General features: G+C 36.3%; 1 protein-coding gene across 1 annotated transcript; it reads right to left on the bottom strand.

The window, feature by feature from the left end:
• Nucleotides 1-59,721: 59,721 nt before the first annotated feature.
• Nucleotides 59,722-62,209, bottom strand: LOC128919915 (uncharacterized). Its single transcript, XM_054225570.1, has 2 exons — nt 60,199-62,209; nt 59,722-60,110 (listed from the first exon to the last, which is right to left on the bottom strand). Exons 1-2 carry the CDS (start codon nt 60,875-60,877, stop codon nt 59,785-59,787), a joined length of 1,005 nt encoding a protein of 334 aa, XP_054081545.1. The 5' UTR covers nt 60,878-62,209; the 3' UTR covers nt 59,722-59,784.
• Between the last annotated feature and the right edge of the window lie 9,880 nt (nt 62,210-72,089).

Here is a 72,089-nt window from a genome sequence, read left to right as displayed (position 1 = left end):
AAACGCTGGCGCTACGTGATTTTGTTGTCGCTTTTCGTTGTTTTGGTGCTGTGACATTTCTTTACATATACAAAAAAATACGTTTTGGCAGTTGAAGTACAATCTACATATGTAAGTATGAATGTATGTACATATATCGCTTAGAAAACTGTGGCATGAGCGGCATGAGCAGCTTGAACGTACAAAAATGTAACCAGGAAATAAAATTGGACATTATCCTTCAGTTGTTGTTCATTTTGACGTACTGGGTATTACGCCGGCATACCTGAAAACCGGTTGATAATTTCATCAAGTTTCAAACTTGCGGACCCCTTTACTGAATATGGTCATGATCGGATTAGTTTGCCGGCTGGATAAAATCTATTAAAACTATATCTGAGGTATACTCCTCAAGACTTATCTCCAGTCACCAACCAAGATTATAGATCCAAAAAAAGGTGTACACTGACAGATCGCTCCGACAATTTTAATCAAAACCCAAAGAAGACAATTCCTCTTAGTAATATTTAAAAGGGAGAAATGTCATAAAGTCAACTAATAAAGTACAACTCCCTTCCTAATACAAAAGTCTAATAATAGTAAATCAGCGAATGCTGTCAATAGGTCTACAAAACAATTGAAATGAACAGTTAGCAGCTGTTAAATAAAAGCATAGTAAATCAGCACAGACGATAAAAAAGAAACGTAAAAATCGTTACCAAAAGAAAATAGAATATGGAAAGCAAAAAAGAAGAAGAAAACAGAAGGAATACCTAATATCCATTTAATATTAACATTGAAGCAATAGAAGTCAGGGTTTTTGTTTTTATTGGCTTGCCGAACGCAGCTGGCAACAGCCGACTGAAGTGTTCGCTACCACATAAATCCGCTGAGTAGTAAATATAGTTACCTCCGGCATGACTGCCACCTCCACTTCCGTTAGGACAATCAGATTAACTAATAAAGACGGTGGAAATCAACGAAGAGACAGAAAGCAACCTGTTAAAAGTCATCAACAACAATTGCAACAAATAAACAAACCAAATGCTTCAAGCCAAACAGCACTCAATGCGGAAGTGACACGACACTGATTTGGAATCACAGAATGTAAAGTAAAAACTCACGAACAGACGAAGTGATGGAATAAAATGTGGAAAAATGAGTGTAAGCAGTTAAGGACATAATTTGAGTAACGAACTATATAAATTGTCTCATGAATCTAAGCTTGAAGCTATTTGTTGGGACCAAAGCGCAATAGACACATGTTAAGTGAAAACGAATTTTTCCAGGCACAAATCATTTAAAAACACTAGTATTTTGCTTCCCAGTTATAACTAAATATAAAATCTAGCTTATGTAGATATATATATACATATTTTATTCCACTCTTATTCAAGTACTTATCTTGGTATTAAACATTATAAGACAAGTTACTCTAGGGACCAAATATTCCGGAATACCACGAACCGAATGCCATGGGACTAGCTTATGTATGTTCTGAACTGATCTACTAACCGTCCCTCTTCGATTTTATAAATCGTGGTCCTAAACGGTAGTTGAGCTCTTAACATTTTGTTCTACTAATTTAGATTTCGCCGTAGCACAGTCTTCACACTCTCATGAACTACATTTCCATCCTGCCAAAGATTAGAAACTCCAGTAGCTTATAATTCAGCGGCATACAATGAACCATGTTTTTATGACTTAATAGCTTTACCCCACGAAACGTGCTTAGTCGAATCGCATAATCTCAACATGAAAACATGAAAATTTTACGTCTTGCACGTACATCGTTATCTTCAAGGGTCTTCCAACAGTCGTTTTAAGGATGTACGACCCAGACCTCTCGATTTTTGAGAATGTGCTCTCAACTACCGGAGTGTAGTGATTATGAATTAATGGAACACCTGGTCTTTGTCATTACTAAAATTTCATACAAAAAAGGCAACTCGTCATTAAACTGTATCTTCACTGTTCGTCTTGTCCACTCTGTTGGGTCGACAGTGTCGTATGTTTGAAAACAGTATTCACCTCTTATAAAAGCCGCTAATTTTCACATAATAACATATGATGTATCTCTATCTGTCCAAAGAAGTACAATTTATTAGAAAAATTCAAAAATTTTACTGCTGCATTAAATCAATAAACAAAAGGTTAATAAGCATAAGATAATTTCGGTGGATGGAAAATCAAAGTAAACTTGAATAAAGTGTAAAGCATACGCCAGATAAATCGAAATCAAAACTTATAAAATTTATTAATTTTTTACACTTTGTATTCGCAGTTGAATTAGCAGAGCGCGTTCCGGCACAGCTGTGTAATTGTAAACATTGCTTCAGTTATACTCTCACATCCTGCTCAAGTATAGGCACTTATCATCTGCCTTATTTACCAACCCCCGCGCATATACAACGGCTCCGCCACCGCCATTCGAACATTTGACTTGGGCCACCTTGGTTTTTACGAGTATTTTATCCGCTGTCAAGGACCCTCGTCAACAGTTTGATAACCGTCGCTGGTTGCTTCTTCCGATTTCCGCTTATTCTGCTTTCCGTTATTTTAACGCGTTGGTGCATAAATAAAATTGAATTCACATCGATTGCAATCGATGATTGTGCTCAGTGAAATACTCCAATATTTTATTTTCTTCCTGCATTTTTGATTATCTCTTGCTTTGTATACTTTGCGTTGGCTTTCCGTTACGTTTTTTTTACTTTTATTGAGTAGCTAAAATAATTCTCTGGGTTTTTTTATTGCGAAATAATAAACTCGTTGCAAACTTTAAACATTAAATTTCTATGAGAGAGCGTTATACGAGTACTTAGTGGATGGCCGGTAAATTGACAACAAAGCGAGGGATATCATTTGGGATACAAAGATAAGCGTGTGATGTAGGAGAATGAAGAATTTACAAAAAATAATCAGTTTATTCAACCTTCACTACCTTTCAATAAGGTAGAGCATAATATGTTTTAAAACAAATCATAGTCGCACGTCTTGTATGGTTTGGTCTCCACAAGTATCTTATTCTTCATTCATAAGCGGTACTTTGGTTTAACTCAAAAACATACATTTTGAGGATGGAATATATTCTTCTCAGACACATTAAGTGCAGTTTCTTTAATAGTTATACTTCGTTTGTCAGGGGTATAATTTCGACAAACTTATTTCCTACTATCAAAGAAAACTTTCCAAATGACATATAGATGACTACTTCAACAGTCATAGAGCTCTGTAAACCCGTCCAAGCAATTTAGATTTTTTTATACTCCCACAACATGATGCACAGAGTATAATAGTTAGTTAGATATAAGGTTATATTAGATTAGTATAAAGCGCTATAGAGCTCTCATCTGGCAATACTATACATCTTTGAAAGGTCTGGACATAACCTACAAAAGGACGCTATACATGATTAGTTTGGATTATATGTGTAAACATGGAGTTCACTAACGTCGAAATTCGCGCTGTTTTAAAGTTTTCCTTCGTTAATGGCAAATCCGCTACAGAAACGTTCCGTAAGATTAATGGTGTTTGGGGGATGGTATTATATCACTTCGAAATGCGGAGAAATGGTTTCGACGATTCAGAGTGGGTGAAAACGACACCATGAATAAGCCAGCCGAATAAGAGAAGGCAGTTAGTCACCAAATCATTTTAAACCATCTGCAGAAGACTGGATACATAAAAAACCTTGATGTTTGGGTGTCGCATAATTTGACGCAAAAAACCTTCTTGACCGTATCAGCGCATGCGATATTCTGCTGAAACGGAACGAACTCGACACATTTTTGAAACGGATGGTGACTGGCGACGAAAAATGGAACACGTGCGACAATATAAAGCGGAAACGGTCGGGGTCGAAGGCCGGTGAATCATCCCAAACAGGGAAGGTTGAGCTGTGTGTTTGGTGGAATTGAAAGGGAATCATCCACTATGAGCTGCTCCCATATGGCCAGACGCTTAATTCTACCATCTATTTCGAACTACTGGACCGCTTGAAGCAGGCGCTCGACCAGAAGCGTCCAGAAGGTTGAAGTGTTCCACCAGGACAACACCAGACCACACAATTCGTTGATGACTCGTCAGAAGCTACGGGAGCTCGGATGGGAGGTTTTATCGCATCCACCATATAGCCGGACATAGAGCTTAGTGATTACCACCTGTTCCTGTTAATGGTGAACGTCTTTCGCAAATAAGGAGGAGGCTACGAGGGGGTATTATGAAGTTGCCGTCTAGATGGAAACAGATTATCAAACGAAAGAGCGCTATTTGAACTAAATCCAATCACTGTAACACTTTTTATAAGGCATTGAATAAAGACCTAATATTTATGATGATGTTCCTTATTCTATTGGGCTTTGTGCCGAATATAGGGCTCAAATTATCTGTTATCTTAATAAAATAAGTTAGAACAAGTAAGGAAGGGCTAAGTTCGGGTGTAACCGAACATTTTATACTCTCGCAATTTATTTATTTAACTTTATTTATATTATACTAGCAGACCCTGCCACACGTTTTTGTGGCTAAGGTATACATTAAATTAGTAAATCTTGCAATGCAGAGAAAAAATTCTTACGCATAAAAACGAAAACGTTATAGCCGATAAATTTTAAAATGATTGAAAGATATTATTGTAGATCTGTGTTAAGCGTAAATCATCATAATTTGTAAAACTTTGATTTTTTAATCGTTTATTGGAGAAAGTAACAAATTTCATAGTTGGCTTTATCTTGGCTTTGGTGACGATATTGATTACCTTCTTCACAGCCAGTCTTGTTCTTTTGCAGAAACCCGTTAAAAATTGTATTAATCCATATCGAGGTGTGAACTGCGTCGCTCCCATTTTCAAGTATTTCTACAATCGCAGTATGATATTGTTGAAAAAACACTCGTATGTTATTTGTTAATTGGCGATTCTTTATGTGTCGCCACAAATGAGATGATTTTAGGAATGTGATTAGTTCGTCAGCAACAGTTGATCCAGGAATAGTCTGGTGAAAATCACCTGCCAACAGAATCATGGCTTCACCAAAAAAATTTTCGTAGTCGCGTAAATCTTTTAAAGTCCTGTGCAGTACCTCCAGCGACTTGAACATCTGGAAAATCTTCGTTATAGCGCTATTTTTGGCGATTTTTCCAACTGCTGTTTCGTTCATTTGCAATTTCGGAGTAATTTCAAGGCCGAATTGCCGTTTGTCTGCCTACTAACAGATGCCAAGTTGCCCCTACTCCCATTATAACTGGGCGTTGAAAATGAGTGAAATCGGTTCAAGAATTACCTCAACCCTCATGTACTATATATGCTGATTTTCGTTACTCTATTGGACTTTGTTTCAAATTGTGTGTTAGAAAATTACATCAATAAATTGCGAGAGTATAAAATGTTCGGTTACCTTTCCCTACTTGTTACAAATTGTTTTGGGCTATCACAGCCCAATACAATTGAACAATGATAAAAATATTTTAACAAAGCAACAATGACAACTTTCAAAATATTATTATTTTTATACCCTCGCAACAAAAGTTGCTAAAGAGAGTATTATAGTTTTATTCACATAACGGTTGTTTGTAACACCTAAAACTAAAAGAGTTAGATATAGAGTCATATATACCAAAGTGATCAGGGTGACGAGTAGATTTGAAATCCGGATGTCTGTCCATCCGTCCGTCTGTCCGTCTGTCCGTCTGTGCAAGCTGTAACTTGAGTAAAAATTAAGACGTCTTGACGAAACTTGGCACAAATATTCCTTGGCACCATAAGAAGATCAAGTTCGAAAATGGGCAGAATCGGACCATTGACACGCCCACAAAATGGCGAAAACCAAAAGCACATAAAGTGTCATAACTAAGCCATAAATGAAGATATAAAAGTAAAATTTAGAATAAAGGATAGCACTAGGAGGGGGCATATTTGGACGTAATTTTTTTGGGTAAGTGGACGTGGCCCCACCCCTAAATCGGTTATTTGTATTTAACTCGAAAACTAATAAAGCTATATAAACCAAACTTTCTGCAGTCGGTTCTCATACATACCCCACCACACACCATAAAAATAGTTGAAATCGGATAATAACCACGCCCACCTCCCATACAAAGGTTAGGTTGAAAATTACTAAAAGTGGGTTAACTCACTAACGAAAAACGTCGGAAACACTAAATTTCACATAAGAAATGGCAGATGAAAGCTACACTCAGATTTTTTTACAAAATGGAAAATGGGCGTGGCATCGCCCACTTATGGGTCAAAAACCATATCTCAGGAACTACTCAACCGATTTCAATGAAACTTGGTTTGTAGTAGTTTCCTTATCTTCACTAGTCCCAAGGAACGTGTATTCCAAGTTTCATCAAGATATCTCAATATTTACTCAAGTTATCCGTTGCACGGGCGGACGGACGGACGGACAGACAGACATTCGGATTATGACTCGTCTCGTCACCCTGATCATTTTGATATATATAACTCTCTATCTAACTCGTTTAGTTTTATGACTTACAAACAACCGTTATGTGAACAAAACTATAATACTCTCTTAGCAACTTTTGTTGCGAGAGTATAAAAATGTTGTTATAATAGATCACTCTGAAGAAATATTTTGAAAAAGAATATTTAATTTTTCTCCCATTTACTTCAGAAAAATATAAAATTTAAAATATCAGAGTATATCTGCGAGTTGAAAGAGTACTGCAAACTCCCACAAACTTCCATTGCAAATACATTTTAAATATTCAGCTTTGCATTCTGCTTATGTATATGTATGTTTGTATGTAAGTCTATATCTTCGCTCGTCAATTAACAATCAACGATTCGAACGCTGGTGATCTTTGCGCCCGTTTATTTTATTTTATGACGCACATTTGCAACTCTAAACTTTGGATTTTTATTAACTTGAACATTGCATTTGGTATAAATTAAGGCAAACTTGCACGCTTTACGAAAATCTTTTATTGAACTTTCGCTGCGTCCCTTGCCACATATACATAAGCACTGCGAGTATTCGAGCCAAAGCGAAAAGTTCACGTAAAATTTAATGCATTTTAATTTGGCTTCGATTTCCGAAAAGTCATCGCCGATAACAGAGCCAAGCAGAAAGCAAAATGACACCAATAATATGCTGACGTCAGCAATTACAGTGGTGTGCACGCGGGCGAGCGACCGAGCGGGTGTGTGAAGCTTACATGAAATGACGCTTTGCCAAAATAAAATGAGCCAAGAAAAATGTAATGTAATGTAACTTCCTTCAGCAAACTGTGTGTGAGAAAAAAGTGTGCGTTCAAGCAACTACTACAACAGCAACAACAATATGTTGTAGATAGACCGTGGTGTGTGTGTGTGGGTGTGCGAGAAATATGAAAGTGAACATGTCGTCTTTGTGTCAATTTATGCAAAAGAAAAGCGAATCGACTTAGCATGCATTTTTCGGTTTGGTCCTTTTTCTTTGTAATTTCCACAAAATCATGGCATTTCGAATGGGTAAAAGAAAACACACAATCGAAGTGAAGGAATGCAACGGCATTGCTTGTGTTTGTCTGCGTGTGTGTGCCAGCTTGTGGCAGGCAAACAAGCGAAAGCAGCTGCTGCCGGTGCAGCTGTGCCAACTGCAGAGATTTGCAATTTGCCGTCACTCAGCACTTTCCGATTACCCACCACACATCCCCGCCATTTGTCGTTGGCATTTTCACGCGCTCGCACGCTCTCTGCAACACCCTCTCTTTTCCGTCCACACACTCTCCACCACATTAATAACCTTCGTTTGAAGGAATCGGCATGGCTACCCGCTGTTGCGCCTTCATACCTTCTGGCTAATGCTTTGAGGCAACTTAAGATGCTGACATTACTGCTGCTGCTCCTGCTGCTACTGTTGTTATTGTTGTTGCTGCTGCCACCGTCAAAGTCAACGCTAACACTATTGTTGCTGCCAATGCAGCTTTTATGATTATGTAATAGTGCAAAATTGCCAAATCACGTAAACATTACAAAGACGCACACACACACACACATATCCATTTACACTTTCATATATATACATAGCCATTATACATATATATTACATACATAGGTCCTGAATTGGCTCGTAGCAGGCGTCGTGTGCCACATCAAGGCAACTACTTGAGTGCAACGCCGCTGCATTGGTGCAAGCGGTTGACTGCTTTGGCTGCGTCTTGCATGTGTTTGCACCGGATGAACTTGTGCAAGAAGGAAATTACTTTATGCTTACAATGTCATCGATGCCATTCAAAGGAATAAAAGCTTTTGCAAATGGAATGAATGAGAAAAAAGCGAACGAACGAACACATTGAAATAAAAAGTTTGAAGGTAGCACTCATGCTAAGAGCAGATAAAAAAAGTAATGACAAAGTGATGGGTTCACAGTTGCTGTAGCGCAGTGGTATGACACTAGATTGCACAGTGGGTCAAAAGTAATACCATCGGTGTAAATTCGATAACAATTGAATGTGCTGAATTTTGTGATACTTCTTTGAAATTCACAGAATTCAACTGTGAATAATTCAACAACCTCAGTAATGGAGTGGAAAGAAATATTTTTAAACGCAACTCCAAAAAACAAAAATTTGTAGTTTGTAGTTTCCTGCCGTCAATCGAGACCAACCATTAATAATATTTTTTTTCTCTCGAAAATCTGCTGGTACAACCGCTTCCACTCACACTCAAATTAAATCCGGCTAAGAGTAGACGTTTATGCTTTCTCTTGCTATAGTAACCGCTTCTTATGGTGAGGCTAAATATTAATCGGACCGCACTCGCATTTATAAAGGGTTTTTCAATAAGAGCACTAAATTCCATTTCATTATGTATGAAACTCGATTTCTTTTGCATGGCCACCACAGTCACGTTTGCTGAAGTCCAGACGCTGAACCCAATTTTCGGCGGTTTTCAAGCATATCGATCGATAATGCTTCATTTTCACGTTCGATATTCGTACGAAGTTCATCAATCGTCGCTGGCTTGCTGTCATAGTCCATAGACTTGTCGTAGCCCCACAGGAAATAGTCTAACGGCAATCACACGACCGAGGCGTCCATAACTGTGGCTGTGTGGCTTGTGGCGCCGTCCTGTTGAAACCACATATTATCCAAGTCCATATCATCCAATTCCAATTCGGGCCAAAAATATTCGGTTTTCATTGAGCGGTAGCGATTTCCATAGACAGTTGATCATCACGGAAGAAGTACGGCCCAATGGCATCTCTGACCCATAGACCGCACCAAACCGTAATATTTTCGGGATTCAATGGTAACTCATGGAGTACGTGTGGATTTCTGTCTGTCCAATAACGCATATTTTGCTTATTGACGAAGCCATTCAGCCAGAAATAAGCCTCAACGCTATGTAGGACGTAGTACGTGGCGCTCTTAAAGTTGAGACTGACTCCGAATTTCGGTAGTAAAGTTTTATAATTTCAACTCGTTGTTGGATCGTTATCTTTCCATGATGAAATGGAAGAGAGAAATACTGAAGAAAATGTGAAAAGAGTGGGAAAAACAATGCGCTGTTTGCTGTCCCTATTGGTCCACTTTTGTTGCGTCCCTTTTGAAAAACCTTTTGGTCGAGAATATACTAAATTGTAGATTATACTGAATTTACAATAGAATCGAAGTCGGCGATCTTCGAGACCCATTTTAATTTATACCAAACTCAAAAAGTCTTTATATTCTCCGACTAAGTCTTTACCAGCTTGTGGAATCCACACGACAAGTTCACTGTTCTCCAGTATCTGAAAATTGCTTAAAAGTATGTGCGAAATATTGACAGCCTCAATATTTTGCGCTTGCACCGGTCGCACTTCATGCCCACCAAGGCGCATCAGCACTACAAAAGCGAAAGCAGCTGACAACGTATGGCAACAACAACAACAACAACAGTGGCAACAGTAATACCAAAAGTCACAATAAATAAACAACAAAAACAACAGCAGCAACTACCATAGAGAATGACAACTAAAAAATGCAAATGTAAGTCAAACGGGATGGAAAGAAAAGCGTATTCAGTCGGCCCCATATTATTTTATTTTCTTTTTAAGGTACACAGATGTATTCGCGCATGTGTGTGAGTGCGTGTTGTAAGTGCATGAAGTCAGTGCACACAAAGCAAATGCAATTTCCTGTCAAATAATATGCACCTACACGACACAAACCAGTGCGGTATATGCATCAAATGCACCAATACCCAAGGAAGTGTGCATAAAAGTAAATTCTGTTAGAGAGAAAAAATTTTTGAAATGCATTGACAAGTGCAAGTTTTGAGACAATTTACACACACGCATGCACACATACTCGCAATTGGTATATGAGTGCAATATAAGGGCATTCATAGATATCATGCTATTAGTTTATACGTACAAACTTACATATGTATGTGTGTCATGAGAAGAGCAACACTTTGTATGGATATTAATGTACATAGGTATTGTTGACAAATCATTTTGTACCAAATAGTTAGTTAACTTGCCTAAAGGCGCACTTTAACACTACACTTTTGTATTCAATAGCTAGACAGTTTCAACAATTTAGTTAATTAAAAATATAAAAAATCAAGAAAACCACGTGAGAGATAAAAATGTGAAACTTCAGGTGCGCTATAGAAAACCTAAAAAATAAAAGTGCGAAAACTGACAGCTTCTGTGGAAGAAGATGCTTGCTAAGCGACGTCCATCTCAAACAAACAAGTAGCTTATTTGAAATAAGACAACACGAATGCGACAATTTTAAGACCGAGAAGCTATGTCAATCCTTAAAAAAACGGGGACGAGTTTATAACATCTTAAGGTTAAGAATCTATTGCTCTATCCGCGTAATGGTTAGATAAAATATTTGGTCGCCCGTCTCATATTTTATCAGTAGCCGAGTTAGTAGTAGAAAAATATTATGCGATCTTATTGATTCTAATCTCAGTTCTATTACAGAATCACCTACAGGCTTGATAGGCGCACAATATTTGAGCTATGCACTTGAATTGAACAATACCAGAGATTATGTACTTTAAACTGTTTTAACCACTAACAATTGCGACAATAATTAATTATACCAGTTGGTTGGTTTTATACCAGTTGTCTGATCGATTCGTTTCTCCCCATTCACTCTATCTCGGATACTCAATCGACGACGATGGTGCAGATGTTCCATTGCCCGACCGTGAAGAAATTAGAATAGCAATTACTCGCTTGAAGAACAACAAGGTGGCGGGGGCCGATGGATTACCGGCCGAGCTATTCAAATACGGCGGCGAAGAGCTGATAAGGTGCATGCATTAGCTTCTTTGCGGAATATGGTCGGAAGAAAGCATGCCCGACGATTGGAATCTCAATGTACTCTGCCCAATCCACAAAAAGGGAGACCCCACAATCTGCGCCAACTACCGTGGGATAAGCCTCCTTAACATCGCTTATAAGGTTCTATCGAGCGTACTGTGTGAAAGACTAAAGCCCACCGTGAACAAACTGATTGGACCTTATCATTGTGGCTTTAGACCTTGAAAATCAACAGCTGACCAGATATTCACCATGCGCCTGACGTTGTTCAACACCAAAAGCTCCGTCAGGATCGGGAAGATCCCTTTCGAGCCATTCGATACCAAACGAGGCTTTAGACAGGGTGACATATCTATCTATTACTGGAAGAAATAATACGAACCGCAGAGCTAACAGTCAGCGCACTCACATCTTGGCTCCCTCGTCATTTCGTTTAATTGGGAACCAGCATTAACTACACCAACAATGACAGCCTCGAAATCCAACGCAGAATCACTCTTGTCAACAGGTGCTACTTTGGACTGAGTAGACAATTGAAAGGTAAAGTCGTTATTCTTCCCGTCCTGATGTGTGCAGAAGCGTGGACGTTGACAACATCCGATGATACGACTCTAGGAGTTTTCGAGAGAAAGGTTTTGTGAAAGATTTAATGATCCTATGCACATTGGCAACGGTGAATACCGCTGTAGGTGTTATAACACGACGGCAGCTAAGCTGGCTAGGTCATGTTTTTCGAATGAATGAAAACTCCCCTCTTTTCGTTTACTTAACTTATTCCTTTTTTTCCAAACAGAAAATTAAGAAAAAGTACATACTTTCTCTTAGAATCCAATACTTGTCTGCTATATATCGATGTATTCGGAAGATATGATCCATACTTACTGGGTTTAAAGTCATCGTTAATAGTAGATATGGCATTTAGACTCTAACTTTATTTCCTAGCATTGGTTGATATATATCGTAAATTTTCTTATGAACATCGCAAAACTAAATGATTCATAGAAATTTGTTCCTCATAAAGGGTTCCGGGTACCATTTAAAGTGGTAATTCTTGAAACTAAGATACTCGTATACAATTGAGTTACAAATATAATGCCGAATAAATTTTCCATTTTTTTCCATAAACAGTGAAGTAGTAGCCCAACTCTTTTGGGAAACCGTTAAAAGTTGAATGGAGCAAATTTATTCTGATGCTTCTTAAAACGAATGCAAATAGCCAGATTGCTACGGCATATGAACATAACCACCACATATGCAGCGACGTAAATATAGTATTGTATGCATCGTTACACTTTCTACGCTGACTTCTTCTCAGTACTGTTTTCTCATTGTCTTATTTGTTATTTTTATTGTTATTGCAATGAAATGAAATGAAAGTGTTGTTTGTTAGTGATTATGTCACGGCAGCTTTGTATTATTGTTATTGTTTTTGCATCTAATGCAGGTCTTATAGTTTTTATTTGTTGTTGTTTTTTATTACCATTGGCACATAACATGCGAGATCTTATGACTTTCCAAGAATGGCGCGCATTTCTACAAATGTCACCTTAGAAATGCACCGCCCGCTGCAACCGCATATGCAAGGTGACAATTACGCTGTGAAGCCTTCAGCACACACACACACACACACACACACATTTGCATGGAAGTATGCAAGAATGTGTATTTTGTTTAAGCTTTGCATTAGTGTGGGTGTGCGTGTATCCCTGTATGTTTGAATGTAGAAGCCACATTTCCTGTGAGTCTAAGTTTTTGTTTCAGCTGATTGCTTATTTGCACAGTTTGCCACACGTTGTTGTTATGGTTTTTCTTGCTACATTTGTTGTTGTTGTTTCTGCATGAATAGAGCGCACAGCAGTTACCGTCTCGCAGTGAATACAGCAGCTGCAAACGTCAAAATGCCGTAAAATGTCAGCTTTCACATTAAATGTGCAAAAATAAATGCATAGTTTTAGGCGCATAAACACACATTGTCGGTTGGTGGCTTGCCTATACGGAATAGTATTCTAAGAATTGTGAAAGTGCCAAGTGTCTTAAGGACTTCTGCGGTTAAACCAGCTGCTTGTGGGTGTGTGAGTTGCTTTTGCAGCTATTTGTGCGTTCGCTGCCAAAACATATGTCGAATATTTATCTGCTATAAATTGAATACTTAAAGTTTTGGTAATTTCAGTTTGGTTTGGCTGTGTATTTTATAATATTTAAATTTATTAAAAAATGCATTGCATACTTTTCCTGCTAAGTTCCGGTATGCCGCAAATAAAAGTAAATTCTCTGGATTATTAAGGCCTATTTCTTATTTTATCCTGGCCTAAATGCATAAATATTGTTATTTAATATAGTTTGACTCAATCTCATTTTGTGAATTATAGTGTGTGCCTTTGATAAAACTTTTTGTAGTTTTTTTTTCGAACAAGTTGCTTAGTCGAAAATAAAATCTGGTATATTGATTTATTGTAAGGTACGGAATGTGGAACGGGAATTATGCCAGCGCTTTTTCCAATCGTCGAAAAACTTCTCAAATCGAACGATCTTTAAGGTTCTCCTTATTCGAAATTGGAAAAGTCAAACGGAGCCATCTCTGTCAAATATAGGGGATGGAGCATCGTTACAGTAATATTTTTAGCCAAGAATCAAGCAACGAAATGTAAGCTTTTTATAAATAAAAATCGCCAAGCTCATAAAAACAGCTTATAGCGGCAGGTACAAAGTAAGCAATGAATACAGCTGGAAATTTTATGATACTTCATATCAATATGACAAAGAATAAAAATAATTTTGTCAATTGAGACATTTCAAAAATTTCCGTTATTTTCTTAACATTAGTATATTGGTCAAATAATCGCAGCCTGATACTAAGAGGCTCACGATCTATGATTCATATTATTAACCCTATGCTTAGGAAGCATGTCCATGACAAAATGTTGCCAAATATGCCGTCGATGTACGAAAATTTCTTATTGTCGAATTTTCTTCTAGCAAGTAATTTATACTAAAACAGTCCATCTACTAAATTGTACGCATAAAACGTCCGAATTTTATAATTCGAGCTCTTTCAAAATTAAGGATAAAATGCAATAAATTTAACTAAAGCGGTATTAAGTTCCATGGAAGAACTTTCATTTTCTTAAACTTTAAAGGTGTATCTCAACCAAACCTAACCTAACTTACTTGTTATATTCAATTCCTCGCTTCATTAAAAAAGTACATATAATTTCAATATTTAAAATGTATACTTGAACTACTAGATGGCGCTACTGATTGCTGTGAAGTTTCAACCTACGGTATTACGCCACCTAAAACACCGGAAGCGTTACATAACACCAAAACCCACATAGACAAAGGATACTGAAGCCAATGCTTGCTGCAAAGCTTAAGTGCTGCATTTTTGTGCATTTAACTCCACACTTTAAAATACGGGCACAACAACTAAGTGCAGGCATTATTAACACACTTTTGTGAACACCAAAAAAAGAAAAACAAAAAGAAAACTAACTTTTGTCACACCACTAACCTCATTAAAACTTCATTTTGCAATATAGTATGTAGAGGCATATATATGTATATACCCACTAGCATATGCGATTTCTCCTTATCCGTCTTAATGCATTTATACGAGTATAGTATGGTATGGCTTTTATTTTACCAATTTCATACAGTAGTTGCGAATAGTAAAGCGCACTTACTTCCACTTATTACACCGCAAGCATATGTGGCTTCATACAGATATATATATATATTGTATATATATATAGTATAATGTATGAATATAGTATAATCCATATGTGTGTGAAATCCCCGCAAGCAGCTTTTTTCGACTGTGGCCAACGACCATAATTTGCGCTTTCTAGCCATTGAAGTTGCCGGCATGGATGCATTAAAAGACAAGCCCCAGCACAGCGTCAGCGGTGCATACAAATGCGATGCCAAAGTCTTAGCGAGAAACCAAAGGAAAATAGTATAATGTCGCTAAAAGTTTTTACAGTTCCGCTAAAAACTTTCTGCTGCCATATTTCTCAGCACTTACGAATCGCTATCTCGCTTTGGGTCTTTGTTTTCGGCTTGGTGAGTCGGTTTTTTTATTTTTTCAATGCTCCGACATGGTTATTTGCTTCACGTTTTTTCTTAATACATTTATTTTGTTACATATTCACAGTGTTTTGGTTCTTTAGACTCTTACTGACTTTATTTGCTGTTTTTGTTGTATTTATTACTTGTTGACTTCTTCGCTTTTTTGTACGAGAACTCTTCTACGTTCAAATATTTCTTTTTTACCCTCTCGCTATCTATCTATTCGTTTACATTTCGTTCTTTCCGTTTTATATCGAATACGCACACTATATAACTAACGGGAAATCCGTTAACAATAAAGCAAACTTTATGCGCTTTCAATGCGACCAACTTGTTCGCACAGATTAAACCACTCAGCATATTGTTCGTGTTGTTGCTACAGTTGGCAAATACCAGATCACATAAGTGCATTGGAACGACAAGTATACATTTAGGGGCTTTATTGAAGTTTTGTAACGATACAGCAGAGACTCTTCGAATTTGTGAGCCGAAAAATATTTACTACATGCAACTAATGTTTGTATTTTTATAAAATTACTATAATACACTTGAATAGTAATCATTCAATAGTCGTAAAGTAGCGAATACAATGCAGCCTAAAGTTATGCTATCATCAATACAGTTAAGTTCTCACTAGCTACGCCTACTATACGTATTTACTTAAATTGAATTGAATACTATTGTACTACTACAGCCTTGTAGACCTTGTTTAACAAATATGGAACAGTAATTTATCTAAAATGCACTCAAACGGAAAGCTCGAGTTTTCAAAACCGCTTTTGTTATACCTCGCTAACATATTCCGTTTATTTTACTTCCACACAAACTAATAACGCGTCAACCAGTGCTCGATGAAAATTAATTTTACTTCTCTTCAATAATGCTGCGAATTCATTATTTTATGAGTAAAAGTTGAAACCAAAAGTGAGAAAAAGTATAAAGCAAATTAAAATCTTAGAACGAATAGGTAGCTGCCTGACACGCGCCACGGTATAGAGCGTAGCCCCGCGCTCGCCACTGCAAGGCTATGCATTTTTGTGAGTGCCACCAGCTTCAGTGCAAGGTTTTATATATTTTTTGACGTGGCTGTAGCTTGCGCCAACAACAACAACTGTGCGCTTATCTAACTTCGCCACCACAGCGACGACTGGCAGGGCGGCCAGTGCAAAACATGCCACAGTTCATTTCATTCCTTTCACGCAAATTCATGGTATCAAGTGAATTTAATTAGAGAAATTCCTCATCAAGCAAAAAGTTGCAGACTCGTTGGAAAAATTCCACGAGAACGAAAACCAGATGAGTAAAATTTAAGCAGAATAGTTGCAGCTGCGTAAACTTCGGTGTTTTTGTTGTTCGACCGCAATTTTTTCGTTTCACACATCTCTGAGCTTATCAAAACTAAAACTTTTTCGAAAGCAAACCAAAAAAACAAAAGAAAACAAAACTAAACCAACGTGCCAAATAAAAATCATGCGAAAATGCATATTCTTAGCGATTGGCTAACGGTACATACATTATATGTGCATTTGTATCGTTGCACAAAATATTTGGACTCCCAACTTCTCCGCCTACAATCCAACCGTCCATGTGTCTTCCTCATTGTGCTCCCTTGGGTAAGACACGCACAGCCGAAAAGTTAAATCTAACTAAGATTGCAACGGAACTTGCCGAATGTATAGCGGTACGTGGGCGCTTGAAATTAAGACGACAGCCGAGACCGCAGCGCGTGCGCATAGTCGCATTGGGAAACAGAAGATGCCAATCAGGTGCAGCTGTACTCCGAAACTTCCTTCGGTATTGCGAGTAATAAGATTTTTATACTCTCGCAAAAAAAGTTGCTAAGAGAGTATTATAGTTTTGTTCACATAACGGTTGTTTGTAACACCTAAAACTAAAAGAGTTAGATATAGAGTCATATATACCAAAGTGATCAGGGTGTCGAGTAGATTTGAAATCCGGATGTCTATCCTTCCGTCCGTCTGTCCGTCTGTGCAAGCTGTAACTTGAGTAAAAATTAAGACATCTTGACGAAACTTGGCACAAATATTCCTTGGCACCATAAAAAGATCAAGTTCGAAAATGGGCAGAATCGGACCATTGCCACGCCCACAAAATGGCGAAAACCAAAAACCCATAAAGTGTCATAACTAAGCCATAAATGAAGATATAAAAGCAAAATTTGGAATAAAGGATCGCACTAGGAGGGGACATATTTGGATGTAATATTTTTTGGGAAGTGGGCGATGCCCCGCCCACAAATCGGTTATTTATATATAACTCGCAAACCAATAAAGCTATATAAACCAAACTTTCTGCAGTCGGTTCTCCTACGTACTCCACCACACACCATGAAAATAGTTAAAATCGGATAATAACCACGCCCACCTCCCATAGAAAGGTGAGGTAAAAATTACTAAAAGTGGGTTAACTAACTAACGAAAAACGTGAGAAACACGAAATTTTGCAAAAGAAATAGCAGAAGGGAGCTGTACTCAGATTTTTTTACAAAATGGAAAATGGGCGTGGCATCGCCCACTTTTGGGTCAAAAACCATATCTCAGGAACTACTCGACCGATTCGAATGAAATTCGGTACATAATATTTTCTTGATACCCTGATAACACGGACAAAAAATCGAAATCGGTTCACAACCACTACTATTTTCCTTATAACTCAATTTTGAAATCCATCTTATTCCTTCACTTTATAGAGTATACTCTCGAAAAGTAAATCGATTGGTATTTTTCAAATAAATACAAAAATTATCTGTTTTTATAATATTAAATGCATTTTTAAACTTAAAAAAATCATTCATTTATTTGCTTCAATAAAACATATGGATTTACATGAAAAACATATTTACATTTACATACATACATATGTATTTACTATGAAGAGAAAAAATCTTGAATATTCTTTTGTTTTTTTTCTTTTGCAATATATTTTCTGACCATTTTTGTACGACAATTCAAAAAGTCTGACACCTGATTTACAAAGACGCTATAAACAAGAGAGTAAGTGTTTTTGCAACATCGTAAAAAACGCTGCTTGCTTCGTTTCGAATTTTTTATCACACTCTCTGAAAAGTAAATTAAAAAATTTACTTTTTCGAGGTGCATGTGTAATCTTAAAGGTGATTAACTTTTCCGCGATTATTTACTTTCTGAGAATTTACTTTTCGAGAGTATACTGTAATGTAAACATAAGGAACCAATGAAGATAACGGAACAAAACTTTACACAATTAGTGCATATCATCTCTGGCTTCACTTGTGAAAAAATTGTCGAAAACGGAAATTAACTTTTCAAGGCCCCAGATATCGAACATGTTAAACTCAGCGCCTAAGGATAAATTTCTGACCGAAAATATGGGTAAATCTCTCAGATATCTCAATTTAACTCAGAGGAAATTGTTTTCTTCTAATAGTGTGTCTCTGTTCCAAAAATTATTAAAATCGGGTCATAACATTTCCATATACCTCATTGTAGGTTTTTCAAAAATACGGTGAGCTTTATTCCGCATATATGTATTGGTTAAATTTCTTCAATAAATTGCGAGAGTATAAAATGTTCGGTTGCACCCGAACTTAGCCTTTCCTTACTTGTTTGTATATGTAATACATTAAAGATATCTGCTTGCATATAAAAGACTAACTGACTGAGGTTAGAATCATTTAAAAACATACTACAAATACGGAGTGGTATGAAAGAGATATTAAACCACTGCTTTAAAGTTCATTGCTCCATTGAGAGTAGTCGATCCATATTACGATCACTTTATGGATTTGGTTTTGGATAGCATAATATTTGTGGAACATTGAATTTTCTTTCATAGACAAATCTAAAGCGGTGGTATTATAAGGATCCAAGTTCAAACCAAAAGTAAAAATTGTTGACTCTTGAAATTCTCAACTGAGCTGATACGCTCCGACATTTTGGAACTTCTATGGAGGGTGACGATTTTGGTCATACCGAATAGTACCTATAGAAGCTCACTTTCTGATATCTAAAAATTTAAAGATAATACATTCTACCAAATAAAGATAATATTATCTCTTTTCTTCAAAAAAGAGCACCTTTCTCAAAAGAGATTTGTCTCTTCAAAAAGAACAGAACTTTTGCGGGAATCTTAACTGATTTCTTCTGCTGATTTGAACTTAATGTCATTCCGCAAAATAGAAAGAGACACTTGTCGTGCCACTCGGAATGTTATACATCAAATACAGGACCCAACTATGTTTAAGCCTCTAATCAGGTAATTTTAATTCTGGTTTTCACATAAGCCTCGAATCAAACACGCTACCCTCAGGATAGTTGTCTGGTACTCATCTCTGACGACACGGGCTGGAATAAACCGCTATTCAACTTCGTTATAAGGCAGTTCTCATACTTTTAAAACACTCAGACACTCACAGCTATCAACTGTGCTTACATGTATATTGTATTATGAATACTATAGGAACAGTTATTTATGTTAATATGTGTATATATGTATGTGCCCGTATATAGATGGCTGGCTTCCCCTTTCGCACGTACAGCAAAAAAAAAGAAAGCATTAGCCTTTATTTGTATAAAGCTGTAGCAAAGTTTTATTTGTATTTCACTGCATTGTTTTTGTTATTGTTGCATGCGTGTAATTTGCATTTTAAATGACAAAGTTTTCCAACCGAAAATTACCAAATAAATCTGTGAAAAAGGACAACAACAACAAATAAAAACAACGGCACATACCAAAACTTTCAATGTCAGTTTTGCGCTTCCAGAGAGACATAACAAAATAAGAACAACAAAAAACAAAGAATTTATAAAAAAAAGTAAAATGTACATATGTGAGCGTACTCATGCTCATTTCGGCATTTTGTGGCGTTAGGACGATAAGACAAAAACTTGTGCATTAAAGAAGCATTTACTGGCATATATTTACAATATATTGCGACATTAGAAGAATGAGTTAATCATATGGTCAAAAAGCTCAGAGCAGGCACGAACCAAAGCTCATTCAGAAACAATATACTTCCACCGCAATTCAAAAGTAAAACTGGCATTCGGGAAGCGTAAAATTCGGGATTTGAAATCACCATGTATCTTGTCGAAATATCTTCCTTCCGACTTTTTGCCTTTTGAATTTCGCGACTATGTATAAAGCGCTACAGAGCTCGCATCTGGCAATACTATACATCTTTGATAGGTATTGACATAACCTACAAAACGACGCTATGCATGATTAAATTGGATTTTGCGTTCAACAGTTACAGACGTGTAAACATGGAGTTCACTAACGCTAAAATTTTCGATATTTTAAAGTTCTCCTTCGTTAAAGGCAAATCCGCTAGAGAAACGTTCCGTTGGATTAATGGAATGGTACTCTATCACTTCGAACTGCGGAGGAATTGTTTCGACGATTCAGAGCGGATGAACACGACACCATGTAGTTATAAGCCAGCCGGCGGAAGACCTATGACCGATCCGATCAAATCATGGAAACCATCAAGTTAGTCCGGAATGTGGCATCTCGTGACATCGCCAAGCGATGGTGAGTGGCGACGAAAAATGGATCACATACGACAATATCAAGCGAAAACGGTCGTGGTCGAAAGCCGGTGAATCGTCCCAAACAGTGGCCAAGCCGGTATTGACGGCCCGGAAGGATTTGCTGTGTGTTTGGTGGGGTTGGAAGGGAGTCATCCACTATGAGCTGCTTCCATATGGCCAGACGCTTAATACTACCATCTACTGGGAACAACGGGTCCGCTTGAAGCGGGCGACCGACCAGAAGCATCCAGAATTGGCTAACAGGAAGGGTGTAGCGTTCCACCAGGACAGCGCCAGACCACACACTTCGTTGATGACTCGTCAGAAGCTACGATAGCTCGGATGGGAGGTTTTATCTCATTGCCTACAACCCGGACATAGCGCCAAGTGATTACCACCTGCTCCTGTCTATGGCGAACGCCCTTGGTGGTGTAATGTTGAACTCAAAAGCGGCTTGTGAAAAGAGGCTGACCGAGTTCTTCGCAAATAATATATAATATTATATGTAAAGCAAGAGTTTCTTGAGTTATGATACGAACTTAAAGTCACGTTAGATTGGGTTCGTTTTTCTTTTGTACGCTTATGGAGGTCAGGAGAATTTTATCAGTCCATTGTTATTCCAAGAACTCCTTAAAATAGATCAAAGGACCCTCAAGTATCGAAGCAAAAATCCAAAGGTCTCTCCAAAAAAAAAATACCCTAATGTAAGTGCTACAGCAATATAGCAACAACACACGTATGTGAGCTACGAAATAAATTTAATCTACGGAAACTGTACATCACCTTGAGCTGGAGAAAGAGCAAATACTCTTGCACACAGCATACAAATGCGTAGGAAATATGAATTTGCCAAGGCAACTGCACGCTCGTTTGACAAAAGCAAATGTTGAAGAACTTTTCACTGTGGTAAGGCGAAAGAATTTAATTTTTTTTTCGCAATTCTCATCGTTTTCATTTTGTTACAAATTTTTTTCCGAATGTCGAAAAAGTTCGCACTCCCAAACGATTTGTATGTGGTTTGTCGACTGTGCAGCGTTGGCGGTTATTGTTGCATGTACTTTGTATTTATATGTATGTGTGAAACAATTAAGAAAAAGCCCTGTTGGAAAGGGTTTCGTATAACTACCAAACAGAGTTGCACAGAGTAATGTTAAAGATACGTTCAAAAGAAAAAAAGTTGAAATTTTCTTAGAATAACTTTCATGAAACAGTTATTTTAACATATTTCGAAAAAAAAAATTAAATTCATAAACCAACTCTGCTATTGATAAAATATTCTTATAAAATGCGCAAACTTTTTCCTGCTGTGTACCATGGCACAACCCGTCAGTCAGCAGTCAATGTAGTTAGTATGATTCCATTTGGTGTACTCATTCATTCTTGTTGCTGGTGTGTTTTGCAAATTGATGTGGTGTTTGACAGTTAAAACGTTTAAAAAATTGAAATTTACACAGTTAAGTGGAAAAGTTTCAATTTATTTTAGTGCTCGTTTTTTTCATGTACTGTGTGATTGAAGATGCACACATACAGGCATGAATACAGAACTTAAAGATTACATAAGTATAGACCCATATATGTATGTATATATGCATGTTTAACTATATATACTCGTATGCCATTTGGAAGCTAAATCCTTTTTCCATATATTATATGCATATACAACACCAGGAGATGGCGAACCCGATCCCCCAATCGATGACGATGGAACAGACCCGTGAAAAGAGGATCGACACACACCACCTTTTTGTCGATTTTAAAGCTGCTTTCGATAGCACGAAAAGGAGCTGCCTTTATGCCGCGATGTCTGAATTTGGTATCCCCGCAAAACTAATACGGCTGTTTAAATTGACGGTGAGCAACACCAAAATCTCCGTCATGATTGGGAAGGACCTCTCCGAGCCGTTCGATACCAAACGAGGTTTCAGACAAGGTGACTCACTATCGTGCGACTTCTTTAACCTGATGCTGGAAAAAATTATAAGAGCTGCAGAACTAAACAGAGAAGGTACAATCTTCTACAAGAGTGTACAGCTCCTGGCGTACGCAACAACCGCGCCGTTTGTTCTGCCTTTTCCCGCATGGATAAGGAGGCGAAGCGAATGGGTCTGGAGGTGAATGAGGACAAGACGAAATATCTCCTGTCATCAAGCAAACAGTCGGCGCATTCGCGTCTTGGCTCCCACGTCACTGTTGACAGTCATAACTTCGAGGTCGTAGATAATTTCGTATACCTGGGAACCAGCATCAACAACACGAACAATGTCAGCATCGAAATCCAGCGCAGAATAACTCTTGCCAACAGGTGCTACTTTGGACTGAGTAGGCAATTGAATCGAACCAAAATCAAGCTCTACAAGTCGCTTATCATTCCCGTCCTGCTTTACGGTGCAGAAGCTTGGACGATGTCAACATCAGATGAGACGACACTAGGAGTTTTCGAGAGGAAAATTTTGCGCAAGATTTATGGTCCTCATAACATTGGCAACGGCGAATACCGCAGACGATGGAACGATGAGCTGTACGAGTTATACGACGACATTGACATAGTTCAGCGAATAAAAAGACAGCGGCTACGCTGGCTAGGTCATATTGTCCGAATGGACGAAAACACTCCAGCCCTGAAAGTGTTCGATGCAGTACCCGCCGGAGGAAGCCGAGGAAGGGGAAGGCATCCTCTCCGGTGGAGAGCGACCTGGTTACACTTGGGATCTCCAACTGGCGCCGAACTGCGAAGGAGAGAGAGAGGTGGCGCCCTATCGTCGATTCGGCTATAACCGGCTAAACGTTTGCAACGCCAATCACATATATAAATGTATATGGGCATTTCCGCCAGAAGGTCCACCACAAAGTTTTTGCATATTTCCATAGGAAAATATTTAAATTTATGTATATTAAATTAATTTTAAATGAATTCATAACCAATTACGAGATATACGAAAGCCAAGTCGCATAGGAGCTACTTTTCTCATTTCGATTTTTCTACTGCATTTGTTTTATCGTCAAAATTGTTAAAGAAACATATCATGTATAATTTTTTGCTTTGTGTAAAACCTTTATAAGGGTACAAAGAGCAAAATAAAATGCATAAGGAAGCATGCGATTGCAAATAGCTGTAAGTTTTTGCTCTCTTATTATCCTAAATTTTAATGTCCCGTGCGACATCAAAAAACAACACTTGTTCCCACATCATTGCAAATATAAGCAGCAAGCTCGCCAAATTTTGGGTATAAACAGTAAATTTTTATACAATTAAAATAAAAAAACTTTGTTAAAAAATCAGAAGATTTGTGGTTTTGGTAACTACTTAAAATTGGTCACGTGCGACATCATAGGTGTGGAATTTAAAAATTGAAAATTATTTTTTGTCTTGTAGAATTAACTTAAATATGTAAATAGATAAGTTTACATTATATATCTACATATGAGCGAAAACCGCACTTTAAATTCCATTGAAATAGCTATTTAAATAGATTTTGGCGAAAATTATAGGCTTACAAAGCAAAATAAGAGTGCTCATTATAACAAGGTTGTCAGGAAAAAAACATTCGCTGTTATAAGTGATAAGTTAACGCATGACATATTATTTTCTTGATAAATCTCTTAACTAAAATTCAGAAATCCTTTAGTTGCTTTTCTAAAATATATTTTTTTTTTAAGGTAACTGCTCTCAGTTTAAAATCAAATTTATATTATCAAGCCTGGTTGATTTTATAAAATAAACAAAATACTCTTCATTAGAATATATTTTTTTTGCAAGGAGCCGTCGATTGAGTGGGAGCAGTTATCAAAAGGAAAGTCTAGCAAATAACGAAATCTAAAAATTTTTATATCCGAGGACAGCATTTTCTTAAAAAAACTGTAGTTCACATTCATAATACTATTTTCATTTCATACTATAGAATTTTTGTTGTGTTTCTCGTTGGATATTAGTTAAAATAAATAAATAAATACATTTATTACTTTTTTAAGCCATTTTATTTGACTTGTTGTTAAAAAATTCCGTATTATAACAACAAAATCAACATAAATATTATGATGGAAAAAAATGTCCCGTGCGAATGTATATTAATCACAATTAAAAAAAAAAAACTATAAATTAATTTTGGATGAAATTCATACCATCTTTAAAGGCCATCAATGCGCAACATTTTACAATCAAAAACATTTGAATATTGCCTCACAATTCGCTGAAATCGTTGTCCCCAAAAACGACTTCCATTTTTTGTCCCGTGTGAATGCCTTGGCTTTTTGCAATTATCTTGAAAATGAAAACCGTTCAAAAATCAACCTTAACACTAAATGTAGAGCTAATGAAAGGCTATTAAAAAATCCTACTGTTTTAATTCATACATTTTTTTAGTTGAAAGGTGTACGATTGTAACGTCCGACATAGCGGAAATGCCCATATGCATTGGGCCCATGGCTATTCTATTAGTAAATGCGTATATTGTATTGGTTGATTGTCCATTTCGTAGAATTTGTGTCATTGGTATTTAAGCAAAACTTTATGGGGAATGATAGTTTGCAAAACTTATTAATTGGTTTGGTCGTAAAAGCTTCACTTCAAAAAATCAAATGAAAGGTTCAGGTTTTGCTCCTAGAGCAGCCTTAATTGAGAAGCCAACATTTAAACTTTAACTGTAATTTTGAAAAAAAGAAAGGATGTCGAAAATAGCCCATAAATACAATAGAAGTGCAATGCATTTTTTTAAATCTGTGTAATTGAATAGTAACGGTGTTCGACTGTCTACATCGCAATGTGTTCGACAAGATGCATTGAATAATGGCTATGCATTGAAATATGAGCATATTTTTTTTACTTATACCAGAGGCCTCTTCATATACTTCCAAACAAAGCACGACATTCTCTATCCCAACCCATTCTTCTAACTGTGTCGCAAAAGTTCGCTAGTTGCTTAGCCTTTGCTTCCAAACATTTTTTAATTGCACTCCAAATATTTCTAGAGGCAATCAAAAAGAAGAAGATGAATGACATAGAGAGCAAAACTAAATAATGATAGAGGCGAGAATCTGATGTTTTCTGCGCTTAATTGAGTCGATGATAACTCTAACTTTTTGAACAATAACAATAACAATGTGGAAAAATATAGGACTCTGCCATCGGTATGGTTTCAACTCGATAGTTGTTCTCTTATGATCATTTTATGATCTCAACCAGAAAATGCATAAACAGCATCATAGACAGGTAACAATCCATAAAAATCCGACAAACAAGTAAGGAAGAGGTAAGTTCGAGTGTAATCGAAGATCTTATACTCCCGCAATTTAGATTCAATCAAATAAGTAACCGGAAATTCTCTTTTTAAATTTCTGAGAAATATTTCAAATTTTTTTCCCATTGTGAAGCACAAAATTGCACACAAACTAATCATAATTTGTTAATTACTAAATAATTTGAGAATTACCGGTTACTTATTTGACGGAATCTATGTATTGCATTTTATCTTGATAAGACACAATTTAAGCTGTTACATGGGTTTCGTGGGTTCAAAATATCGACTTTTTTTACTGAACGAAACCCAGGTAACCTCTTAACCCATATATTCGGCATAAAGTCCGCTAGCATAATGTAAATCATTATAAAGTATATGAAAGCTGATGTAATCCTCGATTTTCATGGCTTATATAGTCTATATTCCTTCCATGACTCAAATTAGTTTCAAACTTAGCGAATAGAATTGTGTATGTTATCAGAAATTTACATGATTTACACAAGACAGGTATCGAGAAAGTGTAATCCGTCAGTCAACCTACGACCACGATGCTATGTGTGGCCTAACGAATGGCCTTGCAATACGGTTATGCAAACTGTAATAGCAAGCCCATAAGCAGTAAAAGAACACAGGGTGCATCATCTATACTTCTATACTAATATTATAAAGAGGAAAGGTTTGTTTTTTTATTTGTTTATCTCGAATAGGCTCCGAAACTACTGTACCGATTTGAAAAATTCTTTCACCGTTGGAAAGCTATACTATCCCTGAGTGACATAGGCTATATTTAGTTAAAAAAAAAATAAGGTTCCTTACCAAAACTCCGATAATGTAAAAAAATACCAAAAAAACTTTCTTTAATTGCGAATGCTGCGACAACGATTGAAGATATAACAAAGTGATGTACTACAATTTTAAAGAACTTATCATTATCTACTCTCTAAAAACGTCCCGACATCATATCTCTAACTATTATAGTTTTGTCACAATAAGATTTTTTTAAATAAAAAAAATTAATTAAAATACCACTACTTGAAAAGGCTCTTTATTTGTACCTTAGTATTGATCCTTATCGAAATAAATGATTTATTATTTAAGATCGCTTCAAAACCTTTATATAACTTTTTGAATTATTAGGTTCTCCATTCAAAAGATATCACGAGTTAAAAATTTTGAAAAATATCCGCTCGGCGGCTAACTATGCGTGGTAGAGTTGTAGGCGTCACTCGGGCACGGAGGTAACGGGAGGAAGTTAAGATCGCTCGCGCGGTCGGCCCCCTACTGAATGGTCGTGTGCGGAATTAAAAAAAATTGTCGCTTGATAATAATATAATATAAAAATGAATTGCTGTTCGTTTGTCTGGCTGGCGATCTGGCTAATTTTAGTCTTGAAATATTCGTCGAAGGCCAGAAAAAGATTAGAAAGTGAGTAAATATGAAAAAATTGCGAGGAAGATAATAATAAGAGAATTTGATTCGCGTTGACAAGAAAAATATAAAAAGAGAATAAAAAAAATAATATTTTGAAGGTTGTGATTGTTGCTTTGCTAAAATATGTTCGTTATTGTTCAATTGTATAAGGTTGTGTCGATAACCCAAAACAATTTGTAACAAATAAGGAAAGGCTAAGTTCGGGTCCAACCGAACATTTTATACTCTCGCAATTTATTGAAGTAATTTTATTAAGATAACACACAATTTGACCTATATTTCGGCAAAAAATCCAATAGAAAATCATCCTATATAGTATATGAGGGCTGATGTAATTCCAGAACCAATTTCACTCATTTTCACCACCAATTTGGCACCTGTTAGTAAGCAAACAAACGGCACATTCGGCCTTGAAATTACTCGTAAATTGCAAATGATCGAAACACCAGACGGCAAAATCGCCAAAAATAGCGCTATAACGAAGATTTTCCAAATATTAAAGAAGTCGCTGGAGGTACTGCACTGGACTTTAAAATGTCTTGATTGTCGATGAACGTTTTTGGTGGAGCCAGGATTCTGTTAGCGGGTGATTTACGCCAGACTCTTCCAATTAGTCCTGGATCAACTGTTACTGACGGGTTAATCGCATGCCTAATTTAATTTGTGGCGACACATAAAGAATCACCAATTAACAACTAACGTATGAGTGTTTTTGCAACAATATCAAGTTGCGATTGTAGAATCAGTTGGTGGTAAAAAAAAAAGATATCGATGATCTTAATGCGACAATTTAGAATTTCGGTCCAAGAGAGTTGACACAGCTACAAACCAGGATGACGTAGTCAATTATCCCAAACTATTTAAAACTGCCTGTACTCTCACCACTCACTTTGCAATTAAAAGTAGTGTGAGTTGTCATCATGCTGCGTAACATAAATCAACCTCGAGTAATCAATATTGTCACCGAAGCCAAGATTGGACCAACTTAATTTAATGTATACCTTAGCCACAAAAACGTGTAGCCGGGTCTGCTAGTATGATATAAAAAAACTAAAAATAAATCTTATAATATAAATATTTTACAAGTATCAATCGCTGGAAGAAAAACAACGCACATGATTTTACAGCTACTTAATAAACGAACAAGAATAGGTGCACACAGTCTCATCGTAGCAAACTCAGTTGACGACAAATCACAAGAAAAATACAAAACTCAACCGAAAACCAAACACACACATACGCACATGAAATGTCGCATGCCACAAAATCAACAGTCGAAAATAGAAATGTATCGCCAAGCAACATGAGTGCAGAGGAATCTATGAAAAATACTGTTACTTAGCGGTTAACGAATGCTTACCGTTAGTGTGGCAATATCACTAACCACCTCCACGGTTGCGGCAAGAGAATTTGCTAAATTGTTAAAATACCCAAAATGGCTATAGTGGGAATGCGACAACCGCCTGTAGGTAGGTTACAACTAAACACACGAATGCATACATTTAGATACACAGATGCAGTACAAAACGTGCCACATTGGCAAGCCGCAGTGCGTGCCACTGACGAAGCCACAACCGTTGCGTTCATATGTAACAGCTGTTGCGCGATATATTTTAGATGATTCTTTTCAAACCCCAATACATATACACACACATCTCTGAGTTTAGTGCGGTATGACAGCGACAGCGTGTGCGTGTGCCTTGTAAAAAGTTAATATTTGGTCAGGCACACACAAAAGTTGTGCAAAAAAAAAAATGAAATATAACTCAACGCTTGGCAGCGGATGGCCGCAGCAAAGTTACACGAGATGTTGCAGATCTATATACATACTTACAAACATTTACATTATGTATGTATATACATATGTGGGTGCACACCGGCGTTTATATCACTTGCTGTTATATTGACAAATACCAACAAATATACACACACACGGTGTGCTGGTGTGCTACATCAATATAGAAGGCAGATATGCTGAGCAAAACTGTAAATTTTAAAAACACAAAAAGCAACAACGAAAACACGCACCCACAAATGCATGTGTGTGTAGTACACTAACTAAAAGTGGTTAGAGCGGAAGGGCCAGTTTTGGCGAACAAGATAAATAACACTTGCGCAGCATGTCATGTGTGTGTGTGTGGGTGTGTGGGGGCGCGCCGCCATGCGACAAAAGTGAGAACTTCTGACACAAAACAAAAACAAAATTGCTGCATTTTTACCCGGAAACCGATCCGAATGGCAAGCTCAACTTGAATTTATTTATTTTTGGTTCTCTTTTTTCTGTCATTTTTGTGTTGTTTGTTGTTGTTGTTTTTATTATTTTTGAAGTTTTTCCTTTTAGTTTGCTTGCTGCCGCCCGGAAAATGTAGCTAAACAATTTGCCACTTTCGTTTAAAAATGCATGAGACACCAACCTACCAACCAACCAGTCTGCTAGCAGCAGCAGCAGTAGCAGTGACAAAACAGTACAACAACTACAACACCAACAACATATGTATAAAAGAAATGCAAAAAACCAAAAATCGACAAGAGTTGTTGTTATATCAAATGAAAAAGTTTTGTATTCAAACACTTGACGCTCGCATTCGGGTGAATGTAGGCTTGTATACGGAAAAAAAATGTTTATAACAGTGTGCCCTCTAGTCAGTTGTTAATGCCGATTTCTTACAACATTATATTCTCACAGACCCATTCTTCGCTTTCTACGCAATTTGCATAGACTCTACTCTAGTGTAAGTTTTACTCTAACGGCACATACGCACCGTGCGCTCCGTAAAACAAGAAAAATTATTAATCTACTTCGTCTTCCATTCTATCATCAAATTCTTATTTCTTCATTTCCTCCTAGTTTCCAAAAACCTTCTGCCTCGTAGTGAGTTACATGAGTCTGAGCAAGCTTCTTGTCTGCAGTAAGCGGTACTCTCTCTCCAGTTAAATCAGGTAGTACCTGTATGTCAAGACACATATTTCTTAATGTTGCTGATCGAAGTTCTGGAACTAATACTGAGGAGAAACTCTTAAATTTAGTCTTCACTGGCCCAATTTTGTGTATTCAGTGTCCTTATCTGTCAGCAAAACTTTTGTCTAGAAAACCAGATATGAATATTTGAGGCCCATTACAAATATGACTTTGATTTATGAGAGGATTGTCCGAACGATACATTCGGCAGATATTTAAAGGAGAGGATATTCGTAAAATATGATAATCTCGAAATTGTTCCTGGATTCCAAATAGATGATAAGTTGAAAGAGAACCCAAATATTGACAATTCAGTTGTTTGTACTGTTGAGACCTTCACCAGAACTCAAGTTCTTCCTGCAATTGCGTAAGACTCGAAGAGAGTCCCTGTGGACAAAATATCGCGTATGGACACCATTGAATAAGTTGCTGAACCACTAAAAACTAATTGGTTTTTAAGTTCTAAACTTGAACAAATGTAAATCATGTTCCGCACATTTTCCTACAGAACCTTCACTTACATCCACACATAACTACACACCCGCTGCATGAGTAACACGAGCAGTAAATTGTTACAAAAATATGCTAAAACGTATGCAAAACAGCACGAACAACAACAATAAAAACCAACCTAACATACTAACGCTTACACTCCATACATTCATGTACACACATGTAAGTGTGAGTGCATATGTAATTGAAAATGAAATAAATAAAAAATGAAAAAAATTTCTCAAGCAACTTTTTCACCGACATTCGGTGCATAGCAGATACTCGCTCGTATTGAGGTGAAGGATATGAGGGCGAGCGTAGAGGACACAAGTTCAACTTTGGCAAAAGTGTAGATAACAAATGGCCATGCCACAAATGTTAAAAAAATATACAAACAACAACAATATAAATAGCATAGGTGAAAAAGATATTGCAAAGCGACACTTTTAACTTAAACGGACAAAAATATTGACACTCAACAGGAGCAGCACAAATTGAATATCATTTAGTGGCAGACAGTGAGAATTTCGCCACGCCTGATTTCTTTATCACCTTTGGCAACTTCCTGAAAAAATGTTTAAACTATTTTCAACACTATTTTAAAGTTAACGCAGTTGGTTGCTGTGAGACAAACTTGAACTCATTGCCGCTTAACAGCTTCATGAAAGTAATGGATACTATTTCTTTCACAGTGCTTCTCCTCCTATTGGTAGAGTAATTTTTTAACTTGAGCTATACATAGATAAGCCCATCCACTTATACCTCACCTCATATTAGGTTTACCATCTTCAACATTGAACCTGCCAAAATTATATCCTTTAATAGCTCCAGTGAGCAAATTTTTGTTGCTCCAAAAGAAGTATTTGAATTTCGGTTATTATATAAAGGGGTTTTCAATAGATAGGGACAGCAAACGACGCCATATTTTTTACCGCTCTTTTCTCATTCATTTTCATTAAGGTTTGCTATTTCATCATGGAAAGATATTCGATCCAACAGCGAGTTTTTACTACCGAAATTTGGAGTCAGTGGCCTTAACTTTAAGACCGTCCTCAACACTTGAGCGGCTAGTTGAAAAATCGGAATCCACATGTACAGTACAAAATTATTTTCCCGTGCCAAAGAGATAAATAAGTGCCCCTAGCACCGAGAATATTGCTACCGCAAACGCAACAATTGAGGAAAACCCAAATCAGTCTCTCGTCGTTCTCAAGCGTTGGGCATCTCTGTGACGTAATTGTGGCGAATTTTACCACAAATTAACACAGGAACTGAAGCCGTTTGACCACCAGAATCGTCGTATGTTCGTGAATAACGCTGAGCAACATCTTGAAAATGATTCGGATTTTCACCGAAAAATCATCCGCAGCGATGAGGCTCATTTTTGGCTGAATAGCTTCGTCAATAAGCAATAAATGCGTTATTGGTTAGGGGAAGCAATACACACGTACTCCATGAGTCACCATTGTATGCCGAAAAAATTACGGTTTAGTGCGGTTTATGGCCGGCGGCGTCATTGGGGCGTACTTCTTCCGTGATGGTCAAGAAAAGGAATCGCTACCGCTCAATGAAAACCGAATAATTTGTGGCCCGAATTGGATGATATGGACTTGGACAATAATGGGTTACAACTAGACAGCGTTACAAGCCACACAGGGAATATCACAATTTATTTATTGAAACCCAAGTTTGTTGAATGTTTTATCTCATGAAATGGCTCAGGCAATTGGCCGTGCGATTTCACGCTGTTAGACTATTTCCTATGAGGCTACGTCTAGTCTACGGTCTATTCCAATAAGTCAGCGAGGATTGATGGACTTCGTACGAATATCGAACGCGAAATTGCAGCAGTATCGGCCGATTTATGCTTGAAAACCGTCGAAAATTGGGTGCAGGGTCTGGACTTCTGTAAGCGTGCCCGTGGTGCCCGTGGTGGCCATGCAAAAGAAATAGAGTTCCATACATAACGGCATCGAATGTACTTTAACAGGAATAAGGAAATTCGATGACATCCCAAACCGTTTTTGTTTTACGGTCTCCGTGCAGTAAATCTATACATTTATGGGAGGATTTACATTCAAAACTGTACAGGGAGTTTTAAGCACTCGAAAAATGGTTGAAAATTGAATATTGAAAGCTTTTAAAGGAAAGTTAGTTACCTTCGTCCAATTTACTCTCGAATAACTTCGTACTATATATAAGAAGAAAGTAGATATATATCGCTATCATATAGTAACAAGGTTCATTCTAGCTAATGATACCTTTCGTCCAACAAAGATCTCTCCAAACTAATAAAGGGTGATTTTTTAAGAGCTTGATAACTTTTTTTAAAAAAAAAACGCATAAAATTTGCAAAATCATGACATTTACTTTTTGAAGATAATTTCATTTAAATGTTGACCGCGGCTGCGTCTTAGGTGGTCCATTCGGAAAGTCCAATTTTGGGCAACTTTTTCGAGCATTTCGGCCGGAATAGCCCGAATTTCTTCGGAAATGTTGTCTTCCAAAGCTGGAATAGTTGCTGGCTTATTTCTGTAGACTTTAGACTTGACGTAGCCCCACAAAAAATAGTCTAAAGGCGTTAAATCGCATGATCTTGGTGGCCAACTTACGGGTCCATTTCTTGAGATGAATTGTTCTCCGAAGTTTTCCCTCAAAATGGCCATAGAATCGCGAGCTGTGTGGCATGTAGCGCCATCTTGTTGAAACCACATGTCAACCAAGTTCAGTTCTTCCATTTTTGGCAACAAAAAGTTTGTTAGCATCGAACGATAGCGATCGCCATTCACCGTAACGTTGCGTCCAACAGCATCTTTGAAAAAATACGGTCCAATGATTCCACCAGCGTACAAACCACACCAAACAGTGCATTTTTCGGGATGCATGGGCAGTTCTTGAACGGCTTCTGGTTGCTCTTCACCCCAAATGCGGCAATTTTGCTTATTTACGTAGCCATTCAACCAGAAATGAGCCTCATCGCTGAACAAAATTTGTCGATAAAAAAGCGGATTTTCTGCCAACTTTTCTAGGGCCCATTCATTGAAAATTCGACGTTGTGGCAGATCGTTCGGCTTCAGTTCTTGCACGAGCTGTATTTTATACGGTTTTACACCAAGATCTTTGCGTAAAATCTTCCATGTGGTCGAATAACACAAACCCAATTGCTGCGAACGGCGACGAATCGACATTTCACGGTCTTCAGCCACACTCTCAGAAACAGACGCAATATTCTCTTCTGTACGCACTGTACGCATTCGTGTGGTTGGTTTAATGTCCAATAAAGTAAACTGAGTGCGAAACTTGGTCACAATCGCATTAATTGTTTGCTCACTTGGTCGATTATGTAGACCATAAATCGGACGTAAAGCGCGAAACACATTTCGAACCGAACACTGATTTTGGTAATAAAATTCAATGATTTGCAAGCGTTGCTCGTTAGTAAGTCTATTCATGATGAAATGTCAAAGCATACTGAGCATCTTTCTCTTTGACACCATGTCTGAAATCCCACGTGATCTGTCAAATACTAATGCATGAAAATCCTAACCTCAAAAAAATCACCCGTTATAATCAAACTTACAAGCATCTGTTACTAATAATTTTCATATATATATTAATTTACATTTATTTGCCCTAAAACAGCACCCTCTACCCGACCAACACCAGCAACAGCGCTGTGTGAGCAAGCAATTTGCGTAAAATGAAATGTTTGATTTTTCAATATCTTCGAAATAAAGTGATTGCCATGGGTCACAACTCCCGGCTCTAGCATTTTCGGCGCCGACAGTTATTAGGGTCATTCACTTAGCTGCCACTACAAACAGGCTTGTCAATGCCTGTAGACAAACGAACAAATAAGCAAACATGCAGGCAGGAAGGCCAACCAAGCCGGCACTTACTGCAAGTCGATCACTATGTAAATATATATGTAGTGACAAATCCCCTCGGGCAAATATGTACAACTTGTTACCGCCTCAGCGATTTCAAGACACCCAACTAAAATAAAATGTCAAGAATGAAGAGAGAGAAAAGTATTCGGCGCAATATGGCAATTTAAGTATGCACTTGTGCCTACTTGCTGAAATTCATTGCAGCATAAAATTGCTGACGAAACGATGCCAGCACTGCACAGCGTCGGTGTTTGTCTGTCCGAGTATTTGTGTGTGTGTTTGGCTGCGTATAGCCGAAGGCTGCAATCGCTTTTGCTTTTGTAAAAGTCATCAAAGTACAAATAGGTCTATTGCTTTGTCAAGCTGCTGTGGGATTTCCTTTGAAAATTTTCTGCATTTTTCCTTACACTCGAAGCTATTTTTGCTATTTCTTATTTGATATTTAATAAAATGTCAATTTTTACACACTACAGCACTACACACCAGCAAAAAAAGAATATTCAGTCATATCGTAATGGGAATTGTTGTAAGTTTTATTTGGTTTTTATTGTACATATATTTTTTAAATTTTTTCTAGGGGAATACTTGCAACGTTGCTGGCATTTTGCTGCTCTACTTCTACTTGGTATTTTGTATTGCTTGTTTTTGCTGTTAGTTTGGTCGATTTCATGCATAGTTACTTTAAGTGGTCATATAATTTGTGAATACCCAGCGGTAGTAGAAGTGCTCAAGCGATAAAATGATATGTATTTTTTTCTCAGCGCAATTTTAGTGTCTATTTTTATACAGTATTAATATTTAAATGTTGGTGAAGTGCATGGCGTTTTTTTGCAGTATGAAAATAGATACCCACATATATGAGAAATTGTTTGCCTCAGGCATTGGATTGATCAGTTACTCTTAGTAATATATTGGTTATAAATATTTAAATATATGATATTGTCTAAATTCAGTTATTTCAAAAGGTTTTTGAAAAACTTAAAAATATTCATCATAACTCATTTACTTTCAATTAATATTCAGTAGCATTCATATCAAAACACAATTGTTATAGAAATCAAGTAGTATAGCTGACAGTAATATAGTTAACTTTATTTAAGAAACAGAAAATGTACAGTTAAAGTAGCAGACTTCATATCAGAAGAACGAGCAATAAGGGCTGGTGTACCTCAGGATGGTGTATTAGGCCCAACTTTAGACAGAATATACACAGCAGACATTCCAACAGCTAATAACGTATTGACATCCACTTTTGCGGATGACACAGCTTTAGTAAGCTGTAACAAATGCCCTATCAGAGCATCAAGAGTATTAGAGGAGTACTTAACTTTTGTCGAAGAATGGCTAGCCAACTCACAGTGGTTCCCCCCATAGGCTAAAAATCGAAAAATCGATAGCAAAATATTTTGACAAAATGTAAACGAATTGTCTCTAAAATGACCAAAATTTTATATGGTAAAACAGTTTTATCTGGAAACTAACGGGACTTTCTAAAAATAGAATCGAAGACTTGAGTACATGTTCATTTTCACAGTGCAGCGAATACTACTCAACTAAAGGGGAAATTCAAAGTGGTCTGTCGAATATTTACGTTCCTGAATTTAAATGATTTTAAATGTATTTTTAAATGAAAGGTAAATATTTATGTTTTAATAATAATAAAAGCTAATTTGTGTTGTATTTTTTTAAATTAATGCCTTTCTTTACCTTTTTTTGTAGATTTTGTACGCGTCTTTATTATGTTTAGTTAAAGTTTTAGTTGTGTTCCCCACACTTGTTTGTCCAGTGTATTTGTGGGTGTTTTAAGTTAATATAAAAGTTAAAGTTTGCTGTTATATGTGTAATCTACAATATAATAACGCCATTTTTTTTTTCAAGGTCAAATTTGCCTTGTCAAGTGCTACATATAACTAAGCCATAAATAAAGTTATGAAAACAAAATTTGGAACAAAAAATTTGAGACTACATTAGGCAGGTGAATATTTGGACAAAATTTTTTTGGGAAAGTGTGCGTGGCCGCGCCCATTTATGTTCTTTGTGCATATCTCATAAACTGCTAAAGCTATATCAACCAAATTTTCTAGAGTCATCTCCTTTAAGCAGTTCTACCAAAACAGCTCAACCACATTCCTAAACTTTTTTTAGTTGTAAATAGATTTAAGATTTTATTACTTATTGTTAGGCTTTAAATAAAGCAGATCCAATAAATAAAGAAATATGTAAAAAAAAGAACAATATATCAAATTTTACATAGTTAAACAAAGACAGCTTTTTTAAGCCATACCAAATAATGATTCTTGTATGACAAATATTTTTAAAATGATGAAGAATATGTAAAATATTGTTTCCCCCATCTTAGCATACACCAAACATCAACTCACCACACTGGCCCATAACTTTTACTCAGATGTACAACACTGACACACCACGTTTACCACATCACCACATTCCACATCAATATACTACGCACCAACATCCACACGAAAACAATAACCAGAGGATACCAAACAAAAGAGTACAAAAAGGATAGAAAAGGATCCATCTTCTTTCCATATGTTGATTAACTTACGACAAAACGCTTCTTCACACTTTTCTTGTTAAAATTTAAAACAAAGAATCCTGTAAATTTATAAATAATTGGTTAATAAGGCCACATAATTATTCATTTCTTATAATTATTTTTTGAGATTAATAAGTTCATGTGTGAGTGCCTCTAAATGTAGTGAACTAACAAGGTGGTTCCACTTAAACTACCACTGCTTAGGTCCACTTAAACTATTTACAGATTGAATTTCTCCTTACTATCACCCCATATTTATTGATGTTTTATACTCTGTGGCTAATCCGGTGTCATTTGGATTTTGAATCACATAAACCGCATTAATATCAAATATCTCTCATGCTCTATACAAAATTTTTCGACCATTGATATTTAGTCAGCATATACATATGTATATTGTAAATATTTGAGCATAACATACAAACTACCTAACAATCTACCATGCCTTCCATGTAGCATAAAGCGATGAGTGCATTTATAATCATGATAATCAATCGTTGCAGTCAATCAATTGCATTTCCGCTCGTACAAAGAACATATGCGCACAACACACACACACACACATGCATACAAAACAAAGCCATGCGCATTTTATTAGCGACAATCACAAAAACACATTTTGACTCAACAAAACTGAATGCAATTCATTAGAAGATCACTTTCATTCTAATTGCATTATTCATCAACGCTAACAACCTGCTATCAGCTTGAAAGCCGCGCCTGCACGCCTGCACGCCTGAAAGTATGCAAGTGCATACTGCATGTGCTGCTTGCATTTGCATATTTATGCGCACCAACGAGAACAACAACAACACATACAACACAAAATGTACGAAACAAAGCAAAGCATGCAAATCTATGCGATAGGAGAGGTGTAGGGGCAGTTATGCATATGTATGTATGTACGTCACAGTGAAACCTACATGCTTTGAACTAAAAGAAGCTGCATCGATTCATATATATTCTAAGAGATATACCCTCAGGCCACATCAGTATGAATGTAAAACTTTAAACCGATTTTGTTCGAAACGATTTTGTTTAAACGAAGGATTCTTGTAACTATTTTTTTTCGAGCCAATATATGCCAATAATTTTACCAAAAATATTAGTTTTTTGGCTAAGAATTTGTCAAAAATTCAAATTTCAATATTGCCTTTTTTCCTTCGTTTATTAACTAGATTTATCCATATACTATCGAAATATTTTTGGTTAATTGGTTTTGGATGAACCAAAAATATGTTATGATGTCCACCGCAAGACCTTTTTTTTAAATTCCGTGGGATATGAGGTATCAACGGCTGAGTTTTAGGAATTTTTAAATAACGATTTCACAAAACAGCAAGTATCTTGATACGCTGAATTGTTTAAATAAAATATATGATTATATATACATATATTTAAGAAAAATTTTTTTTTTTTTTAGTTTTTAGCCTTTGAAATCCACCTATCCCCTTAAGAGGAAACTCCCCATTCTCGGTTTCAAAAAATCGATTTTTTTAAATTAATTCGAACCTACATATAACTATACCAGATTTAATTGATTTCGCTGTAACCAAAGATATAGATAGATCGCTTGTGACAGTTGATACATGTACAGACTTATCTTCTGATCATTCACCTGTACCATATTCATTGAGCCAAAAGTGGGTCTATCATCTCACAAAACGAACTGGTTAAAATATAAAAGATATGTGAGTAGCCACATTAATATTGACGTAAAAATAGATACAGAAAGAGATATTGATGAAGGTATAAGATAATTTAATGATGTAATATCAAATGCAGCTGTCATAGCAACACCAAAAAGAAACAATAAACCAATTAGCCGAAGAAAAATCACTAATAATGAAATAGAAAAGCTTGTAAATGAAAAGCGCTAGACGTGAATGGCAGTTGAATCGCTCCCCTTCTACTCAGCTGCAACTAAAATATGCTGTACGAAAACTAAAAACAGCGCTTAAACATGAGGAAGAATACCACATTCACAATTATATAAAGAAACTGTGTCCAAATTCAAACAAAGGAAATTCTCTTTGGAAAGCCCAAAAGTCAATGAAGCCTCCAGTCGACTGCAACCTGCGTATAAGCGGCTTGGGTGGAAACTGGGCACGAAGTGACGAGGATAAGGCAAATTGTTTTGCAAATCACCTAGAAAAGGTATTTCAACCTAATTGCCGAAGAACAGCTTTAAGCTGCCATTCATCTCCAATAGCGCTAACGAGTCGCTTGGGTCTATTCAAATGTAATCTTCTGAAATTATTAAAAGCATAAAAGAGCTGAATCCAAAAAAGTCGGCAGGACACGATACAATTACTCCTTATTGAGTTACCAAATATTGCTTTAACAGTGCTCTCCTTGCTCTTTAACGCTATTTTAAGTTTCGGGTACTATCCAATTTCGTGGATAAAGTCGCAGATCATCATGATAGAGAAACCAGGTAAAGACTTGACACAGCCGTCTTCATACAGACCAATCAGTCTTCTACCCTGTCTTTCTAAAATATTTGAAAAGGTGTTACTATCAAAGATGTCTCCTTTCCTCCATGAAAATAATGTAATACCAACGCACCAATTCGGTTTTCGTGCAAAACATGGCACTGTAGAACAAGTAAATTGAATTACTAACGAAATCAGAAGGGCGTTCGAGTATAGAGAGTACTGTTCTGTTATATTTCTAGATGGGGCTCAGGCGTTCGATAAAGTGAGGCATGACGGGCTTTTATATAAGATTAAAAAAAGCTTACCACTCGAAATGCATAAAACCTTGGAGTCTTATTTAAAAAATAGAAAGTTTACTGTCAAAGTAGGAGACTTCATATCTGAAGAACGACCAATAAGAGCTGGTGTACCGCAGGGCAGTGTTTTAGGGCCAACTCTAAACATAATATATACAGCAGACCTTCCAACAGCTAGTAATGTTTTGACATCAACTTTTGCCGATGACACAGCTCTAGTGAGCCGAAACAAATGTCCAATTATAGCATCAAAAGTATTAGAAGAGCATTTGATTTTTGTCAAACAATGGCTAGCCAACTGGCGTATAAATGTAAATGAGTGAAAGTGCAAGCATGTTACATATTCCCTAAGACCAAAAACGTGCCCGGCAGTTAAAATGAACAATATTTTAGTACCCCAAGCGACTGAAGTAACATATCTTGGTATTCACTTGGATAGAAGGCTTACGTGGAGAAAACACATATCGAGCAAAATAACCTGCATGAAGATAAGAGCTGCAAACTTAAATTGGCTTCTAAACAAAAATTCAAAACTTAGTCTAGACAACAAAGTTCTGTTATACAACGCGGTCATAAAGCCGATTTGGATGTACGGCATTAAAATTTGGGGTACGACCTGTGCTACCAATATCGATATAATTCAGAGATTCCAATCAAAAATGCTTAGAACAATCACGTGCTCACCATGGTACATGCGTAATGAAAATATCCATAAAGATCTTGGTATTCTCATGGTAAAGAAAGAAGTAGAGAGCAGCAGAAACAAATATTTAGCCAAACTCCGAGATCACCCAAACCCATTGGCTAATGCTTTATTTAGTACATTCTTGTAATCAATCAGGTCTAAAATGAAGAGATATGCCAGCACACTGAGGAGCAACGTTTCACCAAAACAACTCACTACCTTGGTTGAGCTTGTATAGTTTTAAATAGAATTAAGATTGTATAACTTATTGTTAGGCTTCAAAGAGCAGATTCAATAAATAAACAAATATTGAAAAAAAATAACTATTCAAGAATGTTCCTTTCAAATTTCAAGTGAAAATTTCAAAAACTCTTGAAGATATAGCCGATTCATGGTGGAAGTGTCAGGCGACGGTGAGAGCTATCTTCAAAAATGGTACGCCATTATTTTAATTTTTGTGCGAAATTAATAATCCAAGTTCATACCAGAGCCAAACATGTACTCTTTCTAATCCCGTTTGAATTTTTGGTTTCTGATGTTTCAGTGAGTGGAAATCACATGCACCGCCGAAAAGAAGGGCTTTTGTTTGAACACAAAAAACAACAACAACAACAAAAAAATATGTATTTTTTTTCTTTTTTAAGTTTTCAAATAAATGTATGCAAAGCTACAACCCTAAAAAATAATTTGTGTTCATTTACCAGCCCATTGAAAATCTTCAAAATTTGAAATCGAGAATGGGGGGTCCCCTTAAGTAATGAGTTGAGCTCATTCATATAAAACTGAGTTTATCAAAAAAATGTGGTTGGACGTTATAAGATCGAAAAATCTAATATTTACAGCTTCAGCGCCTAACAGACTTAATGACACTGAATAAAGTGTCGGTACTCAATAAAGATACTACTAGAAAAATAATGAGTTTAGGACCCAGGTAGACTTACTAGCACAATTAATGACAATTCAGCCAGTTTCGGTGACATGGAATCGATGTGCATTAAATATATTCGACCAGATTATTTACACCGAATTACTTACTTTTATATCGGCAACACAGAGTATCTCAAATGAATGCTTGGTCAATTCTGGGAATATACGGGAAACACTTCCACATTACGGAACTATGTGAAACGACTCTCGACTCTCTTGAACTTAGTAAACCAGCGCTATAAACTTTTAATCGACGTCCCACTGTTAAGCGTTGCCTTCATGTTGATTTCGTGTCAAATCGCGCATATAACAACAACAAACACACCGGCACTCCAACCGTCTAACTATGTCCTCGCATACAATTGCAAATTTGAAATTCCTCGAAATTCGCCGCAAAACGCGGCCGAAATGAAACGCTCATTATGTACCGATTGATTGGCAGTAGGAATAACGGTAGCAAATTTTCGTTAATAAGTGGCGCGAAAAGGTGGCATGCGGGCGGGCTAAGCGGCGACAACGACATTTGAAAGAGGTGATTTGACGCCTGTTCGATGTATGTATGTATTAACAATGCAGATGCAGCTGTTGTGGCGAATAGCTAAAGGCAAATGGCAAATGGCTGCAGCGTGTTGCAACAAGAGTTTGTCGCAACTGAAGTGTTGTCGTGCAGAGCACGCAGCGCCATCTACCACAATCAACGCTTTGCGCCTGCTGTTGATTTACATACACACTTGTGCTATAAAATTTCATATGCGAGCGGCACTGAGCAGGCGTGCATGTGCGTGTGTGTATGTGTCTGTGTGCGAGTGTTTTGCCGAATTAGAGCATTTTCAATTGACGGTTAGCGGTTAGTTTGGCATTGTTAATATTCAGCACCAAAGTATGTACTGACAATTTTGTTAGCTGCCAGCTATTTTTGGCAGAGCGTTGCAAAATATTGCATGCAAAGTTGACATGAAAGGTATATGCACAGACGGATGTGTGGGAGTGTGTGTGTGACTGTATGTGAGTGCGTGTAGTGTTTTATGGCATTTAGTAAGTGTCAGTTTCGATTAGTTGCAGTGCAACATTTTTGTTTTGTGGCAAATGCTAACACGTCAGCAATGCCACACGTCGTCAGCTGAGTGCATTTCGAACTATTTATATATATGTTTGTATATATATAGACAGTTATGTGCTTTGAATGACAGTTGCTTACCCTTATATTTGCCAGCGGCACAATAATTAAATAATTGAATAAATACTATATGGAGAAAAATATTTTAGAAAAACTATTTTTTGATTTGTTATTCCACTTATATATGTCAATTACAGCAGTTTATATCAAAGGAGAGTGAATTTAAAAAAATATAAATATTTTGTATTCAAAAATTTGGATGGGAGGTGAATTTGTTTGAACAACATCTAAAGGCTAAAGTTATATCAAGTATACAAAAACTCAAGCTCCAGGCAGCACAAATGAAAAAAAAAGCATTGTTTTTTTTTTAAACTGTATTTTTAAACTTTTCAGTATAACTGGAGGTCACATTCTATTTAATACTATCATCGTTATTGCATCCGCATTTCTGTATTAACTAGTTCAAAAGTCGAGCTACTTCATGCTCATACAGTGAGAGAACACTGAAGCTGCAAATAAAGACTGAACCTGTTCATAATAAAATTGTTCACAATTTTTGAAACTAAAAGCCATCAACTAAATGCATATAAGCAATCACTGCAAAATAAAAATTTTCATTGCACCAATTCAAATTCGGTTACGTAAATATTTCAATTGGAATAACTTTATATGCCATGGTATACATATACAAATATATATAAATTTATAAAATAGTTAGTATAAGTTTTTGCAATAGAAATCGTTCGAATACAACTAATTGGATTTATATAAATCAATTTGTCGGTATTAGAAAGCAAGTGTGCAGAGTGTGGCGTATGAGCAACATTTTCGATTGTTTTCTACAGCATTTCGGTATAGCTTTCTCTTTATTGCAACAAAAATAACCGTATCGATATCCTAACATTTATTATGTGCAATTTTAACTCGACCTCAGCCTCCACCGAATCACCCTCCCGCTTTCGATGAGTAGCATGAAAATTCCAGTATGATAAAGTTTGGATTTGCTCGAAATAGAGTAAAAATACATTCAGCCATACATGTGAAGGTATTAATAATCAAGTACATGTTGAGAAAAACTTTCAAATGCAATTTTCACTTTAATGCACATCTACATACATTTGTAAAAATGTACGAACAACTTGTATGCAGCCAGATGTTGGCGAAATATATGGCAAGCTTGTTGTACTTTTTCAAATCAATCAATTGACTTTTCAAACGTGACCTTTACTTTTCCTATGTGAATGTAACGGCTCAAGTCTACAAGTATTTGAGGGTATGTTTTAATGCTAGTTTATAACGTAACATACTACATATATATATTAATATATGGTAGCAATTGACCAATCACACAAAACATCGCGGTCTAAAACTACAGCATAAGAACATGAAGAAAATTCTGTATAGAGATATGGAGAAATGAAAATTGAATTGATTCATAATAATGAGTTTAATGAGCCTCATAGTGCTTTTCGAAGCGTCATCCTACAAAAATCCTTGTTAAATTTTCCCGAACATGAACCTGAAGTGTTAACCCAATAGAGGTATGTACATATAGCCTGAGCCACAATTTTAAAGAAGCTCCACTAAGATCAGTACTCTTTCATTATAGTGGTACACAGAGAGTTAAGTGCCGACAGCAGAGTTATCCGCACATAACACTTATTCTACAAAAGTGTCACAAATACATGATTATGTTTTGACACTCCACTACATAAATATTTACCCGAGATATCAACCTTTTCCTTTTAAAATGTATATACTATTTACTTCCGCACTGAAATCCCAACTGTTAAATTTTTGGTCTCCCTTAGTTCATATATTTTCCAGCATTATTCAGTTTGAACAAACAAAAGATTGTTGCATCGTAACCACTATACTCGTACACAACGCAATCGCTACAATATATTTGAATATTCTCGCAGCGATAATAAACAAACAGTTGCGGCATTAATCATTAAAGTGTCAGGTAAACAGAGACCAATAAATTGCTAAAATTACAAATAGAAATAGTAAAGTAAAATCCGCACAAAAGTCCATTTTCAGTTGAATAAAAAATCGAAAATACGAAATTGTGTTTTATTTCAAAACAAAACCGAATACAAAAGAATAAAAAAAAACTTCATAAAATATTGAAAAACTCAATATTTGTGTATATGATTGATTTGGATACGTGTATGTGTAGTTTAACGAAATCTCTATGAAAACAATATGGATTCTAACCAAAGTATTAAGTATAACAAAAGTACTTATAAATGTATAACTTACACAAAAAATAAATTTCGAAATAAATAAACAAGCCTGAGTGCGCATAACGAAATATATTACAATTGCAGGCTTTGTAACATATTCAAAAACTTAGCTGCAAAGCCGCTCACTTGCTATGCTAAAACCATAATTGCTGCATGGTGGTGTTATACCGAAAATAATTTGACAAAATTCAAAAAAATATAAAGATCACTTTTCAGTATTCTTTTCAGCTAAACCAAGTAAAACTGACAAAAGAGATTTTAAAAAATTCCGCACTCCACAAAAAATCGAAATTTGGCAGATTCACCTTTAGCTCTAGCCCAGATTTTAGGTCTATTGTCGGTTATAATAATAGTTGGTTATAATAATGGCGGCTATGAGAGCTGACGAAAAATTTTATAACTGGAAACATATCAAAATTTATAAAAACTTATTCTTCTTGACTGGCGTTGACACCGCTTAAGCGGTTATAGCCGAGTCCACAACAGCGCGCCATGTATCTCTCCTTTTGGCAGTTTGGCGCCAATTGGTAATACCAAGTGAAGACAGGTCCGTCTCCACCTGGTCCTTCCAACGGGGTGGAGGGCTCCCTCTTCTTCGGCTTCCACCAGCGGGTACAGCATCGAAAACTTTCAGAGCTGGGGCCCTTTCGTCCATTCGAACAACATAACTTAACCAGCGTAGCCGCTGTCTTTTTATTCGCTAGACTATGTCTATGTCGTCGAATAACACATACAGCTCATGATTCCATCTTCTGCGGTATTCGCCGTTGCCAATGTTGACACCGTACACGCTTCTGCACCATAAAGTAGGACGGGAATGATGAGGGACTTGTAGAGTTTAGTTTTTATTCGTCGAGAGAGGACTTTACTTTTTATACGAAATTATCTACAACTTCAAAGTTATGACTGTCAACAGTGACGTGGGAGCCAAGACGATAATGCGCTGACTGTTTGTTTGATGACCGGAGATATTCATAAAAACTAGTTATAGTTAATTATAAAAACTAGCTATAACTATTTAGCTTTGACTGCAGATAATATCAAATATTGGAATATTTTTTGAATTGTCGACTACCACCGACAAGTATGAAATCTCTGTCTCATTTTCTCAGGAATATAAGCTATATTATATTGAAGGTTTAAATTGACGCTGAAACGTGAGATCGAAACAAATTTTTCAAAATTTCCGCACAGTAAGTCCTATGTAACTGGTATAAAATCGCATATTTAGTAAACCAAGAACTGCTAATTCGGCCGATTTTCTCAAAAATATTAATGAAATCTTTCCTTCAGCTACAACAACAATACTACAGAAATCATTTCACCACATACTGCATAAATAATAGATTGAATCAAAATCGGAGTTTATTAAAGCCAAATAGTGGTTCTTTAACATAATTAATGAATCAAATAGTACACACTGTTTCTCATATGCCACTTTCTATTTGCAAACATGAATTTAGGTCTTCAACAGACTTGTTTAAAAATATCAATTATTTTATTGCTATTTCATCAAAATTGACCGTCACGTTTGCCATTTTACGCAGCACCGCTGTACTTGTGACAAGTATATATTACTTTTGTATACTTTTTTGGAAAAGTATCACAGTTATCCAAACAATTCTCTTGAATTTCATATACTAACACGCACACATATGCCCACATACTCAAGTGTGAATACACGAGCAACTGGTTAGTATGGATTGCAATCCACAACAATAAGCTTGGATTGCAATACGTATATTATATGTAAATATGTATATTTACAGCGAAAATATCAAAATCAAATAGTTATCAGAATTGGAAAAAATGCACAGCTAACGAGAATATAGCAAATATTAGCGGCGCATTGTTCGTACGGAAAAAAAGTGGCACAGATATTGCAAATATTTTTTCGAATAAAAATGTAAATACAAATACACAAACAACAAGTTGTGAAAATATGTACGCATTTGTAGTGGGGAGATATATTTGTTTGCAGGAAATACATAAAATATTGACGCACGAACAGCGATGGCAGAAGGTATTACAAAACCTTTCATAGTGTAAAGCTAATTCAGTGGGCACATAATATGATACTCTCTCATACTTGAAGCATAAAAATATGCATAAATAAACGTTTATCGAAATTCGAAAAAATGCTACACTTCAGTTCTAATGTCAGCTTATAAACGTGCCAACCAATTATCTAAAGGAAAACATCCACATTCACGGCAACACTGTCACTGTTCGATAAGCAACAAAAAGCTTTTTCTAACATATAAGAAATACCTTGCACTTATACATTATCTAATACACAAGGAAATTGTTCAAGTGATTCGACTTGTGCATATTTGTCATTTTCAACTTTTTATTTACTCTGCGCAATTTTAAAGTTAGCTATCGCCGGCAGTCAGTTGCACCTTGACAACGCGTTATTGCGGTATCGATTGTGTCAACGGTATTGCAACTGGCTGTAGGTTAGGAAAGCAAAACACACTGCCAAGTGTGGAGTAATTGGTGAAGAGCGCAAAATGTAACATTTCAGTTAGTTGCTACATGGTTCCATAGTGGTCCTTAAGTACAGAGCATAAAAATCTAGAAGAGAATTTTGTTGTAATCGCTATTTATTTCTCAAAATAGTCTTCTTTTTCCGCGACAAACACTTTTACTTCTTTAAGGGGCTATACCGGTGTAACCCATGAAAAACTAGCCGATTTTCGTGAATTTTTTTTAAAGAAGTTGTTTGGACATAATAAGGTATACTTGAACTATATTTTAAGATTTTTGTTTTTACAAAAATATTGAAAAATAACGGAGTTATGTGCTGTCTTGGGAGATGTCAATAAAAAAGTTCCCCAACTGCTGACATGATTCCGGCCGAATGGTAGCGAGCGGTCGCTCCTTAGAACGGTGCCATTCAAAAACTATTCAAGATACGACCTTACCGCTTTCACAGGATATTTTTGAATGTATAATCGAATAAGCAAAAAATTAAAAAATCGATTTTTTGAAAATATCTCACTGGTATAGCCCCTTAAACCGTGTGAAAAATGCATTTGGAGCGGGTCTAAAAAAATAATTCAGCACAGTACAGTATTGAAACCATTTTGTCCTAACTTAGTTAGTCGATAACATCCTAGAATTCGGTAGATATCAGCTTTCCAATCGATAGAATAGTTGCTGACCTCTTCAAAAAAGACGCAACGAGCGTTCCAACGTGTTTTCATAGGTAATGATTTCCACGTATTACCAATACTTTTTGCGTAGTTCAGTGATTACAGCGCCATCTCATATTTCATCCTATGGTATAGTAATCAACATTTTCGGATATTCGATTTTTCGATCTCGCTTTTAGTTCCATTTATACCAGCTACCCTTCTTCGGTTAATCGATCACACTTTGGTCAAATCTCACACTTCATTAAAGCGCTATTTTATTTTTAATATGCAATTTAAAACATTTAAAGTCAATGATTCTACTCTTACTTAAACGTCTAGACTAACTATCCAAGCCAATTACCATCAACACCTTTGCGCGCTAAGAACTTTCTTAACAAGATTCTCAACTCATATTACACACCTTACATACATTTACAGTTTGGGTGCAAACAATGGCAACAATGAAGAGCGAAGAATTGAAACTTCCAAAGATGATACTGAGTGCTTTATATGTATATATAGATGTTTTCATTACATATATTCTCCTACTGTAAAATACTGTGATATGAGATTTATAAGAATGCATGTATATGTATATATAAAACAACAGCGACAACAACTACAATAACAAACATGTTTACACAGCTGTCAGCACTCGCATGGGTTGCTGCTCTATACAAACATACGTATATACATGTATGTGCGCATGCGGGTGCAACTGTGATGCGACGCTGAGCCAGGTATTACACTGTTTGCTTAAGTACATGGCGTATACGTAATTAATTAAGGCATTTCTTCGGTTGCACTACTAGTGGCATTATTTAAAACTATTTCAAGGAGCAAAAGGCACACCACACATACCACCATTAAACTTAGCGCTTGCAATGAGCGTTTGTGTGTGTTACATGTATGCAGCTTATAAAAGCATGTGGGCTTGCAGCAGCAGCAACAGCAAACACATAACGCAACCTGCAGTGAAATGCTTCCCCGAAATTAATGAGTTAATTATAAATTTCAGTTCGGTTATGTTATTTTTTAAAACAAACTTTACATATAAACATAAATTTAATAAGGAAAGTTATAGCCTTTCACTCAGGAGCTAACTGATCAATTAACCGGCGTCTGCTTGATTAAAACGCTCTTTAAGATCGATTTACCATACAAAATAAAAATCTACATTAATTATTGATTGAAATTTAATCGACTTGAAAATGAAATGCAACTCTCCGACAAAGAGCGTATTTTTAATTATTTATACGTTCTTTGTCTGCGAGTTGCTGTTCACGCTACGGGACCAGTAGTCTGTTCGCCCCTGTAAGCGATAATTTGACTACAAATTGAGATTGATAAAACTTGGTAGATGTGTTCCTTGGCATCACGCTCCACAAAATGACGATAGCCGAAAAGAGCTACACTTAAGCCATGTATAAAATTATTCTACTTGACTGGCGTAGACACCGCTTATGCGGTTATAGCCGAGTCCACAACAGCGCGCCACGCATCTCTCCATTTGGCATTTTGATGTCAATTGGTAATACAAGTGAAGACAGGTTCTTCTCCACCTGGTCCTTCCATCCCCTAGAGGTCTCCCTCTTCCTCGGCTTCCACTAGCGGGTACTGCATCGTACACTTTTAGAGCTGGAGCACTTTTGTCCATTCGAACAACATGACCTAGCCAGTGTAGCAGCTGTCAATGTCGTCGAATAACACCTACAGCTCATCATTCCATCGTCTGCGGTATTCGCCGTTGCCAATGTTTAATTTTCCGCAAAACCTTCCTCTCGAAAACTCCTAGTGTCGTCTCATCTAATGTTGACATCGTCCAAGCTTCTGCACCATAAAGTAGGACGAGAATGATGAGGGACTTGTAGAGTTTGGTTTTTGTTCGTCGAGAGAGGACTTCACTTTTCAATTGCCTACTCAGTCCATAGTAGCACCTGTTGGCAAGAGTGATTCTGCGTTGGATTTCAAGCTGACATTATTATGAAAGCAAAATTTAATACAGAAGATCAAACTAAGGCATATTTGATTGTATAATTTGGGGAAGTGGAAGTGGCCCCGTCCCTATTAAGTTTTTTGTATATATCTCAAAAACTTCTTCTTCTTCTTCTTAACTGGCGTAGAAACCGCTTACGCGGTTATAGCCGAGTCCACAACAGTGCGCCACGCATCTCTCCTTTTGGCGGTTTGGCGCCAATTGGTAATACCAAGTGAAGACAGGTCCTTCTCCACCTGGTCCTTCCACCGGAGTGGAGGTCTCCCTCTTCCTCGGCTTCCACCAGCGGGTACTGCATCGAAAACTTTCAGAGCTGGGGCACTTTCATCCATTCGAACAACATGACCCAGCCAGCGTAGCCGCTGTTTTTTTATTCGCTGGACTATGTCTATGTCGTCGAACAACACATACAGCTCATCATTCCATCTTCTGCGGTATTCGCCGTTGCCAATGTTTAAGGGACCGTAAATCTTCCGCAAAACCTTTCTCTCGAAAACTCCTAGTGCCGTCTCATCGGATGTTGACACCGTCCACGCTTCTGCACCATAAAGTAGGACGGGAATGATGAGGGACTTGTAGAGTTTAGTTTTTGTTCGTCGAGAGAGGACTTTACTTTTCAATTGCCTACTCAGTCCATAGTAGCACCTGTTGGCAAGAGTGATTCTGCGTTGGATTTCAAGGCTGACATTATTATCGGTGTTAATGTTGGTTCCTAGGTATACGAAATTATCTACAACTTCAAAGTTATGACTGTCAACAGTGACGTGGGAGCCAAGACGCGAATGCGCTGACTGTTTGTTTGATGACAGGAGATATTTCGTCTTGTCCTCGTTCACCACCAGACCCATTCGCTTCGCTTCCTTATCCAGGCGGGAAAAAGCAGAACTAACGGCGCGGGTGTTGTTTCCGATCTCAAAAACTACCAAAGCCATATGAACCACTCTTTCTGGAGTAATTTTCTTTAGGCACTTCATTAAGCATCAATACGTTAGCTCACTAACGAAAAACGAAATTAGAAATAATTATTTTAAAAATCCTTTTTTCGAACTTCGAAAACAAATATTTCAACTTTGGAGACTAACTCCGAAAATCGCAGGATCAATTTTTTTTACTTAAGTCTCAATCTTCCGGAAAAATCGGTTTATTCCAATACCCAGAAAAATAGTCGATTTTGCCGTTTAGTGTTATGATCGACTTGAGCAAAGTTAAAGGAGTTAGTATATCGCAGAAGTTGGAAGAGTTTCAAGAAATTAATAACTCAATAGTATACCAGACTCTCAATATTCGACTCAGCTATAACTACGGTGTTATTCTCTGATATCTCTGCGTACAATGCAAAATCGTCACTTATCGAGGAGCTACAGTTTGTAAAAACAACGTTAATTTTTATTATTTATATGGTCAGGAATAAAAGATACAGTGAAGTGGGTGCGCTCGGCTTTCCTCCGAAACCTTAGCTTCAAAAATCATATATCAGCTGGGGACTTAAAGCAGCTAGCTACAATTATGCCACTCGTGGAAATAACCACATATGTGTGTACTTACATATGTATTTACAGAGATCATTATTAACCACTGCTCGAGCACTGTTTTCGGCCAAAATACATTTTATTGCTGCAATTATCATCGCTATTAGCTTTTAACGTCGCCTTAGCTTTCTTCTTTTTAATTTACTGTGCTTTGTACTTATTGTTGTTGCCGTTTTTTTGTGCTATTGTCATTGCCGTTTCTGCGGGCTACTAATACCCTGTAAGTTAGTACTAATGCGCCGGTTTTGCACTCATTCCAACATTACGTATTACTAACACATGGAAACACACAGACATAGAGATACATAAATATTATGGAATTTTTTGTACGTTGTGCTGTTGGTGGCGCTGGTGTACCGCTTTTAAGTGCTACGGATTTTGTGTTAAAAATTTTCACTTTAACCTGTCAGCGCATATGTTGCATAGGAAATTTATCGCTTCCTCCTGCTTAGTTCACTTGTCGTCGTCCATTAGCGTTTCGTAGCTGAATCTTTCGTAAGTAACAAAGTGCTTTCGAAGAAAAATTGCCAGCGAAAGTACAGCAGCACATATGTTGTGGCATATGGTCGGAAGTGGCTGGAGAAAAACGAAAACCACGAAAATAAGTATATTGCAATTTTCCAAAAAATATAGTACTGTCAACGCGTGCAATGGAAATGAAAACAGTTTTGGCAGCATGTGGCAATTGAACACTTGTTAACAGCTTTTCAAGGCAATTGTGTTTCGTTTTTATTTTCGTATACAGAAACCGAGTACAGGGTTGTATTTTTTCCTATGAAAATTACAGCTGCTGTGTGACCTACAACATAATTATTTAAGATGTCCGAAGAGCACAAAAGGCAACCTTCTTTGGAGAATTATAGTTTTAAATTGAGCTTGATAAAGGCGTGTACGAAAAAGAAATGGATTTCTACCCATTTTCGAAGGATGGGTAAATTTATTCAGGCAGCAGTCTACTGTTTACCACTAGACCACCATTCTCTGTGTAAAAGTCATACAACCAAAGCACTGAAGCAAATATTATTTTTATAAATTTCGCTAGAAAAAGCTGGAATAAGAAAGAAGTACCAAAAATAAAAACAGCCACGTATACTACCTTCCTATTGTGCAATACCATACTTGGAAATATAAAATTAAAAAATTTTGAGAAGACGACCAGGAACTTTTCGTCGAAATAAATCGACTGCCCATGGTCTGAAACCAGATATGAACAGCAGAAAACCAGAGATGAAAGCATAAAGAACACTACGGTAGCATCACAAAAACAAAGATAAATTTTCTATCGAAATTAAGACAGGACAGAGGCAAATTCCAGCTGCATCAAATGCCAATTTCAACAGTAAGTGAGTGCAGCAATAAAAGCAACAACAGGCGAAAATATAATAAAGAGGAGTAGACCGAAATACAGAGCATCAGTAACAACAACTTCAACAATCCTGAGCGCCACAAAGGGTATATAATGAATTGCAAGTCAAGCAGTGACAACAGCAGGAGCAATGTCAAAAGCACAAAAGCGCAATCTGTAAGTCAAATTGCAATGCTGTCGAGTACAGTGGATTTGTCGAAGGAAATAATGATTTTAAATAATATTCGAATACTGGAATTTCACCTCATAACTACAAAAAAATTGTAATCTGGAAAATAGAATTTGTAGATATTCATGCATTCAATCTTATAGAACACTCTAAAAATAAACGAACAAAATATTTTTTTATTCAAGGATATTTTTTTGAAGAAGAAACTACTTCCAGGACTTGCTGAAAGTTAGTACCAGAGATAATGTCGAATATGGAGCATGCTCAAGAAGTTTGGATAGACTTCTCTGAACCTTATGAGCTTTGCACTAACCGTAAACTTCTAAATAGTTATGTTATTTTGAACAATATTTCCAAAGCAATGCATACCACTGTCACGACAATTCTCCCATTTTTCATTTTCTACAAATTGGTCGAAGAAAAGCAGTCGCAAAATAGAAATGCGCACACCAAAATGGTATTTATGTATTTCTTCGATTGCCTTCGCTGACATTTGTCGCATCTCAACACTTCACTTGAAATTTTATGATTGCCAGTTTCGCCACTCAATTTGTACGTATAACCAATGTGCTTTAATACACGAGCGTATTACATTGCTTAAGTAACTATATTGTTCTTATAACAATCTAAAAGTGCAGATTAAAAGGTTTTTTTCAAATTGGTAACTGAACTAAGTCGAGTTTAAATAACCCAAACGAACGCGAACCACTGCTATAATGCCTAATAGCGCCATAACAGCAGCCAACAAAATTATATACATACATACATATATGTATGTACCTCTGCGTGTGTGTTCTAGTATGAAATGCGGCTGCACCCTAATATAGATACCACCTTACCATTTCTTGCTATTGTTTTTTGAACATTGATTTGTCTACTTCATAGCAACGATTCAATCAATGTGCTGTTGTACCATTTTCATTTTAATATTCTTCTTTAAGTCGCCTCTTCGCACTGATGTCCGAACAAAATTGGCTTTCACCGTTGATTGCAATAAATTTTCAAGTTGACGGAGAGAACGGCATGCTGTTTTGGATGGATTTTCACAGTTTTCATTATATTTAAATTAGCAGTCGAAAATCTGTATTTTATTAGTCGAAATTGTTGGATAAAGATAGATAATAAAAAACCAATTATTCAATATATTATATAGACAAATGGTACATGTATTTATGCTTGGATCCATGGTGTATGGATCATATGGGCGACGCTAGCAATAGCACTATGTGATAATCTTAATGAAAATGGGCGTCGTGCTTCTGTTGAACTGTACTTTAGTAGAAAAAAAAATTGTGCCTTAACAAAAAACACAAAATATGCTATGGTGAATACAGTACGGTAGTATTTATTTAATCTTATTAATATAACATACAATTTGACCCACATATTCGGTATATATATGAAATAAAGTCCTTTATTTGGTATAGGGGAGTTAGTGGAAGTTATGACCCGATTTCACTCATTTTTGGCACGGATACATATTATTAGAAGAAAACTATTTCCTGTGAATTTCTTCAAAATATCTGAGAGACTTACATAAAAACTTGAAAACTTATGGTCCGATTTCGGTAATTTTTAGAAGAGCGAAGGCACACTTTTAATGCAGTATTTATGCAAAGTTATGTTCCGATATCTCACTGGTGATTACTTTATTTATTGTTAAGAAAACAATTCAGATCGACTCCAAACTTTTGACATATTATTGGGAAGCCAGAAAAATATTATGAACCGAATTTGATTGTAATTCAATTCAAGTAGTTTTGGAGATCTGGTTTTTGATCCATAAGTAGGCGGATTTAAAATTATGTATACCAATTTAAGTGTTGTCCTTCTGTATCGTACTATATTTAAATGAAATTTATGGTTTCTGGTGTTTTTCCTTACTGAATTGACATAACATTCATAGTGCGATGCTTTGTACCAAATTTTACTTTCATAGCTTTATGTGTGGCTTAGTTATGGCACTTTATGTGTTTTCGGTTCTCCCCATTTTGTGGGCGTGGCAGTGGTCCGATTTCGTTGCTTCGAAAGCAATCTTCCTATGGTGCCAAAAACCACGTGTTCATCGAGATATCTCCATTTTTACTCAAGTTACAGTTTGCAAAGACGGACGGACGGTTGGCAAATATCAACCTTCCGTTTTTCTGCTCTCTATTCAATGCTGCTACAACACCAGGAGATGGCGAACCCGATTCCCCAATCGATGACGATGGAATAGATGTTCCATTACCCGACCATGAAGAAATTCGAATAGCAATTACCCGCTTGAAGAACAACAAAGCGGCGGGGGCCGATGGATTACCGGCCGAGCTATTCAAATACGGCGGCGAAGAACTGATAAGGTGCATGCATCAGCTTCTTTGTAGAATATGGTCGGAAGAAAGCATGCCTGACGATTGGAATCTTAGTGTGCTCTGCCCAATCCATAAGAAGGGAGACCCCACAATCTGCGCCAACTACCGTGGTATAAGTCTCCTCAATATCGCATATAAGGTTTTGTCGAGCGTATTGTGTGAAAGACTAAAGCCCACCGTCAACGAACTGATTGGACCTTATCAGTGTGGCTTTAGACCTGGAAAATCTACAATGGACCAGATATTCACCATGCGCCAAATCTTGGAAAAGACCCGAGAGAGAAGAATCGATACCCACCATCTTTTTATCGATTTTAAAGCTGCCTTCGATAACACGAAAAGGAGCTGCCTTTATGCCGCGATGTCTGAATTTGGTATCCCTGCAAAACTAATACGGCTATGTAAGCTGACGTTGAGCAACACCAAAAGCTCCGTCAGGATCGGGAAGGACCTCTCCGAGCCGTTCGATACCAAACGAGGCTTCAGACAGGGTGACTCACTATCGTGCGACTTCTTCAATCTATTGCTGGAAAAAATAATACGAGCTGCAGAACTAAATAGAGAGGGTACAATCTTCTACAAGAGTGTACAGCTCCTGGCGTATGCCGATGATATTGATATCATCGGAAGCAACAACCGCGCCGTTTGTTCTGCGTTTTCCAGACTAGATAAAGAAGCGAAGCGTATGGGTCTGGTGGTGAATGAGGACAAGACGAAATATCTCCTGTCATCAAACAAACAGTCAGCGCACTCGCGTCTTGGCTCCCACGTCACTGTTGACAGTCATAACTTTGAAGTTGTAGATAATTTCGTTTATCTGGGAACCAGCATTAACAACACCAACAATGTCAGCCTTGAAATCCAACGCAGAATCACTCTTGCCAACAGGTGCTACTTTGGACTGAGTAGGCAATTGAAAAGTAAAGTCCTCTCTCGACGAACCAAAATCAAACTCTATAAGTCGCTCATTATTCCCGTCCTGATGTATGGCGCTGAAGCGTGGACGATGACAACATCCGATGAGACGACTCTTGGGGTTTTCGAGAGAAAGGTTTTGCGCAAGATTTATGGTCCTCTAAACATTGGCAACGGCGAATACCGCAGACGATGGAACGATGAGCTGTACGATTTATACGACGACATTGACATAGTTCAGCGAATAAAAAGACAGCGGCTACGCTGGCTAGGTCATGTTGTACGGATGGAAGAAAACACTCCAGCTCTGAAAGTATTCGATGCAGTACCCGCTGGAGGAAGCCGCGGAAGAGGACGACCTCCACTCCGGTGGAGAGACCAAGTGCAAAGTGACCTGGCTTCACTTGGTGTTTCCAGTTGGCGCCAAAAAGCAAAAAGGAGGAATGAGTGGCGCGCTCTGGTGGATTCGGCTATAATCGCTTAAAGCGGTTCCTACGCCAAATATATATATATATATTCAATGCTTTATAAATGTTACTGTGATCGGATTTAGTTCAAATATACGCCGTTTCCTTCGATAATCTGTTTCCATCCAGACGGCAATTTTATAATACCCCCCACCTTCCTTATTTGCGAGAAACCCGGACAACCACTATTAACAAGCCTCTTTTGAGTTCAAGTTTACACCACCAAGGGCGTTCGCCATGGACAGGAACATGTGGTAATCACTTGGCGCTATGTCCGGGCTATATGGTGGATGCGATAAAACCTCCCATCCGAGCTCCCGTAGCTTCTGACGAATCATCAACGAAGTGTGTGGTTTGGCGTTATCCTGGTGGTACCCTACACTCTTCCTATTGGCCAATTCTGGTCAATCGCCTGCTTCAAGCGGCCCAGTTGTTCACAGTAGATGGTAGAATTAAGCGTCTGGCCATATGGGAGCAGTTCATAGTGGATGATTCCTTCCAATCCCACCAAACACACAGCAAAGCTTTCCTGGTCGTCAATACCGGCTTGGCCATTGTTTGGGACGTTTCAACGGCTTTCGACCAGGACAGTTTTCGCTTGATATGGTCGTATGTGATCCATTTTTCTGAAGATGGTTTAAAATGGTTAAGTGACCAACTCGCACCACCTGGGCGATGTCACGAGATGCCACATGCCGGTCTAACTCGATGTTTTCCATGATTTGATCGGTATTCGTCGTCACAGATCTTCCGCCGGCTGGCTTATCCATGGTGTCGTTTTCATCCGCTCTGAATCGACAAAACCATTCTTTCGTTGTTTGAAGTGATAGGGTACCATTCCCCAAAACACCATTAATCTCACGGAACGTTTCTTTAGCTGATTTGCCTTTAACGAAGGAAAACTTTAAAATAGCGCGAATTTTGGCGTTAGTGAACTCCTGGTGTACACGTCGATAACTGTTGAACGCAATATCCAAACTAATCATGCATAGCGTTGTTTTTTAGGTTATCTCAAGCCCTTTTAAGGTGTATAGTATTGCGAGATAAGAGCTCTGTAGCGTTTTATACATAGCCGCGAAATTTAAAAGTCAAAAAATTCAGTTAAATCGGTCCAGTAGAAATTGAGAAATAGTGGGCTTCGTTATCAGTGGAACTTCTCTAACTCGGATCACCATAATGCAAAAAAACTTCGAGTTAGAGAGACTTCGAGTTATAGAAATTTTCATTAAAACATAAATTTTTCAAAAAGCTATAAAATATATTTTTATACACAGTTTTATTTATTTACTTCGCATACAGTTTTATGTAAATACGTTAAAACATGTGTTCTGTAAATTTGGAAATTTGTATGAAATTTTACTTCTATTGCCAATTCAAGAGTTCGAGTTATGGAAGTTCCACTGTATTTATATGTATTTTATATGGATAAATATTGTGATATTTTTTTTTTTCAACGAAATTCAAATGCAATAATTTTTGCATTTCAGTATTGAGCGTATATTTTACATATGTGTTATATGTATATACCTAGTATAGTATGTGCTTAAATTCAATTCGTATCTAACGAATTGGTAATCAAATAAAACAGTAATAATAAACTTCGAGATCTCAATTCAATTTGCAAATTTCCCTTTGAATTAAAAAAATCTTACAAATAATTTCATGTAATTACTCGTATATAGTACATATAAATAATATGTAACTATGTATATTTGTTTCGGTAAAATACAATACAAATTAATAGTATAATATACAATATTTAAGTGATATTAAATATCCCACTAATTACAAGTTTTATTTACATTTATTGCATCTTTAATGTCTTACAGTGTGTAAGATTTAATATTAATTTAATATGTGATATGTCAATTAATTTCGACATTGAAATACTATTTGACACTATTTTACTTTTCTGCTGAAGCATATTGTTTGTGCTGTATTATTTTACAAAATTAAATACCTACAATTATACAACAAAATATATATATTTTTTTTAATTTTACGAAAAACTACGGATATTAAGTTTCATATTAATTGACAGTTTTGTGCACATTGTTATAAGTTGACCTTATTAATTATAAATGTTAAGTGTTTTTAAACTAGAAATATATATCTGTGGACTTTTGGAAAACCCGCTTAAGTCTAAAAACCAAATTTTACAGGAGAGCGAGAAAACACATTTAACTGTTAACAAAACTTTTGTTAATACATATTAAAAAGAAATAGGACCATTACATAAAAGGGTCATGATTTCTTATGATTTTCCAGTTAACTATCTTCGACTAACCGCAACAGTTTTATTTTAAACCAAGTTTAAAGGAAATAAGTGCTTCTTCAAAACTGATTTTAGAAAAAAATATCCGCTTATGTCAGGTAAGAGCATTTACAAAAATCACCTGAGACGAAAAATTTCACAAAATTTTTAACCTATTACGACTTAAGTTCCTTTTTCAAACATTTTAATGATACAAACCAGACTTAAGTGGATAATCTAGAATTCATTTTTATTTATAAAAGACAAAATATGCAAGTTCTTTATGTAATTTACAATAGAAAACTCATAAGTAAAGATTTAAAATAATTTGCATTTAACAGAAGAATTTTTAAACAATAAAAGAAAATTAACATCAGTAATACAATAAAATAAATAGCCACTTCAATACAGATGCATATATGAACACAAACAAATATATATTTTTGAATTTTATTAATTAAATTTTTAGAGATTTACTTCAATTTCATCCAAATCTGTATCTATTTCAACCACGGATTCTCCTTCAACTTTAAGATTTCGGTAAAAACTGTGCAGCTCTGGGTTGACCAACGGCAACATATCTAGCAAATCGCGTTTTTTGTTTGCAGAAATAGGGAGAGGACCCGTATAAGATTTTGCAAGCTCATAGTTTTGATCTCTTTTACGCCGTGCTTTTATGTTTAATTCTTTAAATGGATCGCCCAAGCCAAGAGAATATTTGTAGCGTATCAGTCCAGGCTCCTTTTTCACATACCGCAACCACCTTACAAACTTCCACTCAAACTTTTCACCTAAAAAATTGTAAGAAATAATAATTTTTAAATAAGAAATAAGCAAAATACTAATATTAATACTATTACTTAAAAGTAAAATACTAACCTTCGGTGTTATTGTTTCTCCAGGTATATTTGCCTTTCATCAATGCATTGAAATTGTAGAATTCTTCTTGCTTCATCTCCTGAGTAATATACTTTTTGTTTGTAGCAGCAATTAAATTTGACCAGTCATGGGGATGTTGAATAGAAACAGAAGTGTATTTCTTTTTCTTTTCTATCTGTGCGTGAACTGTATCACATTCTAGATGGGTATGACCAACAACCAGAAACTTGTGATCAATTGTTTCAATTGTGGGATGATCTTCCAACACCTTTGCAAACATAGCACAAATATACGAGTTGCGATTTCGACCAGTGCATGAATCACTATATAAAATGACATGCTTTACGTCATTAGATAAGCTTGCGAGGCACTTATAAATGCAAGAGCCGATGTCATTAGCTCCGCGCTTCGCAATAGCTTCATGCCAAATGTAGCAGTTGGCCTTGTTGGTGGCACCATCATGAATAGTTAAGTTGAAGGTCCACAAGGGACGTTTATAAAAAAACATTGAAGCTTTCAAATAAGGCGTTGGCAGACACTGCTGCAGGTCGAAAGAAAACATTTTCACAGACTTATCTTGACGGGAGAGTTCTTTTTCCCTTTTCTTACAGTCATATGCGAAATCAGCAGCATCATGGTGGTTTTTTAATTGTAAAGTAATCTCAGCTTTTTCCACCATATTCTCAGTGTTTTTAATTTTTTCTTTCAATGTTTCGCATTGGGTACATAAATCAAGCTGGGGTTTTTTAAATTTAATGTCTAAAGTTTTAAATATTTCCTGAAATTTTGATTCTGACACCGGATTAGAAATATTTTCTTTATACAATCTATAGAGTGATGCCTGATTAAGTCCTCGTTGGAAATAGATCTTGGTAGTATGACGCCGACTGTAATGGCTTTCATATTTTGGTATAGAGTTTATAAAGTTCAAAACTTCGTTATGCTTCTCAACCGTAAGCTTGTTGCTTGGAGCACTCCATCCCCGGCGGTCATTAGGAGGGACTCCGCCGTATTCCGGTTCTGTTTCGCCATACAATTGAAGGAAACATTTCTTGCAAACTTTTTTTTCGGAATTAGTTTCGAAATGGTAAATAAAAACTTACTCTCTTTTGTTCGGGTTATCTAAGGTGGCAGTTTTTTTGTGCTGAACGTCAATTAGGATTGATAGTATTTGCCGACGTGAGTTATAGTCCCTATTCCAATAACTTTTAAAGATGATGGTTTGTTCTTCGAAGTTAATTTTTGTTTTGCGTTTCATTCTACATTCCCCCAGAACTTGTATATTTGTGTAATCACTGCAGTTTTTTCTAGACTTTTTGTATTCCTTGTTTGAATTTCTACCTGGCTTTTTAGTTTGTTTTGGTGATTTATTAGGAGTAGAAAAAAGCTCGGCCTCATTCAAACCAGGTGAGTCAAAATTATTGATGTTCGCTTCTAATACATTTGCCATAATTTGTATGCTTTCAGTGGTGGCATTCAGCTCAGAATTTTCACTTGAAGGTGCAAAATCTGAGTCTAAAAAATCCGTTTCATGAAAGACGTCTTCTTCAGACTCGTTTTGACTTGTAAATTCATCAGAAACCTTGCGTTGTTGCGACTCAGAACGAACACGTGATGTGTTAACTTCAAAGGAAAGTGGGGTTAAATCACAGTCCGTAACTCGCATTTGCTGATCTGTCACTAAACTTTCAGAGGTTGTCTCTGTTGAATTGGATTTTAATATCTCTGTGTCTTTTTTTGGCAATTTTCTTGCCATATTTGCAAGAATCTGTCCCCTTTTCATTGTAAAAACAACTTATCTGGCAAACTTTTTGTTATATTTGCATTTAAAAAAAAACACCTAAGTTCAATTAAAATACCCGCAGACTTAGCCTTTCTGTTCGGAAAATTTCAGAAAATGCTCTTAGCAGGACATAAGACGTGTTAACACGGCGAGAGTTGATCATAAAATAATTTCTAAAATGAACTGAACTCCTTTTATATTGGTATTATTTCAAGTTCTGCCTAAGGAAAAAGCACTTACACCGAGTTAAGTTCTTTTTCCAAATGCAAAACATAACATCAAGTTGACTTAAGATGGTTTTCTAAACGATAGTTAGAGGTTTATTTAGAATGTTTTTTCTCTTTTCTATCTTATCTGACTTAAGTTGTTTTCGCAAATGCACTAGGAAAAAATATCGACTTAAGATGCTTTTTCAAAATTCATATCTCCGTCGCTAATCACGCTATCATTACGCCGATAAGACAGAAATGACCGTTATTAAAATGTGCTTTTATGATAAAGAAATTGGAAGAAGAAGAAGAGAAAACATGAAAAAGCCATACAGGCTGTAAGAGCCGAAAATTTGGTAATACTTCTGGCATCGAAAACGATGCTGTCTCATTTGCAACCTTGCAAAGAACTGCCCGCAGCGATAAAACAATCGACAAAATAATAGCTATTCCATTGGAACGTAGGCCGGTTTTTAACCGAGATGTTGAATTAGAGCGGGTAAGATATTTGAGTTTTGGAGCTCACTCACAGTGATGTGCGTTCGCTTGCATTTCAATTAGCAAAGAGAAATAATATTGAGAACCCATTTTCCATAATCAAGGAATGTGCCGGAAGAGATTGGTTGCGTAGCTTTCTAAATAGACATAAAACGGAAATAAGCTTACGCTCTGCCACAGGTACCTCAATCGAGAGAATCAAAGGATTCAATGAGGAAAATGTGAGCAAGTTCTATAATTTATTGGAGCAGGAGTTTGAGAAGCATAAATTTTCTGCAACTAGAATATGGAATGTTGATGAGACAGGAGTGTCTATCGTGCAAAGTAAGCAGCCAAAAATTTTAGCAGCAAAAGGCAAAAGGCAAATTGGTTGCATGACTTCAGCAGAAAGAGGATCTCTCATAACAGTTATAAGCTGCATGAGCACAGGAGGAGCCTTTGTTCCACCATTTTTCATTTTTCCAAGAAAAAATCCCTCTCCGCTTTTAATGAAACATGCTCCCCCTGGTTCCGATTCTGCTTGTCACATATCGGGATGGATACAAATACCAATATTTACCGCGTGGTTTGATCACGTTTTGCGATTCACTAATCCATCAAAGGAGAACCCAATCTTGCTTATTTTAGATGGCCACTACAGTCATACGCGAAATGTTGATGGTTTGGATAAGGTTCGTCAAAATGGCGTTATTATCTTATCATTGCCACCTCATTGTACACACAAAATGCAACCCTTAGATAAAGCATTTATGGGTCCTCTTAAAACATATTACAATGACGAAATAAGACGATTTAAGCGAGAGCAAGGCCAAACGGTGACACAATTTGATGTAGTTGAGCTGTTTTCAAAGGCTTATCTGAAAGTTCAAACAGCACAAATAGCAATTAATGTGTTCAAATGCACTAGTATCTATCTCCTTGATAAAAATATTTTCCAGGAAAGTGATTTTATGGAGCAACGCCAAGATTTCGTCACATGTGATATAGTATATCACTTTACCTGATATAGTATATCACATTACCCATACATTTTGGCGAAGTCGCTTTTTCGACCATCTATACTTTAATTGAGTTATCTTTCAAAGTACTTGAGATACCGAAATATCCCTTTGAGATATATTGCGCAATGAAGCAAGGAATAGTATTGCATAATTTTTGTAAGTATTAGTTTATGAAATTTTAAATAATTGTAGAAAAACTTATACCCATATCACAATACCCAAACTTACTCTATGTTTCTAAGTTAAACTCTGTTTTATTTAAAACAGCTCAATAGCTGGCAGTTAATTCAAAATGCCATAATAATTAATGCCAATACGAGTTGCAAATATAACAAAAGGATTTATTTGCCAATCAAAAGTTTCCTACCATATGCATGAAGATATATATATATACACATACATATCTATATACATAAAAATTTCATGTAACGTTGTTTGTCCGGGATTGGCGTCTAAACTATTGAACCGATTTTAATGAAATTTTGCACACGTCAGCAGTTTGGTCCAACTTAAAAGATAGGATAGTTTATATTTTAGTCACAATGTCCATCCGTCTGTCCATTCGGCCATTCGGTTAAGCGATAATTTGAATTGAAATCTTGCCATATTCATTAAACTTCGTACACATTACAATTAGCAATATGAGATTGTATTGTAGATAGGCAAAACCGGACAAATGCAAAAAATAAAAATAAAAGTTAAGAAAAAAATAAGACTTTTGCAACAGATATTCACAGCACCAAGGCAAAAGGATTTACACATTTTTAGGTAAATGGACTATGAGAAGGTTGGTATTCTTGATGGCCAAAATCGGACTTATGTAACGAATAAAAAATAGTATTAAACAAAAAAGAATATAACAAAACTACAATTTAATTTATAAAATTATTAATTAACCATTAATTTGATTAATTGTTTGATAAATTGGCGAGAAAAAATCCAAGAGAGAGTTTTGGTATATTTATCGCAAACCACTAAAGGAACGGAAAACTCGGAAAGTAGTTAAATAATTAGTTACTCTCTAAATAATTTCACTTTATCAAATAGTTAACCAGAATAGAGTTTAACACACATATACCACGGCCCGGCCTCGAGTATATATATATATATATGTATATGTATATACAATAATATTTATGTGTTTATTTATATCACAACGTAGCTGTCATTATTTGTGCTAATATCCATCATTTCCCCAATTGCTTTAAGTCCATAGACATTCCAGCTACAAATATTTTAAGTCAAATGTCTGCAAATAAAACCATAATTTACTCTATAATAACTTAAGCAAGCGTAAATACAAATATATATGCGCTGTACATACAAGTGCACATAAAGAAATATGTATTGTTACACACGCGTCGACATACCGTTATACGAACGATTTACGCGATTTTCTTTCGATAATGTGTTAAGCTTTTAAGAAAGTGCTTCGACATAAAGAAATACTTAAGATGTGCATGTACGTACTTAACGGTGTATGTGTGCGTTAGTATGACGATGCGTAAAAAATTACTGCAAATGAAGGCAAAGGTAAAGGTTGACAGACGAATACCAACGAAAATGAAAAAAAAGCAAGCGTACATATACATGCACACACTTTGTTATATTTGTGTATGTGCGTGCGTGCACATTTTGTCCTTTGCACCCATTATTCGCAGCTGTCATCGGCCGGGCGCTTTGTGCTTTACACCAGCGACATCCACCACATTCACACCAGCCAGCCAACAGAGGCAGGGGCAACGGTACCAGTGTTACCACACCTGTGAAATAAATTAATGAATTTATTACGTGTCGTTATGTATTTGTGGCAGCTCATCTCTGGGCAATAAGCCTTGTCTGCCACATACACACACACTGGCTGCCGACTGCGAGCATCGTAAATGTGAAAGTTTACATTTCTTTCCTTCAATCTTGCATTTCCGTGTAATTTCTCATCTTTTGTTCCTTCACATACGTACGTACATATGTACAAATGTATGTATACTTGTGTATATATTTTTTATGGTTTCGCCTTGCTCGAGATTTCGTGTGAAAAATATTGCTGTGCCGCAAGGTGTTGGCGTCGTCGTCGTCGTCGGTGTCGTTGTGGGAATTTCACGATTTATTTGTTAATAAACAAATCAACACCAAAGTTGCCAACAACAACAATAACAGCATTTACAACAAAAACATTTACAACAACCTCGCTTACAACAACAATGCAACAGCAGCAGCAGTTAAATCCACGTCAGTGGAAGTAATAAGAAATGATGTGGTTACCAGCGACCACATCAATGAGTCAAACTCATACAAAAACAACAACAACAACACCGTAGGTGCCACAATATAGCTGTTTCTCTATAGAGGGTTGTTGTTGTAGTTCAACGCTATAATGAAATTACTCGTAAAAATTTGCGCTACACACATTCACATATGCTGTATTGGCATTAAAAATTGTAAAATACGTGTGTAAGCAGGAAATAAATACAACACACGCACACACCCGTACAAATTTATTAACACAAATGTCTGCCATGTGTATTTTAGCAGATTTTTCGGCTTGCCGGCACTCTTCTGCTCTGCTTTCTTGAAGGTATTGACGCGGGTCCTCATATTTCCTTTACTTCTTCTTCATCACTACTTACCACGTTCGCGTTCGCTGCTTACATACATACACACATACACCGCACATATTGTTCGCACGCTTTATGCCACTTTTAACCCACTTCACACTCCCCCATAACCACATAGCGCACACGCGCCACCGCTTTCAGCGCGCTTTCTTCGTTTCAAACGAATTTTCTTGACGACACCGTATACTCCATCGCCACCGCCGCTATGATGCCCTTTCTTCGTATTCACCCTTCATCATGAAAGCGCTTTAGTGCGCGTAATACGAGGATCAGCGTTTATGCCTCAATAAGCTCATGATTAATAGGTTTTCAGCGTATCCCGACGCTATACTGCACCAAACGCTAGTGGCAAGTGCCAAGTGGCATGTGGGAAGTGGGGCAAAGAGAGCACAGCACTCAGTTGAGTGCTTCGATTTTGTGCCCCAAAAGTGGGTTGCCGATGGTGCTTCAGTTGGGTATTAATGTCGTCAACGCCAAATTGCAGTCGAAGGAAAATTATGAGCTTACGACGCGCCGGATTGATGAGAGTGGGGGTGAGAAGGCATATAAATGGTAGTGGGTTGGTTATTGTTAAAAAATTTCAAACGCGCCCCCTTCTTCCTATTGTATTGGTTTTGGTAAGTAAACACTTGAAATGGTGCTGCAAATTCGAACTAAACCTCACACCAATCTACGTTCAGCAAAATTGACGCTGTCGCTTCATGTATGTAAAACCTCGCAGGGAAATCAACTCATTCTATAAAAAAAGTTATGAATTTCAAGAAAGCTCGAAAGTACACAACTTAAAGAATCATAATGGACTTAACTTCTTCAAACTGTGAAAGTTTTTTAATTACATATTCTTACTAGAGCTTTAGAGCTTCTTGCCAACATCCTTTAATAATTAACTCGAAAAATTTTAAAAGTTTGTTTTTTCGATATTTTACTAGAGTTTTAGAGCTTTTTTAAATTTTTCATCTTCACGATCCAAAGGGTTTTTGTCAACATTCTTTAATAATTAACTCGAAACAACTTGAAAACTTAGTTTTACGCGTTTTTAACAGAGCTTTGGAGCTTTCATCTTCACGATCCAAAGTGTTCTTGCCAGCATCCTTTAATAATTAACTCAAAGAATTTTAAAAGTTAGTTATTATGGGATCTTACCAGAGCTGTATAGCTTTTTTAAAGCTTTCATTTTTAAAAGCATAGTTTCTAGTCAGCATCGTTTTAAGTTAATATTTTTTTTTTTATATTTATCTTTATTTATTACCGTTCACCTATTCAAAATCTCTGATGTACCCATGTATTCTTTCACACACGAATATATGAAATAGTCAAAAACATTCATTTCAATTTCTTTATACCTGCTGGATAATATTATCTTTTACAAATCCCGGTTTTGGTTCTCTTAATAAATCAATTAATGAGATGCCCAAAGCTCTGTGTCGTTTCATTTGCCACTTTTTTACTACTGGGATAATTGAAATTTTGTTCTCAAGTCTATAAATGTGTGTGTGTTATAAAGCAAATGAATATGTGATCGAATGAAGCCATCAGTTTTACTCTACCACTAAATTGAGAACTTTGCGTCTCAAAATTTCAAATGCCTTCATTCCATCAAGAAACTCATCAATATGAAGCATTGAAAGCAATGTCGCTTGACACATTGGCGTTGACACAGACTTGCCGTGTATAAAGTTTAAGATAATGAAAACGGCTTAATTTAAATTAATTTTTATATACATACATATGGAAATTATGTGGAAGACTTCAGAGTTCAGCCGATAATAATACCAATCGAAAATGTTAGCGAAACATCTTTCGAGCTTCATTCCAAAAAGAGTTAAACAAAAAATAAGTATTAAATTCTAACGATCTCAAAGAATTTTAAGGGTCTATACCAGTAAAACCCATGGAAAATTAGGCGATTTTCGTGAATTTTTTTTAAGAAAGTACTCGTTCGAATGTTTCGAAGTTTTTTGGACATATAAGGTATATTTTCAGCTATATTTCAAGATTTTTTTTTTACAAAAATATTGAAAAACAAGTAAGAAAGGGCTAAGTTCGTGTGTAACCGAACATTTTATACTCTCGCAATTTATTTATTTAACTTTATTTATTTTATATAATACACAACTTGACCCACATATTCGTCATATATATTGTATAAAGTCCATTGAAAGTTGGAAACCATAAGGTTCGAAGCACCGAGGTCCTCCTGTTCGATATAAGGGGTCTTAAAAACCTATGGCCCGATTTCGGCGATTTTTAGAATTGCGCTGCCACACTATTAACATAGTATTTGTGCTAAGTTCTCCGATATCTTCACTAGTGCTTACTTTATATATTGTAAAGTAAACGATTCAGATCGTCTTCAAAGTTCTGGTATATAGGAAGTAGGCGTGGTTTTGAAGCGATTTGGCCTATTTTTACAACATATCATTGGGATGTAAGGAAACTATTACAAACCAAGTTTCATTGAAATCGGTCAAGTAGTTCCTGAGATATGATTTTTGACCCGTAAGTGGGCGACGCCACGCCCATTTTCCATTTTGTAAGAAAATCTGAGTGCAGCTTTCATCTGGCATTTTTTATGTGAAATTTTGTGTTTCTGACGTTTTTCGTTAGTGAGTTAACCCACTTTTAGTAATTTTCAGCCTAACTTTTGTATGGGAGGTGGGCGTGGTTATGATCCTATTTCTTTCATTTTTGGACTGTATTAGGCAGTGGCTTAAAAAGACGACTGCAGAAAGTTTGGTTTATATAGTTCTATTGGTTTGCGAGATATGTACAAAATTTTTGTAGGGGGCGGGGACACGCCCACTTCCCCAAAAAAATTACATCCAAATATGCCCCTTCATAGTGCGATCCTTCATACCAAATTTTATTTCCATAGCTTTATTTATGGCTTAGTTATGGCACTTTATGTGTTTTCGGTTTTCGCCATTTTGTGGGCGTGGCAGTGGTCCCATTTTGCTGATTTTCGAAAGCAACCTTCCTATGGTGCCAAGAAATAAGTGTGCCAAGTTTCATCAAGATATCTTAATTTTTACTCAAGTTACAGCTTGCACAGACAGACGGACGGACGGACGGACAGACGGACAGACAGACATTCGGATTTGAACTCCACTCTTCACCCTGATCACTTTGGTATATATAACCCTATATCTAACTCGTTTAGTTTTGGGTGTTACAAACAACCGTTATGTGAACAAAACTATAATACTCTCTTTAGCAACATTTGTTGCGAGAGTATAATAAAAATTCCAAAAGGGTATTAAAGTTGAAAATATTTGCTATACAATGATCTACGATTCTTGAAAAACGTCAAAAATTAAAAAAATGGAGTAGTTCTGAAAAAATATATCGTTTTTTGGGTAAAAAAATGGTGGTTTTTTTATGCCAAATTGATAATTTTCAAGAAATCAAAAAGATTGTAGGTCATTGTATAGTAAATATAATCAAGAACACTCAGTTTAAATCGATTTTCTGAAAATGTCACACAGGTATAGCTCCTTGAACGAAGATTAACAGTAATGGAACTTATCTTAAGGGGATCAATCCTGAGGTACAGTCATTTTTGATGCTTTTTTAAGATCTACATATACCTCATGGTATGTATGGCCTCTGGACTGCTGAGATTCTTTCAAAGATTCATCCCACATATCATTGGCTTTGGCATAGTTTTCAACGTTCAGCTTAATCCAATTTATATCAATCAATAAATTTAAAAGTTTAAAGCTTTGCAATTGCATTATGCAAGTTTAAATGATCGTACAAAATATAATAAAAATCATTAGCAACACTGATAAATTATATATGTAGATATATAGTATATACGCACAATTTCTGCTTTATAAAACCCTACTCATGTGTTATTTACTTACAATTGTTTCTAATTTAAAACGAAAAGACTGCGCTCCATCGAAACCATAGTCAACGCACTCTTTGGCCTTTGACATGTAATAACGTGTACATTTGAATTGCATTAAAGCGTACGCAAATGTAATATTAATTGAAACTATAGCAGCCATTCGCACACACACACGCTGATTTACACATGCATAAATATGTAAATATTGACTTACGTCCATTTAAATTATTCAATTTGTAATAGAGTAAATTCAATTCAATCCCATTTAATGGTTGTTTAATTTTTTTGTTCTTGTTTTTGTTGGTGTTTGAAACACATTCAACTTATTGTTTGACAGTTGCCTTTGACTATTGCGTAATTATTTAATACACTTACATGCGTAAGTATGTGTGAAAATGTGCCAATGAATGTTTAATTGAACTGAAACTCAAACTCAAATATATATGGAAGCGTGAATATATGTAAATGTATCTTCTAATCCAAATTTGATTCTGTATAAATATGTATACGTATGTTTAAATTTAATGTGATTTTATTTCAATTTCAATTTTCATTCAGTGAATTTTAGGCAGCTTAAACGTGTAAACAAGTAAATACATTTAGCTATTAGGGTGATCAGCAGCGAGAGCAGCATTTTCAGATTGATTGAAGAAATATAAAATTTTTTATTATATTTATATATTGCCTTCATTTCTACGCCACAACATAATACCTATTAGAAACTGATGTTGCCTACATTTCAATGTTGTGTATAAATTATATCTAATAGCCTTTTCACACAGGTGCTAATTGATCAATTAACCGGCCTCTGCTCCATTAAAACGCTGATTAAGATCGATTTACCATACAAAATAAAAATCAAATTTTTCAATAATAATCTGTGATTGCATTTTAATCCACTTGAGAATGAAATGCAACGCTGCGACAAAGAGCGTATTTGTAATTATTTATACGTTCTTTATAGCGTTTTTAGACAGAAGCACATTGATCAATTTACCGGCCTCTGCTCGATTTAAACGCTTATTGATATCGATTTACCATACAAAATAAAATCTCCATTCTTTTAAATTGAATTTATATCGACTTGAAAATCAAAAGCAACTCTGCGACAAGAACGTACGTTATACGTTATTTGTCTGTGATTGGCTGAATTTTTCGATAAAATAGCATTAATACTACTAGACTGATGGCGTTGCTGAAAAATAATTATCAGCTGATGAAATTACCAACTTCTTATGAAAAGCAAAAACAAAAATGAATAACAGCTGATCGTAAGTCGAGTAACCGGCAGTATAAACGGCAAAAATGGGTTTCTCGATTTAAATTTAAATTGATCAATTTATTTGGCTGTCTAAAAACGCTATTATCTATGAGTTGTTGTTCACGCTACACGACGGTAGATGTCGCTGCTAAAAATAGCAATCAGCTGATAAAACTTACTAATGAAAAAGCAAAAGCAAAAACAAAAGTTAATGGGTTCTCGATTAGCCGCAGTGTGAAAGGCAAAAACTGGTTTCTCAATTAAAAATTTAATTGTTCAATTAATTTGGCTGTGTGAAAAGGTTATAACGAATTTGTTCTGAGTTTAAAGTTTATAAAATCTTCAGATTTCAGCAATATATTTAGGCGAAAACTGCCATAATTCAACTATTTTGCGTGCACTCTAATATACTAAAATTTAGCTTCGAATATATAGTTCGCATTTAATTACATATAAATATAAACATATGCCATCTTTTGCAATTTTGTGCATCAAGTTTCATTTTGAAATTCTATTAAATTCAATTTACATGATTTTAATTGACTTTGCAACAAACAATTCTAATTTCTTTTTTGGCTTAACGCAATAATTAAATTTTAATGACTATTTTCGAACCTATAGTATACATCCATATGAAAATATTTACAAAGAAATGCTTAAATTCAAAAATT

This window comes from Zeugodacus cucurbitae, chromosome 2 (genome assembly GCF_028554725.1).
Source record: "Zeugodacus cucurbitae isolate PBARC_wt_2022May chromosome 2, idZeuCucr1.2, whole genome shotgun sequence".
NCBI classification, from domain to species: domain Eukaryota; kingdom Metazoa; phylum Arthropoda; class Insecta; order Diptera; family Tephritidae; genus Zeugodacus; species Zeugodacus cucurbitae.
This window is presented reverse-complemented; position numbering and strand designations above follow the sequence as displayed.

Bases quoted from the DNA above. Each gene is read 5' to 3' on its own strand.
- LOC128919915 (XM_054225570.1), bottom strand. From the start codon at position 60,877: ATGGTGGAAAAAGCTGAGATTACTTTACAATTAAAAAACCACCATGAT. The intron at 60,111-60,198 runs GTTAGTATTTTA...ACAATTTTTTAG, and splicing joins GAGAAACAATAACACCGAAG to GTGAAAAGTTTGAGTGGAAG.